The sequence below is a fragment of the Typopeltis vanoorti genome, chromosome 11, assembly GCF_054136105.1.
Source record: "Typopeltis vanoorti isolate ZY-2024b chromosome 11, IOZ_Tvanoo_1.0, whole genome shotgun sequence".
In the NCBI taxonomy this organism is placed as follows: domain Eukaryota; kingdom Metazoa; phylum Arthropoda; class Arachnida; order Uropygi; family Thelyphonidae; genus Typopeltis; species Typopeltis vanoorti.
Genome location: NC_143559.1, coordinates 55,892,770 through 55,963,945, shown reverse-complemented (window position 1 = coordinate 55,963,945; position 71,176 = coordinate 55,892,770). Strand labels below are relative to the sequence as shown.

At 35.5% G+C, this 71,176-nt stretch overlaps 1 protein-coding gene across 1 annotated transcript; it reads left to right on the top strand.

Annotated features, from left to right (window-relative positions):
* The first annotated feature begins 16,485 nt into the window (after nt 1–16,485).
* On the top strand, nt 16,486–60,675 carry mRpS10 (mitochondrial ribosomal protein S10). Its single transcript, XM_090400966.1, has 6 exons — nt 16,486–16,960; nt 19,920–19,997; nt 45,172–45,311; nt 48,888–48,996; nt 60,094–60,183; nt 60,273–60,675. The coding sequence occupies exons 1-6, from the start codon at nt 16,856–16,858 to the stop codon at nt 60,330–60,332; spliced, it is 582 nt and encodes a 193-aa protein (XP_090257092.1). The 5' UTR covers nt 16,486–16,855; the 3' UTR covers nt 60,333–60,675.
* Nucleotides 60,676–71,176: the final 10,501 nt, after the last annotated feature.

The following is a 71,176-nucleotide window of genomic DNA, read 5'->3' as shown; positions in this document are numbered from 1 at the left end:
CCAGTTCGCAACATATTTCTAGATGTATACCTGGCATGAACAATGATAATCTGCTTGAATAGCAGATAGTATCAAGTAGAGTGAAGGGGCAAACATCAGGACAGCGAAACTTATTTGTGCCTCTCACTGCACAGAAGTTTCTACCAAGGGAAAAAGTGGATATATTTTTTGAAGTATTAAAAGAAAACAGCTGATGCAGTAAAAAAAAAAAAGTTAGTCCTAGTTGGAGATCTAAGCAGCAGGGTAAGAAATGACTACCAGTAATCATAAATTTGGAGAGAAGAGAAGAAAAAAGCTAATAAAATTGGTAAGTACTTGCTGGAGTTCTGTTCAGAATGAACTAAGAGTTCATTCTGAACAAAACTCTAGCTCATTATTACTAACACCACTTTCCAACATAAAGATGTGCACAAATCCACATGGAGAGAAAACAAAAATCCCATTGACTATATTGTTGCTAGTGATATCTTCATGTTGGTTCAGGACACAAGAATTTGGAGAGGATTTGAAATAGGATCTCATGAACATTTAGTTTTGATTAGGATAATATTGAAAAGTATGTAAGAAAGTTTTAAAAAGAATCAAATTCTTCAGTTGCGTACAGTACACTCAAATACACAGGTATATTCAAGAAAAAATGAAACAGTTTGAAAACAACCAAACTGTGGAAATTCAATGGCAAATCCTGATGAAACACATTGGTTCTGCCAGAGAGGCATCAGATGTCTGCAAGGATAGAAAAATTGGAACCCCATAGTTGAATCAGGTAGTTAAAGTCAGTTAAGGAATAGAAGAAAGCATATCAAAAGCACATGTTGAACTGCAAGTCAGCATGTGTTACTTTGAAAGATTGCTAAGGAAAGAAGTGGTGACAGCATAGTGGTAGAAAACGTTCAAGAGAAAAAATGCAATCAAAAGTACATAGATAGAAAAAGAAAAGAATTCAAAAGCCTGAATGTAGAAAGGCAGCTCTAGTAGGTGATATTTGACCAGATGTGCTCAAATATGGAGGAATAAAAGTTTTCCAGTGCATATGCTGCATAATTCAGAAGGCCTTGCCACTAGGTTGAATTCAAGATGGAGTAGAGCTCTCATAGTACCCATCTATGAAAAGTGAAATAAAACAATGAGAATTACAGAGGAATTTCCTTAGTGATTGTTTCTGCCAATATTTCACATATACAAATATTTCTGGTAATGTTTCAAATATACAAGTGTATGTGAGAAAAGTTTAAGAAAAAATGTGCTGTGGAAACTTGGAGAACAAGCTAGGTTTAGGTCAAACAGGATCAGATTTTCAGTTTAAGACAAATAGTTGAGAAATCAGGAATATAACAAGGATTTGTATTTGAGTTTTGTAGATCTGGAAAAGGCGTATGCCAGGTGTCGAGCGGATATAAATGGGACATTTTGTCAAGCAACATATATAGTCTAATTGAGGTTTAAATCAGATATGAGATGACATTATTTCCAGTTATTAATCATCTATCTATATGGATTATATTATAAAGGAAATTCAGAACCTTACTTTATGCAGTTGATGTGTATTCCTAAATAAATAAATCCAGTACAAATTTACATGATTCTCTGGCTAAATTGAATAACTGCTGTAATAAATTTGGTGAGAAAATCAGCAATAAAACAACAGACATTGATAGCAGGTAGAAACATTGAAAACATCAACTGCATTCTGAATGAAGAATCTACAGAACAAAACATAGTTGTTTAGCCACAACTTGAAACTGAAAAATCAGCCTGAGAGCTCATTGTTTCACACAATAATAATAATAATAAAGATATGTAAATTAAATTTGGTAACAGTGGAATTAGCATGAACAGTAGGAAGTCAGCTGAATAAATTTATATGAATACAAGATTAATTGAAACACTACCTGTTTGCAAACAGTTCAAACAACTTGTAACATATGATTTGTGAGCAGGGTTAGAAATTAAACACTGGATCAACGACAAGACTATATGTATGAGTTCTGAAAAAGGTTAATGTGTAGAGGCAGGAGTATTATATTAAAATCGATATTAAGAAAGGCATTGTTTAGCATTCAGAAATGTGTTGGCAAAGTTAATTCCAGATGATAGGAAGCAGCAAAATTAGTAAAGCAAGTGCTTTTTTTTTCCATGATGGCAGGAGAACGACCAGAGGTGAACCAATATCTAGGTGGATTGATACAATAAATGCAAGACGAGAGAAATATATGATCTGATAATATTGTTGGCGTGATAGTTGATTTTGGAAGGAAATCATCAATAGGAAGTTAGGAATGATATAAATTTTGCATGTAGTACTATTATAATATCCTGTATTTATCCCATCTCCCCTGAAGATGATTAACCTAATACAAAAATACCTGAGATTTCAAAAAAAAGCCGCTTTAACATTGTAATCACAAATCAAAGGTGCAACTTTGTCCAGTTGTATTTTTGAAATCGTGTAGTATAGTATATATTTGAAGGTGCTGTCTGAGGCATCAAAATTTCAAAAATGCAATTACGAAACCTGTCAGGTTCTATTGGTTATTTTTATATAGACCTACTTTGTCTCGATACTGGAAATTAAATGGGGATTTGCTAAATCACAGAAATGTTAGTGTTAAAAACTATTTTTGCATCTACTTCACTCACCATACATGAATGAAATGCATCATCACTTGAATATATATCTGAACCTGATCTGATGTTTCTTATTGGACTTCAACTTGCATCTTTTACATTTCCCAAGCATCACATAGCAGGAAATCCAATTTTTTTTTTCAGCCCATATTTATGTGTATGCACAAAACTTTCTTTTGCTTACTTGGGAAAGGATTAAAACCAAGTATAAAATTTCTTGCTATCTTTAATGTATAATACACCAAAGGTAAAAAAAAAAAAAAACTTTCTACATCTTTCTCTCATCCAGAGATTTTTATTAAGAAGGTCAAGCACCTTTTGTCTCCTTGTATATGAGATATATGACTTCTGCATTACTTCAATCTTGGTATCTCTCCCAGGTCTGGCTCCCGCTGAAGAGACCTCAATAAAAGTCGAAACCTGTCTGGGTAGTGGCCCTTCCCATTATGCATTGCATTATACATGCCCAAAAGTTGGTGTGTTTTGTATTATTGGATACATACTAAGGCAAGTGATATGAAGTGATCAGCCTCTATATGTACAAGTAGCTCAGAGGTGAATATTCATAATATTAATTCATTCATAATTTCACATGCAAAACTTTGTTTTGCATATTTGGGAAAAGGATCAACCAAGTATAAAATTTCTTGGTATCTTTAACATATAACATATACACACACAAACACTGAATTAAATAAGTTCAGTTGTAAACTTAAAATATCTTGTGTTTTTATTGATATCTGAGAATGAATAGGTGGGTGTGGGCATTGACTAAATATGTATTTTCAGTATTTTATGCACGTAATTAAACTTGAATACGTGATTTACACATTTCTGTTTAATTTTACTTTTATTGCTTATAGCTTGATTTTCTATATTGACAGTTCACATACGATATTCAAATTTTTATATTTTCTGAGGACAACTGCTTAACTGATGCTTTGCAACTATAGTCCATTTTAACTGCATTCTACATAATTCCTTCCATGAGAAGGATAGAATGTGTGCATTTCTCAAATCTGACATTCCATGCGAGAAATCTTAGGACCTACTCTAAGAGGACCATTATCACCGGAAAACTACAAGGAGATAGAGGGAGGCTGACCAAGATGTGTTACGAAGGACATGCAAAGTACCATCCAGAACTTTAGATATGTATAAGATAGAATGAAGTGGGAAACCATGGGTGAAGACACCTAAATGAATAAACGAAAGTCAAGTTATTTGAGTGTAACAGTCCATTACACATAATATATAATGTAAGATGACATGTTATATAAATAAATCTTATATTCTTAAGAGAGTAGAGTAGCACTCCTTTAGCTGGAGTGCTACTCTAAAATATTATGCTATAATATATGCTACTGTAAAATATTAGTACCATAAAGTTTAGTTTAAAAAAATAAAGGAACGGTAGTGAAAAGTTGGCAATAGCTTGAAACAGAAATGGGTTAATAGATAATTTATATAATTTGCAATGAACAACATGGCTTTATTTCATATTTTATGTGGTTTTGTTAGGAAAGTGGAATGGATATATATAATTTGCAATGAACAACATGGCTTTATTTCATATTTTATGTGGTTTTGTTAGGAAAGTGGAATGGATATACTTTTGAACTTTGCTGAGGTTTTTTTACAGGATAAAGAAGGAAAGCTGTTGCATAAGTGGGAGGATTGTGGAAATGGATTATAAACCATTATCTTGAATAAGAGAATGGCTGACTGGATATCAAAAAGTGGTATATAGATGTGTATGTCTGCAAGATTTATTGTTACTAGTGATGTATCCGAGGGTCAGTTCTTGGTCCGAGATCATTACGTAAAGAGTGAATAATATTGGATTGGACAGGATATGAAAGATCTACAGCAATTTGACGATGCAAAGACGGGTAATCAGGAATGCAAATGACAGCATCACTTCCAGAATGACGTGAATAGGCTGGAATTGTGAACATGTGGTGAAAATCATCCATTAAATATTAGTAAATGTATGCACTTGTGAAATATCCGATAACAATATTAGTGTTATGCTAGAAGAAACAAGAGAGGAATCTTGTTTCTGGCTGCATATAAATAACTAAATTCACAAAGGAACAATACCTCTAAGTTTAGTTGTTCTGATAAGATAATAAATGACTCAATTATATAAGAAAGTTATTGTGAAATCATTTTATGATTTTTACAGATCATTTCCATGCTTGTTAATATACAAGGTTAATTCAGATTACTGCTAAAATTTACGATTCCAAAGATACTATTCTGAATGTTTCGACAAAATGAATGCAGAAACGATCAATTCAATCAACCGTTCCTTGAAAATCTGTGCTAGTTGTATTTTCAAGGATGGAGGTAATTTTCTTCATTTTTGTTGATACAGTGAAATTAGAAGCTGAAGACAAGGAACAAATAAAGCCTATTTTAAAAAAAGATTTTCTTCAGATGAAGTAAAGTACAATGCTCTGACACATCGGTATAAGTACGTGAATAATTAAGGACTTGCTAAAACATAATTATATAGCAGTATTTGAATCATTGATTTATGACTTGCTTTAGATGATCACATAAATGATATAAAGCAAATCAATCGCTTATAAATTTTAATAAAATGTATGCTGTTTCTCCCTTCAAACAAACCTGAAAGAGCTTTTTAATATTTGTAAGGAACCATCGAAATGAAATGGTAAAAATTGGCTAAGAAAGATCGGTTGTCTGCTATTTTTTAAAAAACGATATTTGGGAACAGCGTCAGTTTAAGCAGCAAATGCTTCTTAAGAAACTAGTAGTAATGCTTTATATATTAGAAGATATTGCTCTTTTAATTATTATTATTATTACGGGCGACTCCAGGGACTCTTTAGACTCATCGAGGGAGGCCATAAACATCATGTCCACACAACCATTCGACATTCTCACAGCATCTCTCATACCTTACCTTAAACTCATTCACTGTCATAGTACTCACAACAGACTCTGGCAGCTTATTCCACTCATTTACCACTCTAAAAGTAAAGAACCCAGCTCTAACACCCTTGCTAAGCACATTCTTGCCCAGCTTCCATAGATGTCCCCTAGTTCTCCCACCACCAGTCTTGATCTCAAAAATATCATCCGAATTAATCCTATAGAAACCCTTCAGCAATTTGAATGTCTCAATCATATCTCCCACTTTTCTGCCTATCAACCAATTTCTGCAACCCACAAATCTTCAACCCGTTCTCATAAGGTTCAATCCATAGACTTATCATCTTGGTCACTCGCCTCTGGATCCTCTCAACCTCCTCTCCATCAAGAAGAAACCTAGGTGAGCAAATCGGCACAGTAGTCGAGATGAGGTCTTATCAAGGCTCGGTACAGAGGAACAATAACTTGTTTGTCTCTGCTCGTCAAAGTATTTTTCAGCAGCCAAGTGATTTGATGAGCTGATTTAGCCACTTCTGCAATGTGTCCCATAAACTTCATCTCCCTATCCACCAACACTCCCAAGTCCTTGGCCTCAGCAATCTCCTGGAGTACAGTTCCACCAATGTGGTACACTGCTGCTAATCTTTTCACCCCAAAATGCATAACCTTACATTTTGTCACATTAAATTGACATCCATTCTCCTTAGCCCAATCTATCCAAATCATCCTGCAAGATTTTAACATCTTCTGCATTCACTATTGCCCTACCCAACTTTGCGTCATTAGCGAACAAATGAACACTTCCTCTTAAATCCTTTCCTATATCATTAATGAACAAATTGAAAAAGTAGTGGTCCAAGAACAGAACCCTGTGGCACACCACTAGTCATAGGCCATCTTTTGGACTCTACTCCTGAGTAAACTACTCTGGTATCTCTCCATCAACCACCCTCCTATCCATCTCACCAACCCTATATCCATTCCCATATGTTGCAGTTTACGGATTAGAATTCTATGTAGCATCCTGTCAAAGGCCTTAACCAGGTCCAGCAGTGTCACTGTAAACCCATTACCCTTATCCAGTTTGCTGTCACTGTGTTATAAAACTTGAGCAAGTTACTGAGGCATGATCTACCTTTCACAAAGTCATGCTGTCCGCCGTGCAATATCTCATTTTCATCAATCCATTCATGTATTTTTCCCTTGACTACTTTCTCCAAGACTTTGACAGTGACTCCTGATAGTCTGATCGGTCGGTAATTTGCAAGAGATTAATGAATGCCATCCAGGCAAAAACACAAAATTTCGCTAAAACGAATCGACTAATATTAAGATAGTTCTCTGCTTTCGAGCAGTTAGAATAAAACTACGAATATTATGAAATCAAAGCTTGTGAAAGAATAAAAACCAACAATTTCAAGAATATCGATTTTCAAGGCAACAGATTTTATGGAAATCTCACTCTAAAAAGATAATAGCATCATCAACACATGAAATTCAAGCTGACAGATTATATATACAGTATATTGATATAACTTAAATAAATAAAAATGAACCAGGCCTGCATAGCTCAGTGGAAGTGCAGATTGCATCCTTACCACTAGCCCTCCCGAAGATAGACTTGATTGGACTCTACTCAGCGATTGGACTTGAACTCAAGTCCAATCGCTGAGTACAGGTACTTTTTCTAAGTCTTTCTTCGACCAGTTCTCCAGAACTTTAGCCGATCATCGATTGAAGCTTATAAGTAGTGATAGTCCGGGGCCAGCTATCTCTAATTGGCTACCAGTGGAAATTGAACTAGCCCCTCCATTTTTCAGACAAGCTAAAACAGCCTGGCTTATAAGGGAATAAAAGGCATTAGCTGATTTTTTTAAATGAACCAATTATGATATAAAATTGTTCTTTATTTTTCTTCCTGACTCACGGTCGGGTTCTGTATTGCGTGTCTGATCCCTCCCCCATTTCATAGCGAGAAAAAATCTGTCTGTGTAAGGACGAAGAAACTGACTGAAATGGCAGAGAAAAAGTTTGAGATTATGCAAACGCAACGTATTATTGTTCTTAGTATATTGATAAGTGAGGCCTGTGTAGCTCAGTGAAAGTGGTGCTTGCATCGGCGCTAGGCTACCCGAACATATAGTTTATATGAATACACACACACACACACATACATATATATATATATATATATATATATATATATATATATATATATATATATATATATTCATATACATAAGTGTATAAATGTATCCACAGAATTCTAGTCACCGACTGGACGAACTTTTTCAAAGCCTTTCTTCGAGCAGTGTGCGAGTTAGTCGATCTCTGGCACGAAAAAGCGGTTATTTTTTTCTCCCGGAAACTCGTGTTTTTCGTCCCATAAACTCAAGCAAATCGACCGTAGATTCCACATTATTTCAGACGGTAACACATCCAGTTAGGATTAGGTATTCCAAGAGATGCAGCACTGACTTGTCGGTCTCTTCATCGGATGCTCATCATCATCATCATCATCATCATCATCATCAAATTCCTGCCATGTACCCTCAAGGGGTGTACAGGATATGACAGTACTACATGAAAAAATTACATCATTACTAACTTCCTATCTACAATTTTCCTCCAAATCAGTCTGTTACTTGTCAAGACTCCAACATTATCAGATCTTATATTTCTATCGTCTAAGGCACTTTGTACCGTATCAATCCACCTATATCTTGGTCTTCCTCTGGGTCGTTTTCCTGCCAACCTGGCAGAGAACACTTGTTTTGCTAATCTTTCCTCTCCCATTCTATTTAAGTGACCATACCACCTGAGATCAGCTCTGCTAACGCATTCCTGGATGCTGACAATGTCAAGTTCTTTCCTGATATCCTCATTTTTAATATGATATTGCCATTGATGCCATCTGTTCACGCCTCTAATCTTTCTCAGGACTCTCATATCTGCGGTCTCTAGTCTTTGGTCAAGTGTTTTACTTCTGACCCAGCTCTCAGATCCATAAGTTAAAATTGGTTTGAACACTGTCTTGTATACAGCTAATTTAGTGTTCCGACTAATTTCTTTCTTATTCCATATGAATTTATTCAATTGACTTCCCACGATACCAGCTTTGCTGATTCTGTTGTCTATTTCTATATTTAGTTTACCATCTTCAGTAAAAATTGTGCCTAAGTAGCTGAAATGTTTTACTTGTTCCACAGGTTCTCAACACAGTTGACATTCACAACACAGTTGACATTTTCAATGATTCTGCCTATTTTCATTGTCTTTGTCTTTTTATTGCTGACCTTCATACCATATCTATTACAACAGCTATTCAATTTAGTCAGAGAATCTTGCAGACTTGTAGCGGATTTATTTAGAAGTATAACATCATCCGCATAAAGCAAAGAGCTGACATTAACATCTCCAATTTTGATATCTGGTTTAATACCACATTCCTTCATAATGTGATCCATATAGATAATGAATAACAGAGGGGATAATGTACATCCTTGTCTCACACCAGATTTAACATTAAACCATCTTCCTGTACTTCCTTCAATTCTAACTGCTGACTCACAACTCAAATAAAGACTAAGTATTGCTTGATATAATACCCCATTGACACCTTATAACTGCAGCGTATTGAATAGCTTCTCTCTTGGAACCTTGTCATATGCCTTTTCCAAATCGACAAAACTTAAATACAGATCTTTGTTATATTCCCATGCTTTCTCGACTATTTGTCGTAAAGTGAAGATCTGATCCTGACAGCCTCTATTTGGCCTGAATCCAGCTTGTTCTTCACCAAGCTTTTCTTCCACAATTCTTCTCAACCGTTTCTCAAGTATACTTGCATAGATCTTGCCAGGAACACTCAGTAGGGAAATACCTCTGTAATTCTCACATTCAGTTTTATTTCCCTTTTTATATATGGGTACTATGAGAGCTCTACTCCAATCATCGGGAATTCGTCCCTCTGTCCAGGCTTTCTGAACTATGCAGTGCAGCCACTGTAAGACTCTTATACCACCATACTTCAGCATTTCTGGTCGAATATCATCTACTCCTGCTGCCTTTCCACATTTCAAGCCTTTGATGGCTTTATCAACTTCAAGTATGGATATGTATTCCTGACTGCATGCCTGGTCAGTGTTTTTTATCACTGTGCTGTCATCACTGCTTGTTTCATTTAGCAGTTTTTCAAAGTAATTACTCCATACTTCAAGGATATCTTTTTCTCCTGTTTTCATTTCACCTTTATCATTTCTAATTCCTTTTACAGCACTCTTTCCTCCATTCCTAAGCTTCTTCAAAAACCTCCAGAATATTTTGCCACCTTCTTGATATTTATTTTCTATATTCTTGCCAAAGTCCTCCCATGACTTTTGTTTAGCTAGTTTTACACACTGTTTAGCTTTCTTACATTTGTCTCTGTATTCTGTAAGAGTAAAAGCTGACTTATTTGCCAGGAACTTTTGATATGCTTTCTTCTTTTCCTTCACTGCCTCTTTAACTTCCTGTGTCCACCAAGGAGTTCTGATTTTTTTATCCTTGCACACAACCTCACCACATGCCTCTCTGGCAGAATCAATCAATGTTTCCTTCAGAGTTTGCCACTGAATCTCCAAGGTTTGATTCCTGTTCTCAAACTCTTTCATTTTCTTTTCAATAATATTTCTGTATTTTAGTCTACAGTTCACATCTGAGAGCTGCTCAACTTTTATTCGCTTTAAAACTTTCTTACATGTTATTCTTTTCAATATGAAATTCAATTTTATCCTGCTCAAGACTAAATAGAGATCACTTCCAATTTCACAACCTCTGTACACTCTGGTGTCCTGCACCAAGGAGAAAACATCACTATCAACAATAACATAGTCAATGAGACTTTTATTATTCCTAGCCTCTTCTCTCCATGTGAATTTGTGCACATTTTTATGTTGGAACATGGTGTTAGTAATAACCAGTCCATGTCCTGAGCAGAAATCCAACAGATATTTGCCATTATTATTAGCTTTGCTCTTTTCTCCAAATTTTCCCAAAATATTTTTGTATGTCTCACAATCATTTCCTACTCTGCTATTTAGATCCCCAACAAGGACCAACTTTTCCTTTTTCATTGTGTCAGTTGCTTTTTCTAAAGCCTCAAAAAATTCCTCCACTTCTACCTTAGTAGAACCTTCTGTGGGACTATAGGCACAAATAAGTCTCATTGTCCAGTTCCCCATTCTCATATTTGCCCACATTACTCTACTTGAGACTGACTGCCATTCAAGAAGATTAGCCTCGTATTTTGTGTTGAATACTATGGCTACTCCTTCTTTTCCTTGATTGTTATTGCCTGAATATAACATTTTGTATTTATTGCTCAGAAAGATCTCACCAGTTTTGGTCTTTTTTGTTTCAGTCACCCCTATTATGTCGATCTGGTACTTATCTAATTCCTCAGCTAGCTACATTTCTTTGCCATTCAGGCTTCTTACATTGATAGTACCGATCTTTACCTCTGGTGATGTTGAGTTGGGGTTTGTTTTCAGATTTGTTCCATTAGCTGACTTTTCACTGTTCGCCCTGGTTCCCTGGCGAAAACAACGGGGACCTTGTTTAACCGGGCGACGCCCCAGCCGGCATGAAATTTTGTCATGTTGTACCATCATTTTTTATTTTGGTTTAACCAATAAGAATACAATTTGGTTGGCTAAATCTCAAATTGCCAGCCCATCCGCGTTCGTTCAGTATCAAAGTAGATACCCAACAGGGTGCACCACGAGAAGGTGAGGATTGGACATTAGGTCAGAAGCCCTGGTCGGTTCTCCGCATTCCTTTAAAGGCTATGTGGAGGATGCTGCCTATAATTAGTGATAGATATGGGCCAGCTATCTCTGATTGGCTGTGGGTGGAGATTGAACTGCCCACTCAGTCTCCAAAAGCTAGATAGAGTTAAAAGGCCTCACCTATTCCTTATACGGGAATAAAAGCTTTTAATTAATTTAGTTTATTTTATCGTAAAACACGAAAATTAATGACAAGGAATCATTTCTTGCACCTACTCAATGATGTGTCCCGGTTATACATATTCAGGACGTCGTCTTTTAAAAGCTAAGTAAACAGTAGAAGGAGAAGGGTAAGTGTTAAATGATTACATCAAGGAAAGCACAGAAAATATACTAAATGGAGTTTACACAGAAAAAGTAGTGAATGCAGTAGATTCAAAAACGCAGTACAAGAATAAAGAAATGACCAGAAAAGATCAGAAGGTTTAAAAAAATAAAGCACTCCGTGGTCAATATTTAAAAGATATTGAAGGGAAAGTTGTGAATCGTTTATCTTGGAAACTTGGTTTATCTTTAGCACAGCATGAAGGAAGAAAGAGAGAGAGAGAAGGTCTGATACCTGCTGCTCAAGACCATTCACTGCAAATGGATGCAATAAAGGTGATGGCTGAAAACATCTCTAATAATAGCAAATGCTGACTATGCAGAGATAAAGAAGAGACAGTAGTGGACTATGTAATTAGTTCTCTGAGCAAGTTTGCCCATACAATGGCAATATCTGGTAGCAAAAGCTGTAGACTGGAGCTTGTGTAGGAAATCTGGTTTTGCAACTTCCAAAACCCTAGGGAACACAATAGAAACAAGATATTGATAATGAAAATGCAAGACTTATAAAACTTTAAAATTCTGACAGATAGAAATTTTGACATATTGTGTCAGACATCACTGTAGCTGAACTACAACATTTGCGCAATATCAGTGTTGATGTGAAGATGACTGGATCTGGAGATTGAAATTCAATGAGTTTGGAGCAAGAAAGCAACAAAAGTTCCAATTGTCATAGGTATGTATTGCTAGGAGCAATACATACCAAGAACATTTATGAAACATGTAGAAAAGTTGAGCCTCCCAGAAATAACACCATATCATCTCTAGAAAACTGCACTTTTAAAGACATCTCACATTTTATGACGATACCTAGTTGAATCCTTGACCTTTGGATAAAGCCCAAACTGGACGCATTTCCTAATGAAATATTTCATCATGCTGTTTCATGTTTATTGTTACTCTTTGACAGTGAACTATGCCAATGAATATAAGAAATAAAAATCCCCTCTATGGAGAAACACCACCTTATCATGATAGAGGAACTTGTCTGCTCTGCACATGGTAATGGTTATGTTTGAACCAGACAGCCCTTAGCAGTGTCTTACAGTTATTTGAAATTGAGTATAGAAGAAAGAATTCATCTATACCGCATCGGTCGTCGCTGGGGTCAACAGGACTGTGTTTCATGCTATTGCTTTGGACATCAGACGATAAATAAGCTACAGGGCTGACACTCTTTTGCTGATCAACCAGGAAGACCTATAATTCCTGAAAGATCTGAAGAAGAACAATTAAAACGAAAAAAAAAAATTGTCTGAAAACAAGATGATTATGCAAGCTTAAAAAAAATAAATCAGCTAACACCTTCTATTCCCTTATAGGGAGTAGGCGTAGCCTTTATACCCTATCTAGGTTTTGGAGACTGAGTGGGCAGTTCAATCTCCACCGTTAGCCAATCAGAGATAGCTTGTCCATGTCTATCACTAATTATAGCAGCCACCGATAAAGAGGCTGGCATACAAGTGTTGCCAACTCTTGGTAGATAATGCTAACAGGATTTGTTACTGTCTTAAATAATATGAGTACTGCTGTCAATTTTCTTGAGTTTACTGGATGAAAAATCCGAGTTTCCTGGGAGAAAAAATCCGCTTGCCCGTGCCAGAGATCGCTAACTGGGGAATCGGTCGAAGAAAGGCTTAGAAAAAGTTCTTCCAGTCGGCGACTAGACTTGAACTTAAGTCCAAATTCGAGCGACCAAGCGCAGAGGATGGAAGCATCACTTCCACTGAGCTACATAAGCCTACGTATGCAAGCTTATTATGAAAAGAATCTAGGTATAAGATGATACCAGAAGCGATTGTGTTAAATTTTGAAACAGAAATTCCATGATACTGCAATCGCTGAGCAATGATTGATGGTAAACGAAGATTTAATGCAAAAAAAAATAAAGTTTTCCGTAATGCTAAAATTGAAGAATAGCAAAGACCGATTGCCACGAATCCCAGCAAGAACATGAAACAGTTGCAGGACTCATGGAAGAAACAGTTAAGCCAGGTTTTCTGAATATACAAATAAATAGATCCTGTGTAGCTCAGTGGATGTGGCGTTTGCACACCACCGCGCTAGGCCGCACGAAGGAAGTCTTGGTTTCGAGTCTAGTCGGCGACTAGAGGAAATTTTTCTAAGCCTTTTTTCGACCGGTTCCCGAGTTAGTCGATCTCTGGCACGGGCAAGCAGGTTTTTCCTCCCGGAAACTCGGGTTTTTCGTCCTGTAAACTCAAGAAAATCGACCGTAGAACCCACATTATTTCAGACATTAAATATATTGTGTTAGGGTTAGAGACCACGAGATGGCGGCACATTTGAGCCGTCTCTCTTCACTGCGTACCGCTTAATTAGTGATAGCCTTGGGCCATCTGTCTCTGATTGGGTACCAGTGGAGATTGAACTGCCCACTCAGTCTCCAAAAGTTAGATAGGGCTAAATGGCCTCGCCTACTCCCGTATATACGGGAATAAAAAGGCGTTAGCTGATTTTTTTTTTTTTTTACAAATAATTCAAATAGTAATTACAGTATTGCTTAAATGCTAGAGGAGAAGAACTGATACATATTATTGTAGAAGAAATGAGGTGCACCAAAGAAGATAAGACACGGAAAGTAAGCGAAAGAAAGATTTAGTTGCAACAGTGAGCAACACAAATTGGCAATAGAAACAATTGCTACAAATACAGATGAAGAAGTACATCAGCTGATGCAGTGTTGTATTTGAAAAATTACTTTTCTACATGATAAAACAGTAATAAACCAAAAAAGAGGCATCCAAAATAAAAATATATTATATAGAAATATACATATAGAAAAAATATATAGAAACATACGTTTCGAATCAAAATTAAACATGCTTCGAGCAGATATCTGCAATTTAAAGGGTAAAAGAAAGGAAAAAAAACAGGAAAAGGTCGAGTCGTCTTTGAAAGTGATGCAAGCTTGAAACAAAATCGATCACCGAAGTATCAAAAAGATGAAAAGAAAAAATTGTGGCTACAACAAAACTGAGCATTTGACGTTGAAGCAGAATTCTATAGAGACAAGACAAGACACTCAGCTGAAAACTAACATACATTCTTTTTTTAAAAATATTGATGATAAATCTTCTGCTGAATGTAAAAGGAATAATCATGTTCTGGAGCAGCTCTGGAATAATCTAAAGAACATAATTAAACACTAATGCGATAAATGATGCTGAAAACCAATTGAACCACACCTACATAGAAGACCTTGTCATAATGGCAGTAATGATTCAAAGGCAAGCAAAGAAAGTGTATAGTTGGAGTGTACCACACAAAGGTGATTGGGTGGGTTTCAACTCAAATACTGACCAGCACTCATGTTAAATTGGCTCAAAAACCTATTGAAAACAGGTGCAATTGAAATGGATGAAATATTCTGATTTTGAAAGAAAAATAAAAAGCTGTTTCTAGTAATTTTCGCCCAGTAACTTCCCTGCAAACACCACTCTTAGAGACATCTCGCATTTTACGACAATATCTAGTCTATTTCTAGCTCTTTGGATAAGGCCTAAATTGGATGCATTTGCCAATCAAAGCTTTCCTTTTTCCATGACTGTGAGCTCTGATAACTGACTATGGAAATAATAAACGTGATAAGCATTCTTTATTACATCCGCGAAATATGAAATCAAAACGATGTTCACCTTTTAAACTAATATATAGCTTTGTCAGTTCTCGGCGTGTGATATGCTTTAGTATTGCACTATTTCAAAGACAACGAGTTTTGCAGAGTCTGGTATATTCATTTGTGTTAACACTTATCATCAAGCATTTTGATTGTCTGCAAACTGTTCAAAAATTAGGAAGAAACCCTTTGTAGATATTTAAAAAAAACTACTTATCGGATAGAATAAAAATAAAATCAGCTAACGACTTTTTATTCCCGTGTAGGGAGTAGGCGAGGCCGTTTTAGCCCTATCTACCTTTTGGAGACTGAGCGGGCAGTTGAATCTCTACTGGTATCCAATCAGAGATGGCTGGCCTAAGGCATTCACTAATTAAGTTTCATGCACTGAAGAGAGACGACTCAACAAGTGCGCCATCTTATGGTCGCTAACCCTAACACAATTTATCTTATGTCTGAAATAATGTGGGTTTTATGGTCGATTTTCTTGAGTTTCCGGGAGAAAAAATCTGCTTGTCCCTGTCAGAGATTTTTCTAAGCCTTTTTTCGACCGGTTCCAGAGTTAGTCAATCTCTGACAGGGACAAGTAGATTTTTTCTCCCGGAAACTCAAGAAAATCGACCTTCTTGCGATTAAGCGCTGTGGTGTGCAAACTCCACATCCACTGAGATGCACGGGCTCGGTCCCATGAAATATCCTTTTTGAAAAACTGTATTTTTCATTAGCAAAGAGGACATTATAGTCATGAAGGTAAGTGTAGTTCGCCCACCGATTAGAGATCCTTCGACACTTCTGCGCATGTCAGAAAAAGGAGAATCCATTCCGATAATAGGGTAATCGGTTATTGTGGGATGAGTTGTTTATTGTTACAGGTCGGAAAATTAACTTCTCTTTTATGATTATTGTAGTTAACTATGCTGCTTGTATTACGGTTGGAAAATTTTACCTATAAAGCACGTATTTTCGCGTGTTGGCGACCAATTCGTACGTCCTTCATTTCTTTCTCCCCTTCAGTATGAATCGACTATTCTTCGCAAGACGCAAAGCAGAGACCTGCAAACAGTGGACGAACTTTTTTATACATCTGTTATGAAAAAGCGTGTATTTGATTCGAGGTTAGAGGGCGCTAAGCATGTGCTTCTACCCATGTGTTCCGAAAAATGGAAAATTTGATGTGTAATATAAATATCGGTGGTCATTTTAAGTGTATTTACTTGATTCTTTGAGCAATTCAAATTTTAAAAGAATCTAGTTTTATTGCCAACTTCAAGAATGCACCACACCACACCGTTTACTGGTGTTTCTTCCATGTTTAATTAATGCGAGTTTTAAAATTAAGTTTTATTTAGAGTTTGAAAACTATGGATATAGATATAATTTATTTCAAATAACCAACATAGAACAATTATTTTGTTTGTGTTAAGCGAAATGTGTTCATTCAAATAAACAGCGTTTCACTTCTTTACCTTTCCCCGAAATATATACATTTCTGTCAGTTATCACAGTAAGAACCGTTATTTGTATTTCAGAAATGAATGCAGTGTTTGTAATTAATTCATTCAAAAGACTGCTTCCGAATTTTAGGATTGTTGTTCATAATTTTTGTTTAAAGAGTCTCCGAAATTCACATATTCAGGTATGTTCTTTTTTAAAAAAAAATAAAAAAAATAAATGTATTCACGTCATTGATCGTTCTTATATTTGTTCATCCCAAAAGGACCTTTTAGAAACATATACATCAAGATACATTTTAAAATATGTTTAGAAGAGATGTAGGCACTGTGCTCATCTCGAGAGGCAAATCTATATTACACAGCACTATATGAACCAGCACTGCATTACATCATCTGCCACTCCTTACATAGCGTTTTTGTCTATTAATTTATTACTATATTACATGTCACCTACAACCACTCTGCTCCAAGCATCCACTGTTTGCACTTCTTAACCCTCTATCAATGCCCAACATTGTTACCTTCTACTCTACACTGTTTACTACCCACTAATTCTATTTTTCGTTTGTAAATTGTGTGTTCTCCATCCAATTTGCTATATACAGGATGAAAAACTAGTTTCTGTGTGTTCCTGCTACCTCCATGAGATTGGCTAACTCACCTTCATTTGAAAAAGCCCGTGTAAAGATTCCTGTCACAAAGAGAATTGTGCTCAGTTCTTTTCCACTTGAAGGGTGTATTGTACCAGCATTCTTCCAGCTGCACTATTGAAGACACTAATTTCATGTGTTTTGTGCTCTCTGGCAGAGTTTTTCTTTGATTATCCCTCCCACCCCACCTCATTGAACTTTTTAGTATGTATACACTTTGCTTGCTTTGAACAGCAGCCATAACTTCATGTTCAGCACACATCCCCACTTGGTAAGAGGATGAGAAGGTGTAGAAATAAGGATTATATGATGATTTGTTCTTATCTGTCTTATCCCACAACCCATCTCCATCTAGAAAGTTGGATCTTCATATATTCCTATCTTGGAATGTTTTTTACTTTCTATATGGTTTGTCCCCAGCCAGCCAGTCTGTTATGTTTTTCAACAATCTTTGTTAAATGTGCTGAATTGGATTGTATCGTGGAAGTTTCATTTTTTTTTTTTTTTATATGGTCGTCTTATGGAAGCATCATAAAAATGCATGACTGTGATTAGGAACAAGGAATTTTTTTTAAAACATGCATAATACTGTCAGCCCTTGTAAATTGATGAGTGTGTAATATAGTTTACTGAAGGTCATTGAAGCATTTGTTCCAGTGCATGTTACTGGTGTAATCAAAGTTATTTAAAGGACATTTAGTGGTTGAAGTAAGGTTATAGAAAAAAAAATCTTGCAAAAACTGCAGTCCTCTTCACAGGGGGCTATGCAGGAGGGAGAAGGAATAATCCTACCTGTAAATGGTTGGAAACCTGTAGCATATTAATGCTGTGAATGGGCTGCAAGTTATATAAGTTAAGAACTCTGCAGTAGAGAGTCAACATGGTTTGCAAAAGTCTTTACTGCCTAAAAATTTTCACAAACATCCATACCACGGATATTGTATAATGATAATAATAATAATAATATAGGATATGATATAATAATGAGATATGGTATAAATGATATAAATATGTGTATAGATGTTGCTTTGATTATTGTATTACACGGAAGATGTAATGCTTTTATTATTCCAATGGTATGATATAATGGGATATGGTAGAAATGATATTGGGAAGGATTTGACAAGCGACATACAGCTATTTGCTGATGCTGCAAAGATAGGTAGGGTAATCAGGAATGCTGCTGATATGCAGTACTTGCAGAATGATTTGAATAAGCTGGAATTGTGGACATGGGAAAATGGGTGTCAGTTCAATGTCAGTAAATGTAAAGTCATTCATTTTGGCATGATTAGATATCCAGTGTTGTATTATATTGGTTGGATTAGGCTAGAAGAAACTGATGAGGCTAGGAATCTTGGGATGTTAATAGATAGGAAGTTGAAGTTCAGGGGTCATGTGGCAAAGATTGCAAATATAATTCAAAAGATAATTGCAATGCTGAAACGAATGTTCACATGTAAAGATAAGGATATTATTTTGCTTCTTTACAAGGCCTTGATAAGATCCCCACTTGGACTATTGTGCACAGGTCTAGTCTCCTGGAATTTGTGATTCTGATATATTGGAGAGAGTACAAAGGAGAATGTTAAAAATGTTATCAGGATTGTGGAATACTGAGTATGAAGACAGATTGAGAATTTGTAGACTGCAGACAGGAGAAAGAGGGGAGGTATGATTGAGACTTACAAACTTCCGAAAGGGTCATACAGGATTTCAGTTGATGAAATTTTTCAAATTATGGAGGATGGGGAAAGGACGAGAGGGCATCCTTGGAAGCTGAGAATGAAGGCAGCTAAGAAAGGGGGTGAGGACTAGATTTTTCTCTCATAGGGTGGTGCGTGATTGGAATGGATTGCATTTGGATGTTGTGAGTGCAAGCAATGTGAATGAATTCAAGAATAAGTATGATAGCTGGTGTGTGTGTGTGTGTGTAGTATGTGCCCCCCCCCTCGATGAGTTTCTGACTCCCTGGAGGTCTCTTTTAATAATAATAATATAAGTGTTATAAATATGTATAGGTGTTGCTTTGGTTATTACTTGTGTTGATTATATGTATTGCATGGAAGATATACTCTCAATATTCCATCTATGGGTTACCGAGTCATTTTCATGGTAAGAGCAATTCAGCCACAATACAGAAATGAATAAGAACAAAATAAGAAAAATATTCAAAGTGTCCAGATTTCCCTGGTTTTCCTTTGGTTTTGGAAGGCGACCAGATTTTTATTGTTGTTTTTGGTAGAATGAAAGTCACCCAACTCCAAATTTATTTACATTAGGAGTGTTCTGGAAAGCATATATAAAAGTGATAAGACCAGAACATGTCTTATCACCAACCTTCATACTGCTTCCATTTCTGTTTATATTATTTTAGAATTATAAATGCATTTCCAAAAAATCTGTATGAATCATCTCTAATTTAATGGATTGTTACTTCAGTTAATGTATATAAAATAATATAAATTTCTATGTTGTTCATCTTTTACAGAACAATGGCATGTTCATGTTATCTACAGCAGTTGAACAAAATCATTTATCTGCTCCAGTTGAATCACATGCTAGTCAGGTATATGTCTGTATTATACATTTTAGAAGATAAGATTTATATAGAACTGACACAAATGATCTTTATTATTATTATTATTATTATTATTTTTATTACAGACAACTCCAAGGAGTCCTTAGACTCATTGAGGGAGGCCCTAAACATCATATCAAGAACAGCTATTCGGCATTCGCACAGTATCTGTCATACTTTGCTTTGAATTAATTTATAGTCATGGCACCCACAACAAACCCTGACAGCTTATTCCACTCGCTCACCACTCTCCAAGTAAAAAACCTAGTTCTAACACCTTTGCTAACTACACTCTTGCTCAGTTTCCATGGATTTCCCCTAGTTCTCCCATCACCAGACCTGTTCTGAAAAATTTCCTCTGAATTAATCTCGTAAAAAACTCTTCAATAATTTGAAATTGTCTCAATGAATGTCTCAATCATATCACCCCTTTTCCGTCTATCAACCAATTTCTGTAACCCACAGATCTTCAACCTGTTCTCGTAAGGTTCCTTCCATAGACTATCATATTGGTCACTCGCCTCTGGATCCTCTCTACCTCCTCCCATCAAGAAGAAACCCAGAGGCCCAGATCTAGGCACAGTAGTCAAGATGGGGGTCTTATCAAGGCTCGGTACAGAGAAACAATAACTTGCTTGTCTCTACTCGTCAAAGTATTTTGACGAGTAGAGACAAGTAGAGACAACGATCCCTGATATGCTGATCGGTCAGTAATTTACAATAGCAGTCTTGGAACCTCCTTTATGCAATGGAACTATCTTCCCCTCTTTCCACCCCCTTGTGACTAACCCAGAGCTGAGACTTAAATTAAACAATATGGTCAAGGGAACTGACAATTCTTTTGCCGCTTCATGTGAGACTCGAGCTGGTATACCATCCAACCAATCCCACAGATGTAAGGTTCTGTAATATACTATTCACCTCCATTTCATTAACTTCAATTCCTGTATCAGCCATTCGTTCTCTCATTCCTGCAATATCACAGCCTGGATGATATACTCTGATATTTTCTGATACACTCTGATAAATTCTGGTAAGTCTGCTTGAATCTTATGTAGTATTACTTACTTTTCATATCTTAATGTGTCTAGGTGATTTTTGTGTGTTTTCTGAGTTGTTTCAATTAGTAATTTGATAGATACGATTATTTGTGCACATGCGCCGATAAGGAAGAATACAATGGCATCCAGGTCGCCATCTTTGTCTAAAAATTTTAATTTAAAGGATTTTATTCAGTTTACCGTTTGTGAAATGTATGCTTTGAGGAGAGCAGTTGGAGTCTGGTTAGACAATGATAGTGTAGCGAATGTGTGCAGAAAGTGTAAGGAAGAATGTGACGATTTAAAGAGCATTTCAGGTCGTGAGAGTGATATGGCTGTTGAAAGTGAGAATGTCGAAAATAGTGATATGCGAGGTATGAATAGTGATATTATTTGCGAGGTAGTACCAGATAGCTGTGAGAGTGGCGTTGAAAGTGAGAATGAGGGTAAACATACAGAACGAATTAACGGATAATAAAAATGATGAGACAGATGCAATGAGTGAGATCACATGGTTACATGGAGTGATACACAGGGCAAATCGGCAGCTGGAATGTTGGCAAAAATGTTTACCGAGCATACCAAATAATAAACAGCAAAAGTATGATAAGAAAAATAAGAGTATGGTAGTGAGTGTAAACAAAATGAAAGTGCGATTGTTGTATGGAGATTCATTAGTAAGAGGTGTGATAGATGAGAGTTTAACAAAAAATCATACCAACCTTTTGCGAACGTTAAGGATGTAAGCGAGTCAATTAGAATGCAAAAGCAGAGGGTGAAAGAATTGATAGTGGTAGCAGGAACAAATGATTTGAAAGGAGACAAAATGGCTATGAGAGAGGATTTGAAGGAATTGCTTGAAGTAGCAAAAGAGATGAGTGAGAGAGTTAGGATGGTGAGTCTGTTGCCGCGGTATGACAGTGAATGGTATAGAAAGAGGGCCAAAATTGCTAATGACTTTATGCGTGGATTATGCAGGAGAAGTGGTGTGGAATTTGTGGATGTGTGGAGTGAGTTCGATGGGCGAAAGGATTTATATAAGATGGATGGTTCACATTTGAATGGATTTGGTGTACGGAGACTTGAAAAGGTGTGTTGAATGAAGTGGAAGTGGATGTGCAGGATCAGGGAAACTAGAGTTATTAAGGAGGGGAGGAAGTAGATATGCAGACTTTAGGGAGACAGTTGAGTGTATGAATGTGTGTAATATGCCCAAGCGAGTACGAAGGACAACAAATCAGAATGGGATAGTTAGTATAAAGCATCAAAATAGGAATGGGACAAATGGGCTTCTGAAATTCATGTATACTAATGCCAGAAGTATTAGGAACAAGAAGGAAGAATTTTTGGCCTTGGTTGGCACTTCCAGGCCACAGGTTATTGGCATTAGTGAAACATGGCTGACAGAAGATGATATAGCTAGTGGGATAAAATGTGAGGGGTATGGTGTGTTCATGAGTAACAGGGAGAATAAAATGTGGGGAGGGGTGTTATTGATGATAGCTGATGAGCTACAGCCAATGAGAATAGAAGTGAAACTGCAGGATAGAGAAAAGAGCACATTTGAGGCTATTTGGTGTGAGATTGAGACTAGCAGAACAAAATGTACAGTTGGGTGCTGCTATAGACCAGGTGACGGAATAGATGGTGGAGATGGTATCCATAAGCAAATAGAAGAAATGAGTGCAAGGAGGGTAATTATTATGGGAGATTTCAACTATGGTAACAATGATTGGAAGGAAGGAAGGAATTGGATTTTATGCAGTTATTAAGGGATAACTATCTGCAACAGCATGTAATGGAAAATACTAGGAAAATATGACCATGTTGCCACCAGTTGGTGAGAGTGATCATAGGGTCTTGACTTGGGAGGAAGGTGTGGAATTATCAGGTTGGTAAGTATGAGAAGCTTAGGAGTTTGATTGGTTCAGTGCCATGGCATGTAAAATTGCAAGGGCTGGATGTTGATAGTGCATTGGAGGCAGTTAAGAAGTGTTTGCATGAGGCAATGGCTGACTGTATACCTAGAATCCGAATAATAAATCAAGTAGGGATTAAATGGATGAATAACACCATTAAGCTTGAGATGCAAAAAAAGAAACAACCATGGAGAGAATTTAAGGAGAAAGGTGACCAGAAGGCACGTGAACGGTATAAAGCGCAGGCCAGAAGGGTAACGAGTGTGGTAAGGAAAGCAAAAGCGTATTATGAAAGAACATTAGCCATGCAGGCTAAAGAGAATCCCAAACAGTTTTTTCGATATGTGGCAAGTAAAAGAAAAAATGTATATGGCAGAATGATTTTAAAGAATGCCAATGGTAGGGAGGTAACTGAATCCGTTGATATAATTGAATTTCTGAGCGAGCACTTTGCAAGAGTATATCATCCAGGTGGTGACATTGCAGAAATGAATGAACCAATAGATTATATGGGAATTGTGGTGAATGAAGTGGAGGTGAGTAGTCTATTGCAAAACCTCAATGTCAATACATCTGTGGGATTGGATGGTATACCAGCTCGTGTCGTACGTGAAGCGGCTAAAGAATTGTCAGTACCCTTGACCATTTTGATTAATCTGAGTCTCGGGTCTGGGTTAGCCCCAAGGGGGTGGAAAGAGGGGAAAATAGTTCCACTGCATAAAGGAGGTTCCAAGACTTCTGTTGTAAATTACCGACTGATCAGCATATCAGGAATTGTTGTCAAGGTCTTGGAGAAATTAGTCAAGAGAAAAATACATGGGGACAGCATGGTTTTGTGAAGGGTAGATCATGCCTCAGTAACTTGCTCATGTTTTATAATACAGTGATGGCTGAACTGGATAAGGGTAATGGGTTTACAGTGATTCTACTGGACCTTTTTAAGGACTTTGACAGGATACCACATGGAATTCTAATCAGTAAACTGCAGCATATGGGGATGAATATAGGGTTGGTGAGATGGATAGGAGGGTGGTTGATGGAGAGATATCAGAGAGTGGTTTATTCAGGAGTAGAGTCCAAAATCTTTTGAGTAGAGTCAAAAAAGGAGTAGTGTCTGAAAATCATTTCCTACTCTGCTTTTAAATCCCCAACAAGGACCAACTTTTCCTTTTTCATTGTGTCAGCTGCTTTTTCTAAAGCATCGAAAATATTTTCAACTTCTACCTTAGTAGAACCTTCTGTGGGACTATAGGCACAAATAAGTCTCATTGTCCAATTCCCCATTCTGATATTTTCCCACATCACTCTACTTGAGACTGCCTGCCATTCTAGAAGATTAGCCTCATATTTTGTGTTGAATACTAGGGCTACTCCTTCTTTTCCTTGATTGTCATTGCCTAAATATAACATTTTGTATATATTGCTCAGAAAGATCTCACCAGTTTTTGTCTTTTTTGTTTCAATCAACCCTATTATGTCAATCTGGTACTTATCTAATTCCTCAGCTAGCTCCATTTCTTTGCCATTCATACTTCTTATGTTGATAGTACTGATCTTTAACTCTGGTGGTGTTGAGTTGGGGGTGTGCTTTGAGATTTGTTCCTTACTTTTCACTGTTCGTCCTGGTTCCCTGGCAAAAACAACAGAAGCCTTGTGTAACCGGGCGACGCCCCAGCTGACATGAAAATTTGTCATGTTGTACCATCATTTTGTATATTGGTTTAAGCCAATAAGAATACAATTAGGTCGGCTAAATCCCAAATTGCCAGTCCATCCTCGTTCGTTCAGTATCCAGGTAGATACCCAACAGGGTGCACCACGAGAAGGTGAGGATTGGACATTAGGTTAGATGCCCTGGTTGGTTCTCTGCATTCCTTTAAAGGCTATGTGAAGGTCTCTTCTCAGTTATACAGTTTTGACCCTTAAGCACCCTGAAGAACTAACCAAGGCCAAAAATTCCTCCTCCTTATTACGAATACTCCTGGCATTAGTGTACTTAAAGTGCAGAAGTCCCCTAGCCCCACCCCTATTTTGACGCCTTATACTAACTATCCCATTTTGGTTTTTTATCCTTTGTCCTAACTAAAGCATATACACATTTTTACACTCAACTGCCTCACTGATGTCTGCATGTCCACTTAACAGCATCCCCACCCTCCCTAAAAGCTTTAGTTTCCCTGATTGTGCACATCCACTTTCACTTCATTCAACAATTTAATAATCTTTATTTAATCTTCATTTAATAATCTTTGATTATTAAATAATGAAAACCATTTGCATGTTTATAGCCAAACATTTTTGTGTATGCACATGAATACACGCACACACATACACCTTATTTATTTTACAAAGCTTCAAACAAATTGCATGCATATAAACCATGGTAACTGAGACCTCATAGTATATACCAATGAACTGAATTTATGTGAACTGTACACTAATAATCAAGTCTGTTGTTTCATATCAGGATGTTTCACATCCTGATATGATAGTATATAAAGTGCCTACACCTACCCACCAGTTCTCATGCTTTTTCTTGCCATCACCCATTTAAAAAGATTGATGTTATCAGATTCTTAACAAAAGAATAATTTAAATTAGAAGAATACCACCCACCAAAGTAAAAATTGTGTATTTAAAAAAAAAAAAAAAAAATGTTGGCAATGAACATTACAAGAAGCTTGAAAAACTTTAGTGAGATATTAATTCTCATTAAATAAGTGCCCCCCCCCACAAAATGTTCTGTTGTCATTCTACCATCTGCCGTAAGGGGACTACCACTAGAAATGTGGTAGTCTTAAAATAATTAAGTGGACAGATATCAAAAAGTGGTATATGGAGGGAATCGAGGCAAAAACAGGTGATTAATGGTGTGCTGCAAGGTTCATTGCTGGGACCATTGCTGTTTAATTTGTACATAAGTGATATAGGAAATAATCTGAAAGGAAATATTCAGTTGTTTGCTGATGCGAAATTACGTAGAGTAATAGTTCATCAAGATGTAGAGAGCTTGCAAGGAAATTTACTCCAGGAAATAGATGAAGCTAGAGATTTAGGGTTGGTGGTAGACAGAGAGTTAAAGTTTAAAGAACATATTGTTAAGCTAGCCCATAAGATTACTTGTCTATTGAAGAACATTAACAAGTAGAGATAAGGAAATTGTCATTTCTCTTTATAAGGTCTTGATATGCCCCATCTGGATTACTGTGCTCAAGTCTGGGTCCCTGGGTTTCGTGGAGATGAGGATGCAGTGGAGAGGATTCAGAGGTGAGTGACCAAGATGATGAGTGGCCTGTGGAATGTTCCTTATGAGGATAGATTGAAGGTATGTGGATTGCAGAAGTTGGTCGATAGGAGAAAAAGAGGGGATATGATAGCATCATCATCAAATTCCTGACATGTAACCTCAAGGGGTGTACAGGATATGATAGTGCTACATGAAAAATTTACATCATTACTAACTTCCTATCTACAATTTTCCTCCAAATCAGTCTGAAGTTGTTTAAAGGGTTTTATAGGATAGATGCAGGGGAAATATTTCAGCCCTTGGCTAGAGGGACCAGAGCAAGAAGTCATCCCTGGAAGTTGAATAAAGGTGTGGTTAATAGGGGTGTGAGGACTATTTTTGCTTGGAGAGTTGTGAATGAGTGGAATGGGTTACCAGAGTCTGTTGTGAGTGTTTTGTCTGTTAATGGGTTCAAGGAGAGGTATGATGGATTGTGTGGATAGATTGGGTCTCCTTTGATGAGTCCTCAGACTCCATGGAGGTGCCATGGAGTCCGAAGGCATCTGATAGGATATCACCATGGAGGTAATATCCTATAAGATGCCTTAGCGCAGTGCTTCCCAAACTACTAGATGTCAGGGCCCCCTTTGCAAAAATTAAAATATTTCACAGCCCCCCCCTTGAAAAAAAATCGTAATAGAGATATATTATTATAATATTTATTGTATTTATATTCAATACAAAACATACACAGCGAATATTGCAAAAATCAAATGCATATATTACATTTTTTGCCTCTTACCATTTGGTTCTGAAGATGATTCGGGCTGTTCTGGTAAAATATGAAATACTGTCCTTTTTTTTTTTTAGTCTGTTTCTGCTTCTTCTGATTGTTCGCAGGATTTTTTTTTTATTTTTTATCAACCACTTATCCATCTCAGGGTTAAATTTTTTAATGTAGAATAGATCAAATAATATCACCACTTACTAATACTGGCACACCACAGACTGATAACATGAAATTAGTGAATATTACCTGAATAAGGGAATCCCCCGGACCAGAAACGTTTTTCACTTTTGTGACTTTTCTCCTTTTACGGTAATTAAGCCTAACGCGAAACAGACAGCAAAGGCAGTCTCTTTATTAAAACGTGCATATGATTGGTGCGGTATTAACAAAAGATCATGCAACCGAAAGATAAAAGCATAGCTGACAATTGAGTTGAAATGCTAACTCTCTTCAACCGAATTCCATATGTGAAACTGCCATAACATTCATTATATATATATATTACTTAGTTTTAACACTTTTACGAATTTTAACACGTTCGGTTGAATTTTATTGCTGCCTTGGGAAATCGAACTCACACACACATCTAATTAATAACAATAGTTTTTAGTTAGATACTGTGTTTGCCCATGCAACATATGGTTTTGTTTCAGTCTATACAGCATAGTTTCTGTATAAGGGGACATGTGATTCATTAATTAGTGTGTTTTTATCCCAGTTGTCTCTAATTGCACTATTTGTTGAGAAATATATTACACAGACTCCTCATACGTTATTCACTGGCATAATAAAAGTACTTATTTTTATTGCCTCTGCAGTATAGTGGCTCTTAGGGAGGGCGTGTTGTTTACCACTGCAAGCGAGTTACTATATCCCCACATGAACTTGTTTAAGCTTTTTTTTCATGTGTGAAGGATATGCGAAACTTTTATTGGTAACAGAAAACTAGCTCGGATGACAGTGATAATATAAAACGAGTTTTGATATGTATATAAAATCAGTATCAACAGTCCCTGATTACGAACGCGTTATGAAAGGGACAGAAAGATTTGGAACTTCCCTGGAGAACATTCAAAGTAAATACAATTAACGACTGCTTTGAAATGAAACATATGAATAAGCAATATTTACTAATATTCGTTAAGCGCCGAAATATGCAGGAAGCAAAGTTTGTGAACCAACACCAATGTGTGAATTTTTCCATTAAAATATAAAAAATAACAAAAAAGAAATAATAAAAGTTAAATACGTTTCTTTTAAAATAAAAAAATATACTTAGTCTTAAAACATTTTAAATTTGTTTTCATTATTTCACGGCCCCCCTCAACAAAACCTACGGCCACCAAGGGGGCTGCGGCCCACAGTTTGGGAAGTGCTGCCTTAGCGGACTCCAACAGTATCTATTCCATTTTTCCAACTCGGTCATGAGCAAATTACTAAAACATGATATTCCTTTAGTGAACCCATGTTATTCCTTTCAGAATATAGCTTGTCTATCGACTTATTTCTGTATTTGAGTTTCTTACCAACTTCTCTAAAACTTTTACCTCCACTCCACAGATAATGATAGGTTAGTAGTTAGATATATCACTTTTTTGCACCACTCTCATACAAGGGAATTATCATACATTCTTTCCATTCCTGTGGTATCTTTCCTGAGCTGATTCATATCATACAAACATGTGAAAAACATGGCCAAATTTGGGTGAACATTCATGTTGCATACGTGCTGATATTCCATATGTCCCTAATGTTAAATTCTTATTCAGGTTATGCAACTGCTCTTCAACATCATTCTCATGCCTCATTCATTTTATATCCAAGTATAAATGAAAATTTGAGTAATTAGCAGAATCATTGTTGCCCTAGATCAGGGGTCGGGGAACTTTTTTATCTATTACCCCAAAATATATTTATTTATGCCAATGTTACCCCTTGATTTGAAAGGGAGAAAATCAGATTATTTAAATTCAAAAGGTTTATTGAATCTATTTATATGGAGAATACAATTATAAATATAAAAAGTATAAAATAAATTAATATCCTCATTATGAAACAAAAGGATTTCTTTGAAAACTTTTTCACTTCAGGTTTTGGAGAAATTATGTTTCATTTTTGATACAATAGCATCAAAATTGGGGCATTTTGATGTCAAAGCAACTTGGATACTGTCTCCGGGGTCCAGTCGATTTCTCTGCTTTGTTTTCATGTTCATTAGAGTGGAAAATCCTTGTTCGCAAAGGTAGGTTGTTGCAAAAGGCAGCAACTTTTTGACTGCCTCCTCATGTGTAATTTTGAAAGCCTTTGCAGCTATTGACATTCAAAAATATGACAGATCTGCTTTGTTTTCAAATTCAATATGTGCGTCTTTATTGGATCGAAGTTCAAGAAGTGCCTCTGCCAACCCTTGAGGCTTTTCTGGTACATCAGCAATTTCACATTTAAAGGGATCTACAACCCAACTGACAGTATGTGAATCAAGATCTGGAAAGTAATCAGAGAACCGCTCTTTGAGTTTGGTAAGATGCCTTATAACTGTATCCTTGATGTCGTCAAAAGTAATATTTTCACAATCTTCCAAAAACAAAGCTAACTTTGAAAAGGTGGCTATCTTGTTTTGTTCTGCTTTCTGTCTTCAATATAAAAGCTTTGATCCAAATGCTGAAATCTTTTCTCTGGCTGAAATTATATTGATGTTTTTTCCTTGCAATTCTTTGTTCATTGCATTCACATACTCAAAAAAATATCAGCTAAATATGCGAGATGTGCAACCCAAGAGGAGTTTGTAAACTTATCTGCGAGAAGATGCTTTTGATCAACCATAAAAATTTCAAGTTCAGTTTTGAGAGCCCGCACTCTGTTCAGAACATTTCCACGTGAGAGCCACCTCACTTCTGTATGATAAAGTAGGTCTGTATATTCAGCCTCACCATCTTTACATAATTCATGAAATAGTCGCATGTTTAGTGCATGTCCTTTGACAACATTGACAAGATAACATCATGCATGATGGCTTCAAATGTTTCACAGGCAATGCCTGGCGATGGATCATACAGTGGTTAACTTCAATTTTTGGATTATTCTCTCTCAACAAAGCCGAAGAACCACTTACATGACCAAACATAGCTGGAGCTCCATCAACAGACACAGCAATGCAGTCTTCCCACTTTAAATTAACGTTATTAAAGTATTCATTAATTTTATTCCACAATTCCACAAGATCGCAACTCGAGAGGAGAACAAAACAACAATTCCTCTTCAGTTGCATGTAAACCTTTGTAGCGAACATACACCATCAGCTGCGAATTACTACTGACATCTGTAGTCTCATCAAGCTGAATAGCAAAGCATTTACTCTCTTTTATTGAAGAAATAACTTGTTCCCTCATATTTTCTGCTAAAATAGAAATTCTTTCTTTCACAACTTTTGCAGACAAGGGCACTGAATTTAGTTTCATGGCTTCTTTCTGACCACACATAATCTCTGCCATTTTCAAATCTGCTGGTTTAACCAATTCCTCACCATTAGTATGTGGTTTCTTGTTTCGGGCAATCAACCAGGCCACTTCAAAGCTAGCCTTTGATGCTGAACGTTGATCAAATGTACCTCTCAAGTTGCTGTCCAGTCTTTGTCTTTTGACAGACATTTGCAAATTTACAAAGTATTCCCGCAGTTTGGAAGACAGATGTGGGTGCAAATTATCCAAGTGTTTCTTCAATTGACTCTTTTTGAAAGATTCTGCAGTCAGTACTTTCAAACAGACAACACACTGTGGTTTCATTATTCCATTGTCTTCTATTTGTGTAAACTAATAATTGAGGAACTCTTCCTGGTATATTCTTTTTCTAGTTGATGTCATCTAAAGGGTAAAAAAGACAGCGATTGAATTTAAGTTTTTTAAAGTTCGTTTAAATTTACAATAATTTAATTGGTAAACGTGGCACTAAGACATATCCTCCAGATGAAGGCAGTATTTAATTATTTTATTGACCATCAAAAATTAATTGAGCAAGGAGAAAATATATTAATCAAATTATCGAACTAACATAAAACTAAAATATAGTTAATAAATGAAAATCTTACACTTAAAATAGAACTATTGAAATAAATTAAATTAAATAACTACTTAAATCGACTTAAACAAAGCAAAAACACGTGTCAAAAAATAAGGTTAAGGCGGGTAACAGACAACTAACAAATAATATCTGTTTAGCCACTTCACAACGCCTTAGCAACCAAATTGTTTGGAGTTCAACATGGCATGATGTCTCCTAAACAGGTACATTAGATTGGCCAGATGCAGTGTTGCCAGAAGAAAAATTTCTGAAAAAACAAGGAACGCAGTTTTTATATAATTTTATTTATGTCTATTGAGTCCTCATTACACCCAAGAATTTCATTTTTACCCCACTTGGGGTAATTTACCCTGGTTCGCCGACCCCTGCCCTAGATGGACTTATGTTACCAGGTTGTAGACTGAAAACAACAGCAATAAGGATAATTGCACATTTTGTGTGTGTTACACAAAGTTTAACACACCTAAGGAAAGAAAGAAAAATTTAGAATGCGTATGAAAGATTGTTTAGAAATAAATTGAGCATGAACATAGAAGATGGACGTTGCTTCTTACATTTAACAGAACTTGTTTAATTAATAAAAAATAAAATTTGTGTGTATTTTTTTGTATCTAAAAAAAATATGCTGTTATAAATGTGTTATAATGTCCACCTGATATCAAGAAAGCTAAACACTGCGTAAAACTAGCTAAACAAAAGTCATGGGAAGACTTTGGTAAGAACATAGAAAATAAATTATTATTATTATTATTACAGGCGACTCCAAGGAGTACTTAGACTCATCGAGGGAGGCCCTAAACATCATGTCCATCACAAATATTTGACGTTCACACAGTATCTATCATACTTTGCCTTGAACTCATTTACTGTCATAGCATCCACAACAGACTTGGGCAGCTTATTCCACTCATTCACCACTCTAAAAAGAAAAAAATCCAGCTCTAACACCCTTACTAACCACACTTGCCCAGCTTCCATGGATGTCCCCTAGTCCTCCCACCACCAGTCCTGATCTCAAAAATATCTTCTGAATTAATTCTGTAGAAACCCTTCAGCAATTTGAATGTCTCAATCATATCTCCCCTTTTACGCCTGTCAACCAATTTTTTCAACCCACAAATCTTCAACCTGTTTTCATAAGGTTCATTCCATAGACCTGCTATCGTCTTGGTCACTCGCCTCTAGATCCTCTCAACCTCCACCCCATCAAGAAGAAACCTAGGTGACCAGATTTGGGCACAGTAGTTGAGATGGGGTCTTATCAAGGCTCGATACAGAGGAACAATAACTTACTTACCTCTTCTCGTCAAAGTATTCTTCATCATCCAAGTGATTTGATGAACTAATTTAGCCACTTTTGCAATGTACCCCCCTAAACTTCAACTCCCTATACACCAAGTCCCTGGCTTCATCAGTCTCCTGGAGTACAGTTTCACCAATGTGATATACTGCTGCTAATCTTTTCACCCCAAAATGCATAACCTTACATTTTTCCACATTAAATTGACATCCATTCTCCTTAGCCCAGACCTCCAATCTATCCAAATCATCCTGCAAAATTTTGACATCTTCTTCATTCACTATTGCCCTACCCAACTGTGCATCATTAGCAAACAAATGAACCATTCCTCTCAGTTCCTTCCCTATATCGTTAATGAACAAATTAAACAGAAGTGGTCCAAGAACAGAACCCTGTGGCCCACCACTAGTCATAGGCCGTCTTTTGGACTCTACTCCTGAGTAAACTACTCTCTGGTATCTCTTCATCAACCACCCTCTTATCCATCTCACCAACCCTATATCCATTCCCATATGTTGCAGTTTATGGATTAGAATTCCATGTGGTATCCTCTCAAAGGCCTTAGCCAGGTCAAGCAGTATCACTGTAAAAATATTACCCCTATCCAGTTCAGCAGTCACTGTGTTATAAATATCAAGAAGGTGGCAAGGTATTCTGGAGGTTGGTGAAGAAGCTCAGAAATGGGGGAAAGACTGCTGTAAAAGGAATTAGAGATGATAAAGGTGACATAAAAACTGGAGAAAAACATATCCTTAATGTATGGAGTAATTACTTCAAAAAAATTGCTAAACGAAACAATCAATGATAGCACAGTGATAAAAAACACTGATCAGGAATACATATCCATACTTGAAGTAGAAAAAGCTATCAGAAGCCTGAAATGTGGAAAGGCATCTGGAGTAGATGATATTCAACCAGAAATGCTCAAGTATGGAGGTATAAAAGTCTTACAGTGGCTGCACTGTATAGTTCAGAAGGCCTGGACAGAGGGACAAATTACAGATGATTGGAATAGAGCTCTCATAGTACCCATATATAAAAAGGGAAATAAAACTGAAAGTGAGAATTATAGAGGTATTTCCCTACTGAGTGTTCCTGGTAAGATTTATGCAATTATACATGAGAAACGGTTGAGAAGGATTGTGGAAGAAAAGCTTGGTGAAGAACAAGCTAGAGTCTGGCCAAATAGAGGCTGTCAGGATCAGATCTTCACTTTACGACAATAATTGAGAAATCATGGGAATATAACAAAGATCTGTATTTAAGTTTTGTAGATCTGGAAAAGGCATATGTCAAGGTGCCAAGAGAGAGAAGCTATTCAATATGCTACAGTTATATGGTATCATTGGAGCATTATATCAAGTAATACTTAGTCTTTATTTGAGTTGTTAGACAGCAGTTAGAATTGAAGGAAGTACAGGAAGATGGTTTGATGTTAAATCTGGTGTCAGACAAGGATATACATTATCCAATCTGTTATTTATTATATGGATCACATTATGAAGGAAAGTATTAAACCTGATATCAAAATTGTGGATGTTAATCTTAGCTCGTTACTTTATGCAGATGTTGTTATACTTGTAAATAAATCCAGTACAAGTCTGCAAGATTCCCTGATTAAATTGAATAACTGTTGTAATAGATTTGGTATGAAGGTCAGCACTAACAAGACAAAGAGAACAAAAATAGGCAGAAGCATTGAAAACATCAACTGCATTGTGAATGGAGAACGTATAGAAAAAGTAAAACACTTCAGCTACTTAGGTACGATTTTTTAGTGAAGATGGTAAATTAAACATGGAAATAGACAACAGAATCAGTAAAGCTGGTATGGTATCAAATCAACTGAATAAATTTATATGGAATAAGAGAGAAATTAGTCAAAAGACTAAATTAGCTGTATATAAGAAAGTGTTCAAACCAATTTTATTTTATGGATCTGAGAGCTGAGTTAGAAATGAAACACTTGACCAAAGACTAGAGACCACAGATATGAGATTCCTGAGAAAGATTAGCGGTATGAACAGATGGCATCAGTGGGAATATCATATTAAAAACAAGGCTGTTAAAAGAACTTAATATTGTTAGCATCCAGAAATGTGTTAGCAGAGCTAATCTCAGGTGGTATGGTCACTTAAACAGAATGGGACAGGAAAGATTTGCAAAACAAGTTTTCTTTGTCAGGTTGGCAGAAAAAAGACCTAGAGGAAGCCCAGGATATAGGTCGATTGATACAGTAAAAAGTGCCTTAGAAGATAGAAATATAAGATGATCTGATAATGTTGGGGTCTTGATAGGTAACAGATTGATTTGGAGGAAAATTGTAGATAGTAATGATCTGAGTTTTTTTCATGTAGTACTATCATATCCTGTACACCCCCCCCCCTTGAGGCTACATATCAGGAATTTGATGATGATCATGATGATGAAATGTATACAATTTGTCAGTATAAATTGAACATGATAATGTTATAGAACTGGAAGTATTTTTTAGAAATCCTTCTGAAAAAAGACAGTACTTTGAAAGAAGAATATGAAATGCTGTTTGGGAAGTCAAAACAACATCTCAAAATGGTAAGGCAGCAGGACTGGGAGGAATACCAGTGGAATTATGGAAAAATGGTTGACATGACATATTTAGAATTATAGCAAAATTATAACTGATGATTACAATGATATTGACGAATATGATGATTCGAGTCTTCTATTTTGGCCATTCATATGAAGAAGGAAAATAAGGAGGATTTAAATAATTACTGGGGAATAAACATAATGGCATCCACACCTGCCAAAACTGGATGTTCCAATTGACAGGAAAGTGGTAAATTTTTTACTTTTTTGCTTATGACCAGGTGATGATGTAAAATACATGACTAAAAAATTGATACAAGTATATTGGTAGGACTTGAGATAAATCTTCAAAAAACAGAATATCTGGTGATAGGAGCTGAGATGGGTATAACTTGGATACACCAGGGGTATGAAAAATAAAACTGGTATCTAAATATCTAAGAATAATTGCATAAATCTAGCACTCAACTCATGAAAAAGACATGGATTATAACATAAGGTAATTTAGGGGAGCAATGTGTAAGATAAATGGGTCAAGAAGAACATTAATTAATTAAAAATACATCATAATCATTGAAAGCATTTTAATACATGAAGGTGAAAGGATTGGTTATTTACACATTGCCAAAAACAAAGGCTATGTGCATTAGAAAAGGATGACTTAAGAGAAGTTGTTGTATCTTTAGGTTCTAGTAAATTCAGAATGAAGTTATCTGAAAATGGATAAACTAAGTAAATTTCATGGTAGAATAATTAGAACAAAAGCTTGAGATGACCAAAAAAAGTATTTGATTAGATTTTATTAAGTATTTGATTTGTGTTCATTAAGTTCTTGCAATAGCATTCAATGTAATGCATACCTTGAACATGTTATACTGTAATGGATAGCTCACTAAAGTGATTAGTCAACAGATTAGACAACTATTTTAGTACATCCAATACCTTCCTACCAACCTTATTCATTAAAGTTGTTCTTCCTTTTACTTCAGCTAATCAGCTAATGCCTTTTATTCCCTTACAGGGAGTAGGTGAGGCCTTTTAACCCTATCTAGCTTTTGGAGACTGAGTGGGCAGTTCAGTCTCCACCGGTAGCCAATCAGAGATAGCTGGCCCATGTCTATCACTAATTATAGCAGCCACCGATGAAGAGGCTGGCAAACAAGTGCTGCCATCTCTTGGTACCTAACCCTAACAAGATATGTTACTGTCTGACATAATGTGGGTACTACGGTCGATTTTCTTGAGCAGCTTACGGGATGAAAAATCCGAGTTTCCGGGAGGGAAAACCCGTTTGCCCGTGCCAGAGATCGACTAACCTGGGAAACAGTTGAAGAAAGGCTTAGAAAAAGTTCCTCCAGTCGGAGACTAGACTTGAACTTAAGTCTGACTTCAAGCGACCAAGCGCCACTTCCACTGTGCTATACAGGCCTTTTCCTTTTACTTGCCACATAACAAAAAAAAAAAAATTCTATCAGATTTCCCCCTTCCAATTTTCTTTTATAACAGATGTCAAATGATGTTCCTGAAGTCTCTTCTCAATAGAGTATCTTTGTTTATCCAAATTATGAGAAATGATAATCACAAAGAAAATTCCACAAGTCTAGTCTGGCCAAGCACATAGTTGACACTGACCACAGAATGCTCTGGTTGAAGACTTGTTTCTTACATATATGCTGATTTAAATCTAACCATTTATTCAGAGAGAGTGCTGAAATGCTACTTGTCCAAACAAGTTTGAATGCATTTCCTTACCAGAAATTTGGGGAAGTAATTGTAAATAAATATTTTGTTTATTTATTTATTTTTTTTGTCAACTTCATATCAATTATAATTACTATTTCTAGCATGCACCTCATATCTTGCGTATGAAATCCATAGTTATTATTTTGCCTTTTGAAATGTCCATTACATCAATAATAATATTGATGTCCATAACATCAATAATAAAAGTTTCAGATTGAAATATGTGTAAGAGGGTTGTTTGAAAAGTTTGGTAAATTTCCAATAAACGTTGACGCAATTCATTTATTCATACAGTGTCGGCATGTATCATCTTTTTGACCTCTGGCAAAATTTTAGCCACATGCAATTTGTAGTTCTTGTTTGGCAAACATTTAAAATGACTATGTTCACATTTTTCATAAAAATGGAGAAAAACGAGTTTTGTGCAGTGATAAAACACTTTTATTTGAAGAAGTGGATGGCTGCGAGATCAAAGCCGAGTTAGATGCAGTTCATGGGGACTCTGCACCAGCATTAAAGACTATTTATTTTTGGATAAATGAGTTTAAATGTTGTTGTAAGTCCACCGAAGATGAAGCATGCTCCTGATGCACGATTGAGGTCACTACGAAGGAAATGATTGACAAAATCCATGGTATCATTATGGAAGACCGCCGAGTGAAAGTGCTTGAGATTGTTGAGATTGTAGGCATCTCGACTGAATGGGTGTATAATATCCTGCATGAAAAATTGCACATGAAAAAGCTGGTGTGCATAGTCGGTGCCGTGATTGTTGACTGTCGATCAAAAATGCATGCAAAAAGACATCTCAATGCAGTTGAAATGTCTTTTCACATGATTAATTAATGTTTGGCGATGTTTAATTGCAATTCGCAGGATTTTTTGTGTTGATTCTTGACTGTAGACAAAACTTCGATCCACCACTACACACCTGAGTCCAAGCAGTAGTCAGAATAATGGACAGTGCCCTGTGAAAGAGCACCGAAAAAAGCAAAGACCGTTTTGTCAGCTAGGAAGGTGATGGCCACTGTTTTTTGTGATTCCCAAGGAATTATCATGATCGACTATTTGGAAAAGGGTAAGACAATAACAGGAGTCTTATGCATCATTGTTGGACTGTTTAAAAGAAGAACTGAAGAAAAAAATGGCCAAGCTTGGCACACAAAAAAGTGCTCTTTCATCAAGAACAATGCACCATCCTACACATCGGCCATCGCAACGGCAAAATTGCATGAATTGAGTTTCGAATTGGTTCCACATCCACCATATTCTCCGGACTTGGCCTGTGTGACGACTTCTTGTTTCCAAATTTAAAAATTTGGCTTGGTGGGAAAAACTTTTCTTCAAACGAGGATGTCATCAACGATGTCAATGACTATTTTGCACAATTTGACAAATCCTACTTTTTAGATGGGATGAAAAAATTGGAAACTCTCTGGACCAAATGTGTAAACCTTGATGGAGACTATGTTGAGAAATAAAGGATTTTTTTTTTTTCCAAAAAAAATCTGTTTAACTTATTTTTTACCAAACTTTTCAAACAACCGTTGTTTGTTACTTTGTTGATAAACTTTCTTGTGCATTTGTGTTTTAATAGTTTTGTTCTCTGTGGCGTAACTACCACTTTAAAATTGATTAGTGTTTAAATATCGATTATTTAAACAATATCTCATCAATTACATCCTATCCATAAGTAAGAAATATTTATTCATGTATAAAGTACCCAACAGTTATAATTATTTGCAGAAATTTTTCATTATCTGACAGAAACTAAAATATCCCCTAATTGTAATAAGCTGAAAGGGATTTAATAAAAAAAAAATAAAACGGGATTTAATTTAATAAAATAAAACGGGATTTAACATCTCCCTCTTAATTAATCCCTTAATTGTTTTGAGCAGTGTATTTTCCACAAGTGTAAAATAGTGAACGATGGGAATTTTGGACCTTTCTCCCTGTAAGTATGTAATGAGGTCCTGGACTATTGTGGGGCAGACATCCTTTGACCTCACTTTATGTTCCGGTTCATCCTCCAGATGTTCATTAGGGTTGAGATCAGGGCTCTTTGGAGGCCAGTCAAGTGAGTGACGTCCATGGTCACAAACCACGTGGTTACACAGGATTATGACATAGTACACTGTCTTGCTGAAAGAAACAATGATCATTTCCACAGAAACACCACAAAGTTGGAAGCATTGCATTGTCCAGATACCTTTCGGAGTTCAGTGTTTGTTGCACCACAAGCAGAGGCCCAAAGCTAAACAGGAAAACAGGATCATGCCATCAGATCACCACCTCTGAATTTCATAGTTGAGGTTATGCACTCTGGTAAAGAGTTGTTCACTGGGCATCCGCCACACCATCAAACTACTTGGTAGATGGTGTAACATAATTTGTAGCTCTGTAACACAGCATTCCAATCTTCCACATCCCACTGTCCACATCTCTCTTTGCACCACTGAAGATGACTCCGCATCTTGGTTCAAGTAATATTGGGCTTGCATATTGCTGTCCTACCATGGAAACCCATGTTGTGAGCCTTGGTTCTGAATGTTTTTGTGCAGATTTGTGTTCAAGTTAATGTGCCTGGAGCTCTGCAATCAACATGTTGGCTGACGGATTTGGTGGTTTTTACATATTATCCTTTGTAGCACTTTACAGTCTGGTTTGGTGAGTATGATGGGTCGTCCACTGTGGGTAGCACTTGCAGTTGACTCCCTGTGCTTCCATTTCAGTATTGCTGATTGTTGACCTGGTATGGCCCAATTTGTGAAAAATTTGCTGAACAGATAGGCCTGCAGCAGGGCATCCTGTCACAATGCCTCTTTCAAACTTCATCAGTTCCCTTCTTGGAGCCATTTCACCCAGACATGGTTGCACTGACTTGGGAGCATCATATTCCTCCAATTAATACGCTACTATGTGACATGATGCACATTACTCATGGGGGGTGTCCATTGATTCTTTCCAGTTAGTGTGTGTATGTGTGTGTATGAGTGTATACACACACACACACACACACACACACACACACACACACACACACACACACACACACACACACACACACACACACACACACACACACACACACACACACACACACACACACACACACACAGTCAGGTCTCTTTATGAGGTAGATACATTCCACAGAAAACCGCATATAAAAAATTGCACAAAAAAGACCTAACTTACGTTGAAAAATTAGGGATATGTTCCATAATTTTCTAAAACTGCATAAAACCGAAGCAATGAATTAAAATAAACCTAAATTGCATAAAAAAGTTTATAAAAATTCAGGAAAATAAGAATGCCTAAGTTTGTTTTAAAGCTTTATTCATTTAATTTGATTGAAAAGTAACAATTTTTTTTTACATTTTTTCATCAGAATTATGGTCACTATTAGACAATATTCAGCAACGTTTGTGAACTGGTGTGAAATCACTTTCATCACCAGAAGAGATAGTCAGCGCATCAGATCTGTATGGTAAAGGTAATGGTTCTTCCCAAACAGAATTAGCTTCACCCCTCGTTCTGTGCCAATTTACTGCACAGTTCGAGACCTTCTCGAATTATATTTGCAGTGAGGGAGACAGGTTTTTCTTCCGCTTCACTATCATTTTCTGAATCTTCGACGATATCTAAAGTTAATCGATATCCAATACTATCATCGTCACTTAAGGCATTATCCATAAGCAATTTGTCTACATCATTCTGGCTAAATGTATCAAAACCTTCTCCACAATTTCGTGTGCCAAAGTAACGATTTCAGCTGATAATGTAGATGTTTGAATGGTTGCACTGTTTGCAACACATCCAGGCCAAGTTACTTTCCAGTAGGCATTTAAAGTTTGTGGTCTTATTTCAGCGATAGCAGATGCAACATGTCCAAAATAGAAAAGTTTTTCGAAAAGTCAGTTACTGTTAATGATTCATTTTCTAGTTTATCCAATATAAGTTGAAAGGTGTGCTTAACGTAATATTTTTTAAAAGTAACAATTATGCCTTGATCTAATGGCTGAATAATGCTTGTTGTATTGGGTGGAAAAAACACTACCTGCACATTTGGATGTTCTAAATGCGGATGACTTGATGCATTGTAAACAATTAATAAAACTTTAAAATCGAGAGCTTTTTGCTTCATATATGTTTCCACTTCTGGTACAAAGCAATTATTGAACCATTCAGTAAATACAGCAGTCATTATCCAGGCCTTTGTATTAGCCATCCAATGTACCGGTAGCTGTTTTAGATCTTTGCCTTTTAGAGCACGTGATCTTAGAGATCGATTTACTAGGAGGGGTTTCAACATTCGATCCCCCTGATGCATTGCTACAAAGTAACAATGTTACTCGATCTTTGCTTGCTTTAAACCCACTTGCTTTTTTCTCAGACTTTGCGACTAGTTCGACTAAGTATTTTCTCCCAAAACAATCCTGTTTCATCAGCGTTAAACACTTGCTCGGGACAATATCCACCATCTTCAATCATTTTGGCTAACATCTCTTGAAAATTTTTGGCTGCTTCTTCATCTGCTGCTGTAACCTCGCCTGTAATCTTCATGTTATGAAGTGCATTCCTTTTTAAAAATCCAGTTAGCTATCCTTTGCTAGCCGAAAATTCTTTATCAGCCTGGGAAGCAAAAGTAGATGGCTCCAGTTGTTTCATCTTTTCATAAAACCAAAGAGCTTTTTGTTTAATTAAATAACCACTTATAGGAATTCTTCTTTGAGTTAATTCTTTAACCCAAATTACAAGCGCTCATTCCGTTATTTCTAATAAAGCTTTTTCTGAGTACGATGATAATTTGGTACATATTTTTGTGCCAAAAATGACAGATTTTCTTATTGTGACTTCAATCTTTTTAATTGCACTTATAGTAGATTCGCCTAAATTAAAGTGTTTATCAATCGCCGTAGATCCCTCTCCTTTTGCTAAGCGATCTAAAATTGCAATTTTCATTTCCAAAGAAATTGTTTTTCTTCTGATTTTTTCTCTCCATTGGGCCAAATCAAATCTTTAAAATAAAAATTAGCAAAATTTAGACTTACAATAATCAAAAGACAAACACTTACTCATATGCAAAATTAAACTTCAGGGACACTCACTGTTCACATTACACCATTATATCTGTGATATTTTACAGTTAATTTATTATTTGTATTCTTTCCATAGCTGTTTTTCTTAACAGGGTTTGAGATCTTGATTATTCATTCAGCTGACTCTACTTATGAAATGAATTTTCAGAATAAATTTGGAATTAAATTTTGGTAGATATTCTTCAGCGTTACCTATTTTGTGCATTAATGTCACCTCCAGTAAATTATGTCTTCCCAGTTAGTACTTCTTAATTCTCATAAACTGTCTAATTATTCACAAATGATCAGTATCCCATAGGGACAATTGAATTCATGTGATCCATCATAATTCCTCTTATGTCATTATTAAATACAAGATTCTATTTCATCTTAGCAGATTCATATATATGTTGTTTCAGATAACTGTTTTTCTGTATTATTAACTGTTTCTTTAATCGAATTAATATACCCATATTAAAATCTCCATTGGAGAGCATTTTGATTTTTCCAATTCCATTAAGTAACTAGCTTATAACATTATATTATACTTCTATATTATATTCACTACTGTAATATTGCTGGCCTGGTTGGCCTAGTGGTTAGCAAATCTGCTCTCCAGCCAAAAGGCTGTGGGTTCGAATCCCGCCATGGACATGGATGTTTGTGATTGTCTGTGGAAATACTAGGGGTGGTGGAAGGTAGATGGCATTGGTGTAGTTGCAGTTACTTGTAGTTGGTGGAATGAGTAGTGGAGTGGGTGCCCGTCCTTGATGGGTCTGGACTTCCTGGAGGTGGCACATAAAAAAAAAAAAAGCTACCACTCTGTTGTACAACCTATGTACTTATTAAGTACCAATCACCATACTGTCTCAAAAGTTTTCTTTTGAATAAGAATTTAATGCTTCATCATGAATTTGTCTGTCCTTCTGAATAAGCAATAATATACAGGTATCCCTCGATTACTGTGGTTAATTAATCCCTCGATGTTACCGCATATATCAAAATTGTGTTAATCAAATCTAATAATCAATGGTAAAAATTACAATTTGTCCATGATCGATTACTGTATTAATAATTTGTTTTATATGGTACTCTTTTAGGAAAGATAAAAAATGAATGCAAAGTAAATGTTTAATAAATACTTGCACCTACATTATTTACTGCAATTTTTTTAAAAAGAAGTTATCAAGAGTCATTTGAACAGTTTTGGTTTTTTCTTATCGGCATAAATTCTACAACAAGCAAAATGACTCTCCAGACCTCGGCAAACAAGCAATAAAACATAAAGAAAAAACACTGCAAATATAATACATGATGGTACAAATTAAGTGGATATTGAATCCAACATTATTTCATAGCCGAATATAGAAACTACAAGACTTTGGTGCCGAATGTATAGAAACTAAAAGTTTCGGTGGATGCAAGAATAAGCAACCTTATGGGCAACTTGTCGTAAAGGTGGAGTAAGCTCCAGATCACTTTCCTTAGTATTTTCCATAATGTAAAGCACATCTCCTAGAGGAGATGTATGATAAATATTGAATCCAACATTATTTCATAGCCGAATATAGAAACTACAAGAGTTTTGTGCCGAATATATAGAAACTAAACTTTCGGAGGACGCAAGCATAAGCAACCTTATGGGCAACTCCTAGTAAAGGTGTAGCAAGCTCCAGATCACTTTCTTTAGTATTTTCCATAATGTAAAGCACATCTCCTAGAGGACATGTATGATAAATAAGCCTTTGGCTCTCTATTTCAGTAATACATGATGGTTTATTTATTTTCAGTTACAATCTAGAAATTATTGAACAAAGAATAAAAAACAACAACTAAACCATACCCTTCTGACATCGGAGGTCGCAGTATCTCTCAGATACAATTTACTAATTCAAATATCACAAACCTTTACATAACATGTGTTAAACCAAACTGACAGCAAAAAACAATGCGGAATATCACTCATAACATATGAATACACAGCTACTCATGACCTCCAAGCTATACACTGAATTGTGTAAGGATATTTATATTAAACATTTGCATGTATCTGTCAGATCAGCTGCGAGCTCCGCAAGGTTAAAGGTGCATTAATCAAAACTCTTGCCGCATATATCAAGGGATTGCCGCAATTAATTTCGCTGCATTAATCAAATCCCGCGCTAAGCAAAACTGCGTTAAGCAAGGGATACCTGTACTCCTTCCTCTTTTTTGACATTCTTATTCCCATCATGTGCTTTGAAATCAAGAATGTTATCTTTAAGTCACAATTCAGAAATTCCAACAGCATGAAACTTCATTTCTCCAGTTAATAATTTAGCACACAGGACTTTGTTTTTTTTTAACTTTTCTCCATAAAGTGCATTAATATTAAATGTTGCGGTTCCTCTCTGAACACCCCTTTTTATCATTACTCGAAATACTCTTCACCACAAATTCTTCTATTTTGGTCTCATTTCTGAATCTTTTCAAAATATCATGAATTTTATGTCCTTACTCAATTTCGTGGATCTATTATTGTTTAGTTGAATATCACTGCTAGACCTTCTCACAGTCATAGTCACATACGGCACACAACTTATTTAATTGTAATCAGTGGCATATATCTCCTCCGTGGTTAGCCTAGTGGCTGTGCACTTCGCAACCATATGACTGGGGAAGGAGTGTCCCAGGTTCGATTCCTGTCAAAGACGTGAGGAATTTGAGGATCTTCCTCAGCCATAGCCAAGTTAGCCGGTCTTGGGCAGTAGGGTTTTTTCCGCCAGTTTATCTGGCGGAAAAAACCCTACTGCGTTTTTCATCTTGCAAGCAAGCAGACCGGCCCCGTGAACACACACACACGGATCTACAGCCATAAATACTTAACCCCCCATGAGGGGGGGCTCAACTCGCCCCAATAAGGATTGGGGGGAAGGGAGGAAACTTCATACTAATAAATAAATAAAAAGTGGCATATATGGATGCTATAGGATTGGGGTACTTGCTGAAGGCACTAGTGGCTATATATTTTATCAATTATTGTCATACAAAAAAAGGCTCATAACTACAAATTTTCTAAGGGCATCGAATACTTAATGCAGCTAGGTATTTGGTACCCTTGGAAAATTAGTATTATAACAGCTGATTATAATAGTTTTTAATTCCTGGCTTCTAGAGTATGTGCTCAGCATTCCTTTCATAATAATTTTATTGATGTAAACTGTATTTATGCTTATTTTATTTCAAATATCTGAGTATGGCAGTGGAGAATCCTAATCCATCCCCTCTGCAAACCTCATAATGCAGTCATTGATTTTCCTTTAAATCGTATTATCAGTTCATTAGAAAATTATTTATAGCCAGTTTTATGGTATTAAAGTATTATATCATTTATTGTACTTTACAAGAATTTAAAAAAATCTTAATTTTATTTCAGGTATTAAATGATGAGGAACCAGATAAATTATATAAAGCTATTGACATTGAAGTTAAGGGCCATGATAATGCAGTTCTTAATAGTTATCAGTGGTATGTAACACAGGCAGCAAAAGAATTGGATATTACTGTTGCTAAAGTGTAAGTTGAAAGAAAATATACACACACCGCTCTAATAATAATGAATAGTATACAACATAATTAAAGGATTCCTAATTGAATCCTTATCATAACAGTTAATAACTATTATGATGCTACGACTGAGGCGTACATTAAGTATAGATACATATACTGAACCACTGAATTGTAGAAACCTTTATGCAGATGTGTGTAAACATCACTTGCACAACATATATGCAAAATACTTGATCACATGCATAACCACATGTTCCAGGCAACTATTTAAGCATGCTTCTGTCAGTAATCGTGAGTAGTATGGATCACAATGGGAAAAACAAAGGATAATTATGAGTTGATAAAGAGCTTATTTTGGATGCCTGTCTGGCTAGAGCCATGATTTTGAAAATAGCAGACTGGTTTCTGAAAAGATGAGATATCGCAGGTGTTTAATCAGTGAAAAAATAAGCCACATTGCTTGTCTAATAGCCATAACTGTGGTCTTAAGACAGTCTGTTAGGAACAAGATCTCTATCATCCAAGAAGCCCAAACAGAACTTCTTGCAGCAATTGACTGAAGTATTTAATGAAGGCTGTTCCCAACACAAACTATGTGCAGGGAATTGAAAAGAATCAGTATTGGCAGTTGCATACTGATACAGAAACCGTGGATTTCTGTGAAGAACCAGAAAGTTCATCTACAGTGATGTCAGGAACACTATGACCAGACACTAAGAAGACTGAAAAAAAAGTTGTGTTTGGATGAGTCAAGGTGCACCATGTTTTATACCAATAGGCAGAGAGTTTGGCAGCAGGAGCCCCATGAAGAAATGAACCCAGCTTGCCTTGTAAACACAACAGGGTCTTGAGGTGGTGTCATGGTGTGGGGCATGTTTTGTTAGTATGGAATGGGTTTCCTGATATTGTTCGAAGGTCAGATGTCCTCCAAGGAATATATGAACATTGCTGTCAATCAAGTTCATCCTGCAATGTTGCTTTTTATCCAGCAGGTGATGTTTGTTTCATGGACCGCAATGCTACTGTCTATTGTGCAAGAATTGTTCGGCAGTGAATCAGTAAGCATGACAGTGACTTCTGCCATCTTCCCTGTCCACCACAAAGCCCATATCTAAACTCCATTTAAAACGTATGGGACAAGTTAGAAAAACAGATCAGAAGCAAAGTCTTCTTCTGTCAAATCTGAGCTTTTTAAAGGACTGTCTGGTGAACACATGGTATGTTGTAGACATAGATGCAATCCAACACTTTGTGGAATCTATGCCAAACGGCATATATGCTGTAATTTGGACTAAAGGAGGTCTAACATGATATTAAATAAAAGTTTCTAATTCAGTGTCTGGTATGTGTATTTATGCTTATCTTTCTCCCATTCTTTCTCTGATACTCTAAGTATTTAGTGCCTTATTTATTTCTGCATAATATGAAAATAGTACATTTCAATGTTATTTCACAATATGAGGATAAGAATAATTATTTTTGCTTATTTCTTTTGTTAATTTTTTTAAAGTGGCATAATGATTTGGATTCACAAATCAATTAAAGCAAAAATAACTCATTATATATACTGGAATGAAAGAATATTTGAAGTGTGATTAAAATTAAATAAAGCAAATTTAACAGTTGCTGGAGTGTATGCTCACATACAAACAGTAACAAAGAATATATGAAAAATTAAATAAAATAGACAATATAATTATTGCTGAAGATCTTAATGCTAGAACAGGAATGAAAAAAAATATATATATATAATATAGAAAAAGTTGGAGAACCAAGAGTAAACAAAAATGGAAAATGACTCATTGATTATATAATATATAATATATAATGATTTAAAAATAATGAATATATTTTATAAACATAAAAAATATACATGGTGCAAGAGGACAAAAATCAATAATAGACTACTTTATAGCAAATGAAAAAGCAGCAAACCTCTTCCTAGATGTTCAAGTCAGGAGAGGCTAGAAATAGATATAGATCATTATTTAGTGCATGCAAAATTAAGGTTTCCACCAAATTAGTTACAAAAAAAAAAAACTAGAGAAACAAAATCTAATTACAAAGTAAGACTGCTAAATAATTTAAGTATAAGATATTTATACCAACAGAGGATTAATAACTATTTATAAAAAAATACAAGAAAATGAAGACATTGAGAAAGAATGGAATAATATAAAAGAAATTAGTACATCAGCAGCATATGAAAGTCTGGGAACACAAAAAATATCACAAAAATAAAAAATTACATATATGAGACAATGAAATAAAAACAATAATTGAAAATTAAGGAATGGTTAAGTAGCAAAAAACAGGAAGATAAAATTTAATGTAAAAAAAAAAGACAAGCAATAGCCAAAAGAGAAACCAGAAAGAGAGACAGAGAAAATTGAGAAAAAGTTGTATCATACTAGAAAATGATATATACAAAATAAGACCCAGTGCATATAAAATACTAATGCACATGAATGCAGATATAAAAGAAACTGCAAATATAAATTACAAAATAGATTTAAAAGATTTCTTGTGTTACTTTACAGATCTTTGGATAGATAATACATAAAAATAATTACACCAAAAACTTATAAAATGCTTTAAAAGATATAATAACAATGAGAGAATTAAAAGATAACCTAAGTAAAATAAAAAAATGGTAAATGAGTAGGAGAAGATGAGATAAACCCTGAACTGTATAAATTTGCTGGAAAAAATTTTTCATCAGAAATTATTAAAATTTTAAAATAAAATATAAACAAATGGACAAATACCAATAGAACAATTTTATCCCCCTTTTTAAATGAGGATAAAACAAAATCTGCTAATTACAGAGATATTAATTTATTGAATGCATGCTTCAAAAGATATAATAGAATACTTAATGAAAAATTGAAAATATACAGTGAAAAAAGATTATTAGAAGGTCAAAATGGATTTAGAAAAGGATGCTCTACAATGGATGTAGCTTTTTGTTTAAAATTACTTATACAGAAAAGAAGGAATTTAATTTAGAAACTCATATTTTGTTTATAGATTATGAAAAAGCATTTGACAAAGTATAAAGATATATACCTTTTGATATATTACAATGAATAAATATACCTAATATTTTACTACATGCAATAAATTCCTCAAAGATGAAAGAAATATCATCAAACTTTCACTTAGAAAGATGGATGCTATCTCTTTTATCTACTAATCATGCTGCTATCATTATTCTGCTTTGTTTGAAAGATATGGTGGATCTATTAATTGCAGATTCAATAGCTTTTAATGTGTGTGTGTGTGTGTGTGATTTCTCTAAAACAAGAGTATGCAATGTAGGCAGAGGTAGCACAGTAGTCTTTCAACTTTATACAGGAACTTTTTTTCATTTTTATGTAAAATAAATGTTAATTTTCAAATACCCTTAGTTTCATCTTTTTAACAGGTCATCTGAATACTGTGGTTATTGTTTTCTTCTCCCAGTTCTTGAAATTCGATAAAATATATTTTTAGAAAAAGTTTTATAAATTTATAGATGTTAAATTAGAACTGTGGTTGGTTATTAATATTTTTTACTAAGAGTATTTGATTTTCTTATAGCTGGACCCCTCCAACAATCAAACTTCGAAAAACTGTGTTAAAATCAGTGTTTATCTACAAAAAACATAGGGTTCAGTATGAAACAAGAACATACTTTAGAATAATACAGGTAAGTTTAATTTTTCAGTATATATATATATATATATATATATATATTTATATATATACTTACCTACCTATCCCCCCCCCTACACACCTTTAATGACTTGAATAACTCCTTTATTTTCAGTTATTTCTATGACAAATAACACAATCAGAACTTCAACTTTATTATCTAGTGTGTGTGTGATTGCACATGTATCCAGTGGTTATTTGAAGTTTCTGAATAAAAAAAAATTCATATTTAGGTTCAGATCCAGAATTACCTGATTAGCTAAGTGGAAAGTATAGCCACTTTCCAACCAACAGGATGTGCATTTGAATTACATTGCAAACATGGATGTTTGTGGATGCCTTTATGCAACAAATGGAATTCATTGCTCAGTGTGAGATCACCTTGCTAATTGAAGGCCTGAAGTGGCTTGACAATCTTCAATATAATTTACTTGAATAAGTATACATGATACTCCATATATTTATCATAGTAGACATGCTCTCTTGCTATCCAGAAGCTTTTCCCTTAAAAGACCAGAAAGCAGAGATTATAGCAAGTGGCATAAGATGCGAATAGGGCTGTCCTAAAACATCCATGCCAACAAATAGAAGTTCTAATTTCTTTTCAGAACATTTATTCAGGCACATAATTTGTGGGTATAAAAAGTTATTTACAACTTCATACAGGTCTTGGTGTAATAGTCCTTGTGAATAGTCAAATCAATCAATCAGACATATATTGTTTAATTAGTAGAAGAGGAAAGCTAGAGATTGGGATATATATATTTACCAAACATTTTATTTTCACATGCTACTGTTTTGTAATAGGACTAGTATCCCTGCTACTATATTTCTTTTCCTTCTGCTTCTGTTTATTATTGCTCTGTTTTTCTTTTTCATTCTAGCATGGGGTGTTCTTTTATCTAGTTCTTTTATCTAGTTCTGAGTTCACTCTCAGAACTAGATAAAATTCAATGCCATTGAATTTTATCTAGTTCTGAGAGTGAAGATTACAGAGACAATGACAGAGTATTAATGGAAATATTGATAAAAAAAGAATTGATCAGATCCAGTTGGAAACTAATTTCATCTGATACCTTTCATAGGTACCCCTGATTTCAGATTATTCGATGTTAACATACAAGATTATAAGAAAGTAGAAGGTTTTCATTTGCTGTTGGTTTTGGAAGAAATCTTTGAAATAATAGCAGAGCAGACTAATATACCCAATTTAAATACTATTTGAAAGATTATCAACACACTTAGTGAACCATTACCACTAAAACTGAGATTATAAGATTTTAGATTAAGACCATGAGAATTATGACTTTTCCATGAAAATCGCAAAAACAAAAAGGAAGTGATGTTGTGAAGTCTGTCTTAAAAAAAATGTTAAATTTATTTCTTTTTAAAAAACTGTATTAATTAGATAATTTGCTATTTAAATAAAAGTATTCATTTTGTTGCATAATACATTTTGTATGTTATATCTTCTTGATAATAATCTTTGTAAGCTTATTAATATTATACAACATACATTACAAATGCTTAAAGTAAATTCTGAAATATGGGTCATCGATGACCCATGTGGAGTGAATGAACAGTCCACATGAAAATACCTGAAAACACCACATCATGGAACACACCTTATTTTTTACCCAACTTAATAAACCGAAATAATTATTATTAATTTATAGTGACTTGTGTACATATGCTTACTAGTGATTTTAGATATGCTCACTGTAAATAACGTTTTGATTTAATAAATTATTTATTTTGATATACTCAGAGTAATTTGTAATTTCAGTTAGAATAATTAAGACAAGGTTCTTTATTTAGTTGCACAGCTGAGTCTGAAATCAGTAATGTTATTTCCTAAGGATGAACGAGGTTAAAGTTTCAGCATTTAAAAGATGATGCAAAAATTATTTGTGCCATGTTTGGTCTCTAGAGTAAGATTTCTAGATCAAGATTATCATTATCTCACCCTTAGTCTATCCACAGTACTGCTGTGCATATAGTACAGTAGTACTGTACTATATGTACTAGTGATTAAGAATAATTTCTTAATCACCAGCTCCTTTTAAGTGGTGGATGAATTTCATCACTTGCAGGCCTGAAGTAGATTTCAAAAGTAAAGCACCATGTTTGGTCTCTAGATAGGGGTTTCTGGGTTATCTAACTCTTAACTCACCCACGATTATTGGTAATGAAAATATTTTGTGGATGGAATTCACACACAAAAAAAGTTCCCACACAGTGGCACTGATGTGCTATAGGTTTCTATCATATCCAGGAAAACTGATGTGCTATAGGTTCCACAACCTCTTGTGTATAGGATTGAAATTTAAAAAAAAATTAAGAGGTGCATAAGGTGACTTGTTGAAACATTACAAGAGATATGGAGAAATTTTAACTAATTCACTCTACCTGTTGTGATAATTTCTGACTTCAGGTTGAAAGATTAGAGTTCAACAGATATAAATGTTATTATTATCATCACCCAGCACCTCCAGGAAGTCCTGAGACTCACTCATCGTGGGAGATGCAAACTATCAGCATAATATCTGTTGTACCTCTCCTTGAAACTGTTAACAGAGACAGCACTCACAACTGACTCAGACAATCCATTTCATTCATTCACCACTCTCCAAGCAAAAAATCTAGTCCTCATGCCTTTGCTAACCACACTCTGACCTAACTTCCAAGGATGACATCTTGTTCTGCCCTTCTAGCTAAGTGCTGAAACATTTCCCCTGCAGCAAATCCTTTAAGTAACTTAAATGTTTCTATCATATCCATCCCTTTTTTTTTTTTTGCCTATCAAATAACTTTTGCAATCTGCAGATCCTCAGTCTATCTCATATGGAACATTCCACAGATCACTCGCCTCTGAATCCTCTCCACCACTTCCTCATCCCTAAGAAACCCAGGTGACCAGACCTGAGCACAGCAATCCAGATGTGGTTGTATTAAAGTTTTATAAAGAGGAATGATAATTCCCCTTATCTCTGCTTGTTAGCGTGTTCTTCAATACCCAAGTAATCCTATGAGCTATCATGGCTACTTTAGCAATATGCCCTCTAAACTTCAACTCTCTATCTACTGCTACCCTCTCCCCAAATCATTGGCTTCATCAGTTTCCTGGAGTACAGGTTTTCTCAATGTGGTACATAGCTTATAATCTTTGTATTCCAAAATGCATAACTTTACACTTTTTTAAATTGAATTGACATCAATCATGTTTTCCCTTACTGTCACCATCTTCAAATCATCCTGCAAGCTCTCTACATCACCTTAATTAACTATTACCCTACCCAACTTTGCATCATCACAGCAAACACCTGAATATTTCCCTTCAAATTTATGTTTATGTGAGTCTCCATAGCTCATTTGGTTTAGATGAGCCCTTTGGTTGGAAAGACGGGTTTGAGTCCCATCTATGATGTGAGGAACCTTTATCAGGTGTTTTCAATCAAATTATGAGTTATCTGGTCTCATACGGAGGTGGAGGGTTTTCCTTCCTGGAAATTCAGATTTTTTGTCCCTCAAAACAGGAAAACTGCTCTGTGAACACACACAAACATCACACTCCTGGAATAAGGATTAACCAAGCAATTTCAAATGCCTGCATGGTGAAGTGTGGTTCTATGTGCAGACATAAATTAGGATGGGATAGGATCATTTATGTACAAATTAAACAGCAGTGGTCCAAACACAAATCCCAGTGGCATACAGCCTCCCTGCAGTTGGATTCTGCTCTTACATATACTACTTTTGGTATATGTTCATCACCCATCCTTTTATCCAGATCATCAATTTCATATCCATTTCAATAGTTTGCATATCAGAATTCTCTGTGGTATATTGTCAAATACCTTTGCAAAATCCAGCAGAATCATTGTGTAGTTGTTCCCTTTATTCAACTCAGCTTTCACTTGATTATAAAAAAAAACTAGTAGATTATTAATTACAAAGCTGCCCCTCACAGAGTATCATATTCTTATCCACCCATTCCTGAATTCTCTTTTTCATCAACTTTCCCAGTACTTTTACCACCACTCCTGAGATACTGATTGGTCTATAATTTGCTGTTGCAGACTTAGATTCTCCTTTATGCAAGTGAATTATTTTGTCCTCCTTCCACTCTTTTGGGACTTTGCCAGCACTGAGACTTAAATTAAACATCCTAGTCAAAGGCATTACCAGTTCCCCTGCACATTCTCTTAAAATGTGAGCTGATATCCCATCCAATCCTACAGCTGTATTTGTATTCAGATTCCACAATATACTAAGTACCTCCAATTCATCAAACTCTGTTCTCACATCAGTCCCTGTCCTGTCACTAATCTGCCATAACAAAATCTTCACTTGGATGATATACCCTTGTAAAATGGTCACTCAGTAGCTCATTATTTTTACCAATGTGTTATGTTTTTGTGTTTAAATTTCATTTGAACGGTCCTTTTATGTATTATTTCTAACCAAATATCCTTTATATAAATACTTGGTGGGTGTGTGCAACTCTGTGTTGAACTTTTACCTTCTCCCCCATGCAGTTTCTGTATATTACTTTTCTAAGATGTCAAATTACTTGACCATGGCATGCACGTTAAAGATACCAAGCAATTTTATAAACTTGGTTTTAATCCTTTTTTCCAAGTAAGCAAACAAGCAGGTAAGTCAAGTTTGTGCCTGAAGTATTTTCAGGTCTGAGACAACTCATGGTAAAGGTGGAGTAAGCTCTGATCACTTTCCTTAGTATCTCCCATAATGCAAAGCACATCTCTTGCGGACATGTATGATGCTATGCATTAAGGGAAGGGTCACTACCCAGACTGGTTTTGACCTTTATTGAAGTCTCGTCAGTATTTATTTAGCATATGATGTACGGGTCTCAGGATAATACATACAAATTACATAAAACAGCATAAAAACAATAGTAAAAATCATATTAAAAGCGGTACACTAGGTTGAAATGATTAAACATCAAAATTAAGAATGCAGGAGTCAGAGCTTAATCCTTAAATCCCGGATCCACTCCAGGGATTCTGGGGTCAGTTTAAAAAAGTTCTCTTTAGAACCTGAGAATGAGTAGATAGGGCCCTCAAGCGCAATGTGATTGATGGTCTGGATCTCTCTCTCTCTTTTGCATTCACAGTTTGGAGTATCAGCCCAGTTCCATTTATGCAAGAGATGTCCTGTTCTGATCCGATTTAACGTGGTCCAGACATGTTTAGGGAGATTGAAGCCCTCCAAATGAGATGTCGGATTTGAAATGGGAATTTGAAGATTGGGGATACGTTGAAACCAATACTCTCCCCATGACTCGCATAGGTCGAAGTTCTAGTCATTTATTTGTATTGCACTCCTCCAGGTAGGGTGCCTGGATTTCAGTCTTTGTGAAGTATGGAAGGAAATGTCTTGGTGGATAGGCAAGGAACTGTTTCCAATTATTTTTGTCCATAATTTGCTTAAGGCTTGGGTCCTGCAGAGTGAGGGAGGGGCTATATTACTGAGAGTTGGGTAGCCAGGAGTAGATCTTAAAGCTCCAGAGATTATCCTCATAGTTTGATTCAGCTGGACATTGACTAAAGAAGCGTGCTCTTCAGCCATGCAGGGGCACAACACTCTGCTGTAGCAGCGGTAGTACGCAGTGTGTTGTCATCAGCATCCCGAGTTTTTAATTTTCCAGCAATATTTTCTAGATGTCAGTGGGAGCCAGATCCTGAGATGCCAAGGTTGAAGTAATGCAGAACTTATAAATTTTACCTATACAAGTTGCCACAAGGTGCTTTGGCCTTATTAAATAAAAATCTCAGGATGAGAGAAAGATGTATAAAGTTTTTTACCTTGAGTATACTATACGTTAAAGATACCAAGCAATTTTATAAACTTGGTTTTAATCCAAACTGATTATATAATTAAATATATGAAATATGAAATGATTAAAACCAAGGTGCCAATAAAACCAATGATTAAAACCAAAAATTAAAACAAGTTTATAAAATTGTTTGGTATCTTTAACGTATAGTATACCCAAGGTAAAAAAACTTTCTACATTGACCATGGCAGTCCATTGAGCCTAATATGAAAAAAAAAAAAAAAAAAAAAACACAATCCCACCACAAAAACCCTGTAAACCTAATATGTTCAGGCTTTTCAAACCACTTCAGGCCTACTGATCAGGAGCAGTCTCATCTTGCATTGAGTGATGAAAGTCAGGTGTCATCTGAAGATAATCACAAATATGACAGAATTAGATTTTAGCCCATATCATGTTAATCATAGAATGAACTATGCTTGAAAAGTAAGAGAGAAAAAGCATCTTTCTCTCAGACTCTGGGTTTGAATTCCATTATGGAATGGAGGTTTGTGAATGTTTTTAGGTAGACAGTTTTTGTTGCCCAAATTGCAGAAGGCAGAAGTGGCTTGAAAAGATACCATGTTTGGTCTCTAGAGTAGGATTCTTGAACTATTGATCCTCAGCCTGACCATGATTCTAAATATGTGATAGGTTTACCTTTGTAGATGGAATTGTAACTGTCATTATCATTTTTCTGATACATATCCCCCATGGGATGTTCCTATCAGGAATTTGCTCAAAATTAACTTGTTTTGTTGACTATTTTGCTGTTCAGTTTAAATGACCATATCACCTAAGTCAGCTCTCCTCAGACATTCTTAAATGCTAATTATGTCAAGTTCCTTTCTAATATCTTCAGTTCTAATATGATTTGGCCATTGTAATCTGTTTAATAACCTCTCATCCCCCCCCCCCAGAACTTTTTATATTTGTGGGCTCTAGTATTTCATCAGTTGTTTTATATTTAACTGAGCTTTCATATCTATAACTTAAAATTGGTTTAGACACTGTCTTATATACTACTGCTAATTTAGTTTTAACTACTTTTTCTTATTTCATACAAATTTATTTAGCTGGCTCCCAACCATACACACATATGCCAACATGGTTTTGTTTATTTTATCTTCTATTTAGGCGGAAAAGGGGTGATATGATTGAGACATTCAAATTACTGAAGGGTTTCTATAAGATTAATCCAGAAGATATTTTTGAAAATAGGACTGGTGGTGGGAGGACTAGGGGCCATGCATGGAAGTTGGGCAAGAATGTGGTTGATAAGGGTGCTAGAGCTAGGTTTTTTACTTGGAGAGTGGTGAATGAGTGGAATAAGCTGCCAGAATCTGTTATGGGTGCTATGACCATGAATGAGTTCAAGGCAAGGTATGATAGATACTGTGTGCATGTCAAATAGTTGTTCTTGACATGATGTTAGGGCCTCCCTTGATGAGTCTGTCAACTCCTTGGAGTTGCCCGGAATAATAATAATAATAATAATAATAATAATTTCCAAATTTAATTTTCCATCTTCATTGAAAGCTCTGTCTAAATAGCTGAAAATATTATACTGTAGGCCTTTTATTAAAGATTTTGATGTTTTCCATATTAATGTCTGTTTTAGTTTTTGTCTCTTTTTTGCTGATTTCCATATGAAATTGGTTACTGCAGTTATTCAGTTTTGTTACAGAGCTTAGCTGAGTATTTCTGATAATCAGCTAAGCTCTGTAAATAAATAAATAAATCTGATATTTTGATATCAGATTTATTGCCACAGTGAGATCCATATAGATTTATCCAAGTGTAAGCAAACAAACTCTTCAACAAAAGGCTTCAACCCTGGTATCACCTCTGGGTTTGGCTCCCACTGAAGAGACCTCAATGAAGGTCGAAACCGGTCTGAGTAGTGACCCTTCCCACAATGCATAGCATTATAAATGTCCATAAGGAAATGTGCTTTGCATTATGGGATACTAAGGAAAGTGATCAGAACTCAGTCCACCTTTGCCATGAGTTGCCCCAGTCCTGAAGATACTGCAGGCGCAAACTTTCTTTGCTTACGCATGGATAAAGGATTAAACTAAATATATAATTTATAGTCTAACCAAGTGGGAGAAAAGCTTCCAAGATCCATATGGATATCAATAATTGTGAAGACAGAATGCTTCACAATTATTGTGAAGTCTTATAACTGATTTTACATCAAACCATTCTTTCTGTGAATCCTTAACCCCTGACTTGCAACTTAAGTATAGGCTGTCTATTTCTCTGTATAATATCCCATTAATACCATATACTTAGAGCATTTTGAACAGTTTTTTCTTGGCACCTTATTATGTGCCTTTCCAGATCTGCAGAACTTATATACAGATCTTTGTTATATTCTCATGATTTTTCAACTTTCTTTGTCTTCAAGTAAAAATCTGATCCTGACACTCAGTAGAGAAATTCCTCTGTAATTATCACTTGCAGTTGTATTTCTATTTTTTATAGATGAGCACTATGCGAGTTCTCCAGTTATCAGAAATTTGACCTTCTGACCAGGCATTCTGAATTATTCAGTAGTAATTATAAATCTTTTATATCTGGATGGAAATCCCTTCTACCTCTGTCTGAGAGCAAGTAATTCACTTTTAATTTAAGGAATCAAACTATATCTCTATATTTGAGTATTTCTGCTTGGATATCATCTACTCCGGCTTCCTTTACACATTTAAGGTTTCTTGTGGCTTTATATACAGGGTGTTTGAGGAGAAATAGAAATATTTTGGTAGGTGGTAGTATTGATTATTCTGAGTAAAAAAGTTCATATAAACATGTGTCCAATTGCCATTGGATGCAGAGATACAGTTTTTCGAAACTGGCACATAAAAAGTTATTATGAGAGGTATTAAAGAATGATACATGGCTTACAAGTGGTTTGTATTTATTGACTGTTTGAATGATACAAAACACAAATAATTGACAAATATTGTAATTTACAGTTCATAATAAATGTTCAAAAATTCCACTGCCAACCTCATTGCACTTTGCAACTCTTGGGATAATAGCATGATCTTCTTCTGAGGTTTTTTTTTATCCATAATGCGAGCAATCAGTTCATCTGTTGTATTTACCTTTTCTTTGTATATTTCACTTTTCATCCATCCTCACAAACCACAGTCTAAGGAGTGAAGTCTTGGAGACCTTGGAGGCCGATTCATCATTCAGGGAAAGTTCAATTTAAATATTGTGTCACCTGATGGCTATAATTCCAATCCCTGTAGCCAAGGGAACATCCTCCAATAGTAGTGGAAGTTCGTTTTGCATCAATTGTAGATAAATGGGCCCTGTAAGACGACTTGGCAACACAACGGGCCCAATCAAGTGGTTGTTGATCATACTGCACAACATGTTAGAGAAGCAGTGCTGGAAATTTGTTTCTACGGTAGTATGTGGATTTTTGTCGGACCACTGATGCCAGTTATGGGTGTTGTCGATACCGTCGCGGATGAAAGTACCTTCATCGGCGAACAGTATTAATGGAATTAATTATTGATTAGCATTTACCCACCGACAGAATTCTAATTGAGAAGGCACCCAATTCCAACAGAATTAAGTGCCTTCATCTCCTGGGAGAAGGTGTTGCACCTGATTTATGTGAAATGGATACAGACCTTGCTCACATAATGTTTGCCATACTCTTGCATGTGGAACACCGATATGTGCAGAAATTCTCCATGTATTTGTAATAGGACTACATTCTGTCAACTGAAGAATGTGTTCTACTTTATTCACATTTTGTTCATTTCCACATTCAGAAGAAATATGACTTCTGGGAACAGTACCAGTCTCATGCAGTTTGTTGTAAACACTCTTTAATCTGGAACTCTGCGGTTAAGAAACTGTTGACAGTATTCTCTACAAGCAACAACAGCACTTCCATTACAAAACCGTAAATGAACATCATACCAGCATATTCACATTCCACGTTCAGAAGTTTAATCTGGAACTCTGCGGTTAAGAAACCATCGACAGTATTCTCTACAAGCAACAACAGCACTTCCATTACAAAACCGTAAATGAACATTATACCAGCATATTCAGCATGTGTAAAGATGTGCGGCATTCTTAAAAACACTTGAACACAAAATTGTATCAGGTTATAACTACTTCTTGGTCACACTGATCTACAGAGAGCTGCATGTGCATCGGAGCTGTACATGCCAGCTTTAAACAGCTGTATATCCTCATCCGTTGACAATTGGACAAGTTCATATAAACCTTTTTTTCAGAATAATTGATACTACCGTGTATCAAAATATTTACTATTCCTCCTGAAATGTGCGTGTGTGTGTATATATAAATTAAATTCCAAGAAATTATATTCTTGTTTTATCCATTATCCAAGTGTAAGCAAACAAAAGTTTGCACACGAAGTACATTGACAGTCTGGCTACTGGCCTCTCTGACTAACAGACTAACATATATTTCCCGTAACATATATAACGCATAGCATTATATACGTCTGAAAGGGTGTATGCTTTACATTATGGGATACAAAGCAGTTAATGTGAGGTCATTGACCTCTATACACAAGTAGCCTAGTTGTGAATGTATTTCACATGCAAACTCGGTTTGCTTACATTTGGATAAAGAATAAAACAAGAATATAATTTCTTGCCAAGTTTAATTTAATTTGCAACCAAGTGAAAAAAACTTTCCGCATTTATATGATTTAGATGAAGATATGCTTTTTATGATTTAGATATGATGAAGATTTAGCAACAAATTAAAAATACAGATTTTTTTTTTTTTTTGCTATAAGGACAAGCAAGTCAAATCCAAAATAAAAGCAGGGTTTTTCTCAACACTAAAGCTCAAAAACACCATGTTACATGAGGATTATTGCAATTCTTTATCTTAGAGCAAACCTGTGTTGTAGAAATACTGTATTATACAGGAGTTGCTTGTATGTTGAGAGCCTCAGTATTTTCACAGGTCTAGCTCCTACTGGTAGACCTAAATAAAGATCAAAACTGTCTGGAGAGATCCTTCTCATAATGTATGATAATATATTCATTGGCAAAGAAGTGTGCTATGCATGATGGGAAACTAGGACAGGTTGTTCTAAATTTATCAACTTACTTCACATGCAAAATTATTTGTTCATGTACTTGGGTAAAAGATAAAAACCAATAATATAATTTATTGTTAAGTATCATTTATGTAAATTTTTGTGGCATGTTTAACATAACTTATTCTGTTTTTTAGGTAAAATATCTCACTGGATCTACTGCTGATACATTTCTGGAATATATTCAAAGGAATCTGCCTGAAGGAGTAGCAATGAAAGTTACTAAAGTAGGTATATGAGATACTTACTTTTCAGTATAAATAAAGTTTGTTTTTGTTACAAATGTATCTCTTACATTATTTTCTTTACTTTTTAGTATGCAATTGAGAAGATTCCTGATCACATTAAACCACCAAAAATCGAAGTAGGAAGCTAAGTGCAGTTAACCATTTGTGGCCAAGGCACAGCTAAGAATATGAAACAAAGTTCTGGAGAATAAATTCATTTTGCAGTAATTTCATAGATAATTTGTTAAAAGTGTTTATGGACTTATGTATACAACATCCTATTTAAGACAAATTATAACACATAGATATTAAAAATAGAAAATTAATGAATATTCGTGTTGATAACATACTTAGAGATTTGACTGTTAAATGAAAATGGCAATTTTTCAAAATTTGGATAAAAATTAGAACCAAAGAATAGTTAAGTGAAATACTTAGTCCATAACATAAAAATTACATAAGGAAGAATTAAAATTTGATATTTTAAGGATACTTGTGACATAAAGATTGTATAATATAAGCACGTACACACACAAGAAAGATATTTAATTAGCCAGATATTTCGGTCTGAAAATGGCAGACCATCTTCAGTGGCAATACAAGAACAGTTTTAAAATACAAAGTGGTGTTATATCGATGTTGTTTCTATATGATTTATTTATGCTTAATTAGTTGTTTGCTTAAATCTATCCTTTCTTACCTAAAACCTTATACAATCAAAATCCTACCGGCTGCTCTATTGTTAAATATTTATCTTTTGTGATTTATTCTCTTTATTCACTTACTTTAATCTTATTCCTGTATCTAGGATGATTGTTTCCTCTTCGGATACTGGCAAATTTATATTTTGCTGCGCCAGCCAGTATCCTATAGCAGAAAAGATCCTTACTCAGGGACAATACTAGATTCTTAGCTTTCTTACACTATATCTTATTTAAACTGCTGTATAGATTCAGATTATTGCAGTCGTGACCTAAATCTATTATTACATTCACTCTCTAAATCCTTCCCGCCAAAATAGGTTCTATTTTTATAAGTGGTAAGTTGAAATTGTAATCAGGCATGACTCAGGTTCAGGTAAATATGACATGTTTATTGGAATATCTAAAACACAATACAAAATTCATACACTCAATTATGCTCAATACTAAATAAAACTCAAATTAAGAGGTTAACACTTTCTAAATTAATTAAATCGTATAAACATGCTAAACACAGTAACTGCATATTGGGATAGATAGATAGCAAATGATATGAAGTTAAGCTAAATACCTTTCAGTAGTATTACTCGCAAGAGAAAACTAACAAACATTCTAATGTTACTGAGATACTAAATTCTACTATTCTTATCGCATCAAGTAAATCCTATCACATACAAAATTACAAAAGATCTCTTCCAAACAATTCTTCTTACTCTCAAAGGAGGTTAACTTTCTAAATAGAGACTGTCCACAGTGTTCCTAAGAATACAGTTCTTAATTTCACATTCGTAAACAATCTTCTCTCTTCTAATGAATTTTCACACAAAATTAGAGTAATTGCACCTTACCGAGCTTTTTCCGCGTTGTTCTACACCACGTATGTCTGGATACTTCTCATCTATTGGCTGTCCATATGCCAATGTAGGGGTTACACTATCTTCATTCCTTCTGCTGAAAACGGACTCAAATCTTTGCATTTCAGGAACAACTCGATGGGACTTTTCAGCGATGGCTTGATTCTGCTAGGACTGGAATTTTTACCTTCAGCTTTGCATAGAATCCTACTTCATTTTAAGAACGCTTGCAGTCCGACATCTTATCACAGACTTTGCCTCCCCCCCTTTATGCTAAACTACCTGCTAACTTCGGGACCACCAAAACAGGAAAACGTTATGACCAGAGAGAGTGTTCCGATACAGGCTCAACCCCTTATATTCTTCTATAGAGCGCCCTCTTTTCTCAGTCCCCTTTTTTGCACACGGCCCTTATCTTTTCACCCCTTTGGGTTCATCCTTCGCTTTTACGATGCTGCTATACTTGGATTCACAAAATACATGGCAACGTAATTTCCCAAGTAAGCTATAGCCGCTAGCGTTACGGTGTACACCTGTAGCTTTATGCCTTCCAGGAATTATTACTTAGCAACTTTTTAGATGACTCACAGTAAATTTTACATAGCTTAAGTGAGGCTTAAATTTAAATCAGATTATCTCTCTTTTTAGACATAATTAAAAATGAAATCTTAATATAATCACATCAGCTTAAATATAAGGCACTTGAAATAAAGAATACAAATTTTACATAAAGTGAAGAAGTTTCACTTTTAATTACAGCTGATGTGCAGGTATTTCTCTTTGTTAGCAAGTTTTATATGTTAGATTCAAATGAATGATTTCTTTCCAAGATTCCTTCATTTAGGATCATCTAACAATTGAAAACTAACAATAGATCATTTATAAATAGAACAAGCCGCATGATGTTATATCACTAAGTATTAAAGAGAAATATTTTTAAGCAGAGACATGATTGAATTAAAAATATTAATTAATAATTTCAATAATTTTAAATAACATAAAATTAATATGGATATTATTTCTGGGAATCCCATGTTACTCCTCCTAACAAACTATTATATTTACGGCTATTTTGCCTGCTTCTGTTTAGGAGTGTCCCTTTAGGGGCACTCCTAAGCAGAAGGAATTCATAATAATAAAATTAATATGAATTAATGAGTTATCCTGATTAGACTCCCAGATTTTTGATACAGATATACGGTCATTCCGATTCAGGTTAGGATGATGGAGTAAGGCCTCTCTACGCTTTCTTTGAATAAACGTTCAAATTTATAGCAGGATCTATGTAAGAGGTGAGTTTTTGACCAAAGGATGTGGTTAGTTTCTATCCTGTGCTGAGCCAATCCAGATGTTTCGGGTTTGTTGTGATGAATGGAGGATTGATGTTCTTGGATTCTTTTTTCTAGAGAGTGTCCAGTTTGTCCAAAATAGGAGAGATCACAGTTGCAGGGAATTGGATAAACTCCTGGAAGAGACATAGTTGAGTGTTTGTCTTTAGAAGAAGGAAAATGGGAAGATAATTTGTTAATAGATGAATAAGTAGCTGTTAACTCATATTTCTTCAGAATTCTTGAAATAGGTTCTGAAATCCCAGAGATGTATAGAATTGGAACTCGATGTATTGAATCTTTGTTATTTAGTGATGGATTATAAGAATCGAGATGTTGTGTACTCTTTTTGGAAAAGCCATTGAGTGTCATGTGCTTTTGGATAGTAGAAAGTTCTTTCTGTAGAAAATTAGAAGTAGAACAATTAGTTTTGGCCCTTCTGATTAGACATTTTATAATTCCTGTTTTTTGACAAGGATGATGGGAAGATTCTTTAAGAATATAACGACCTGTGAACGTAGGTTTTCTGTAAACTGTAGTTGTAAGAGTATTTGAAGGTGACCGGATGAGGAGAACGTCTAAAAATGATAACTGGTTGTTTTTTTCCATTTGCATAGTAAACTTTATACGATGATGTAAGGAATTGATACTGTTTAAAAAAGAAGGTAAGGAGTCTTTGTTGTGATGCCATACAGTAAAGATGTCATCTATATATCTTATCCAAAAGGATGGTTGAGGGAATATAGATGAGAAGAGAACTTTTTCTTGATGTTGTAAATAAAAGTTGGCTAAAGCAGGAGAGAGAGGACTTCCCATGGCCATTCCTTCCACTTGGCTGTAAAATTTGTTTTGACATAAGAAATATCCAGAGTGTATTACGAAATCGAATAGTTTTATAATGTCTTCTGGAAAGAAGCTAGTAATTTTAAAGTCTCTTTGAGAGGTACATTTGTATATAAAGATTCTATATCAAAGCTCACCATAAGATCTGTAGGTTGCAATGAGATATTTTTCAATTTTTCTAAGAAATCTGAGGAGTTTTAAGAAAGGAACTAGAGTTGCCTATGTGAGATTTCAATAATTTAGCTAGATATTTGGCTATATGGTAAGTAGGAGAATCAGTACAATCTACTATTGGACGAAGTCAATCTTATGTATTTTAGGAAGACCATAAAATCTAGGAGGTCTTGCAAAATGAGTTTTAAGTCTTTCAATTGTGTCACTATCTAAACTGATGACTTCATCTTGGAGAGAATTTAATTTCTTTAGTTGTCTGTTGGTTGGATCATAATCAAGTTCTTGATATGTGGAGCGATCTCGAAGTAAAAGAGAAAGTTTTCTTCTGTAATTTGCGGAGTCCTTAACTACCGTTGCTTTCCCCTTGTCAGCTTTGGTGATAATGAGGTGATTGTTTTTTCTCAAGGACTGTAAAGATTTCATTTCAGAAGGAGATATGTTGGAAGGAGGGAGTTTGGCCTTAACTAGAGAAGACGCGACTTCTAGGCAAAGAGCATTAGCTTTATCACTAGTTAGATGACTGAGGTTCCGTTCAATGTTAACTAGGAAATCTAGATATGGTATCTTATTAGGAATAATAGAAAAATCATGTCCTTTTGAAAGGATGAGGGTTTCGCTATTAGTTAGTGGACGTCCGGATATATTGACGATCCAATTATCTGGAGCTTTGAAGGGCTTGAATTGTTTAGAAGAAAGAGCTTCATATTTGCGGTTTAGATATTGACTTAGGTTATTATATGCTCGTTGAGTAGAATGTTTAGCCACATTTAGAACTATGTGAAGATGTGGATCCAAGTTTGTGGAAATATAGGTGCGAAGATCAGAAATATGATGACTGTTAATAGCAAGATCACGTTTAGCAGCTTTAAGTTGGTTATGGATTAAAGATAAACTGGTATTCTGGTAAATATTATGAGCTCCAGGAGATTTTATAGTTTCTTTAATCTTAGCAAAATTGGGAATAATCTTGTTGTTGCGGCATTTTTTTAAAAAATTGATCTTCGCTCGTAACCTGCCTTGTATAACTGAAAGTTTTCCTAATTTACTGGTTATTTTGGTGGCATTTTCCCCGTGAAGAATTAAAATTTGATATTTTATGGATATTTGTGACATAAAGATTGTATAATATAAGCACATACATACAAGAAAGATATTTAATTAGCCAAATATTTCGGTCTGAAAATTGCACAGTGGCAAAACAAGAACAGTTTTAAAATACAAGGTGGAAAACTAATAATAGATCATTTATAAATAGAACAAGCCGCGTGATGTTATATCACTAAGTATTAAAGAGAAATATTTTTAAGCAGAGACATGATTGAATTAAAAATATTAATTAATAATTTCAATAATTTTAAAAAGAAAGTGTAGAGGCCTTACTCGATCATCCTAACCTGAATTGGAATGACTGTATATCTGTATCAAAAATCTGGGAAAGTCTAATCAGGATAACTCATTAATTCATATTAATTTTATATTATTTAAAATTATGGTTCGTTCTAGTAAATATTGTTATTCATTCAGAGGAATTGTTTGGATCCAGAGAGTGGAATTGGCATTGAGAAAAACCAGGATGATCGTATTGTTTTTCAGCATTATTGTGTTAATGAACAAGAAACTGAAAGTTGCTGGATGATGGACATTACACTGAAAAGGAAATGTGAACGACTTCATGGTCTGAATTACCAAGAGGGGGAGCTGCCTCCATGCATTTGGAAGAGACAATTAAGAACAGTTGATGTTGTTAGCAGAACAAAGAGAAATATTTCTGATAATCACTCCGTTCCTTTTGATTTACTTATTTGTAAAGCTTGATTTTTCTGCAGTCCATTTACTCAGTGAGGTAGTCTTTCTTAACGACTGATATTTTGGTGAGTAGATGAACAATATATGTCAGATCCTAACTAACAGCAATTAATATGGCAATATTTTTTCAGCGTGATCAGTGGAATTAAAGAAGGAATAACCAATTTCAGTTGTGTTCAGTGAAGTCGTTAAGAAAGACTACCTCACTGAGTAAATGGACTGCAGAAAAATCAAGCTTTACAAATAAGTAAATCAAAAGGAACGGAGCAATTATCAGAAACTGTGAAATGATAAAGACAGCTAATGAATGAGATATTAATACTCGAAAGAAATCTTGAGCTCGGAAAGATGACAAAAAAAGTGAGAATTTCAAGCTTCGCATTCCTGACAAGGGGGGTTAGATCCGATGAATACATCAATACCATTCTTGTGACCAAAGTATTTAATATTTTTTGATGACATATTGTAGATAAGGTGGACTGCTTTAAGTAATGGATTCCATATAAATTTAATGCCAAGTTCTTTTTGATCCACAAACACACACATGCACACGCAATGTGAGGAGGCTCAGACATGTCTCTGATCACTCCTCTTTTTACCTTGATTTTGTGCAGTATCGAACAGGAAAGCTGGATGTATCTAGCACTGACCGATAGCTTGCAATGCGCTCTTTCTAACAGTGAGTAATTTATTCCATAGTTTCATAGTTTTAAGCACGTATGAGTGAATTTTATTCTAACTTTATGGACCGAATACTGCCTGGTCAGACTGTATCTATTGTTCAGCTACCATTAAAGACAATGTCCAGGTCATAACAGGATTAACTGCTATAGCAAAGGCTAACACTCTCTCCTCATTGCTGCCACTGGGAAGTACAAAGGTTACAAGAAACAACCCTCTAAAGTCTAATTCAATGTCCCTTCAAGAAACAACCAGCAAAACTGTAAGTACATTTTCTTAAACTTTGTACTTTAGGAAACTTAGCAGTTCGATAGGAGAGTTATAATACTACAACCTTGAGTAACATTAAGATGGCAGCATGGGACGGGTTAGAGTTTGAAAAAGACCTCAATTTGCTGCGTAACATTGCCAAAGTAAGGGGTAATTTATGAAATGATTTAAAAATGGACATACTAACTGGTATTCAATAAAATGAAAAATGAAACAAACTATCAATAGAACTACAGTCTACTACAAACAAACAGGAACAGGCTAACTTAGCCTGTTCCTGTTTGTTTGTAGTATACTCGCTATACTGTAGCTATACTCGCAAGTCATTAAAAACAAAGACGAATCAGAAAACAATTCTGCTGTAAATTAATAATGAAACTGATAGCTCAACTAAACAGCAATTAAAACAAAAATAGACCCAAGAAAAATCAAAATTAAAATCACAAGAATGAAAAATATTACTATTATTATTACTATGTGAACCTCCAAGGAGTCCAAAGACTCATTGAGGGAGGGCACCCAAAATGATACTCCACCACTCAATCCACCAACTACAACTAACCGCAACTACCACTATTACCTACACCAATGCCATCTACAGCCCACCACCAGTAATATTTCCAGAGACAATCGCAAACATCCATGTCCATGGCAGGATTTGAACCTGCAGCCTTTTGGCTGGAGAGCAGATATGCTAACTATTCGGCCAACCAGGCTGGCATAAAGGAAAACAGCAGATCATGTTTTCAATCCGCAGACCTCTCGGTTATGGTCCCGTCATGATTCCACTGCGCCACTCTGCAGTGGCTTGGTTGGCTGAGTGGTTAGCGTATCCACTCTCCAGCCAAAAGACCGCTGGTTCGAATCCCGCCATGGGCATGGATGTTGTGATTGTGGAAATACTAGTGGTGGTGGTAGGCAGTAGATGGCATTGGTGTAGATGTGGTTTGTTGTAGTTGGTGGATTGGGTGGTTGAGGTGAAGAGTTGTGAAGTGGGCATCCTCCCTTGATGAATCTTTGGACTACGAGGTGTCATATAATAAAAAATATTAATAATGGAGAAATCTTAATTGAATCTAAAGAAAAGCCTGACATTGACTTGCTATATAACGAAATCTCTAAAGAGAGCAAAGACACGTTAGTAGCAAATCCCAATAAGAAACATCTTCCAAGGCCAATTATATATGATATTCCCAGTGCAACTGATATGAACAATCCCACTGACTCAAACCGCATGCAGAACGAATGTAGAGCATTCAAACCGCATGCAGAGCAACTCTTAAGTGGCGATACAAATATGACAGAAATTTATCATGACATTAAAAAACGAACAAGAGAAATTTGACTATAGAGGTCTATCCAAGGGTGAGGACCAAATTGCTGAAATCTGGTTGTAAAATGCTGTGGAAAATTTGCCGTTGCACAGACTTTATGGAAAACAATAAAGTTAACAGACTATATGTAGGCATTCTGTGAGGTGCTTTAACTGCAATAAATTTCACCATCATACACGAAACTGCAGGGGATAAATCACAAACATCCATGCCCACGGCAGAATTCGAAGTCGCAGCCTTTTGGCTGGAGAGCGTGGGCACTTGCTGAACGTAAGATCAGCGAATGCCCACGAAATAAGTCCAAAATGAACTGCATAAATGGCCAAAATCATAACAAGCATGCCAAAAACTTAGTACTACAAACCATAGTACTAAGCAACGACTGCTCAACATATAACTGTAAACAGCTCAAAATTCAAAATTTGAGCTGTCTACAGTTATATGTCAAATTCAAAGCATAGATTATGGAAAGCAATAATAAAGTTTTTGCAGAAACAGTGCTACTTCCCTGGCATGCCTTCAAATATAACTTGTTTACAACAATCTATCAAGGCCGTAAATAAGTTAACCCATAAAGAGAAAAAATATCAGACTAGCATTAATACAAGAACCCTACAACATCAAAAACAAAATATGTGGCTTTCCAACGAATTATAAAATATGTTCTAAAGGACCACATGAAAGAGCTGCAATACTCGTGGTCAACCCTAAAGTTAAGGCAATATTAATTTCTCAGTGCCACAGCAATGAGGACTCAATACTTATCGAAATTTCGTAACGCAGAATCTTGCTGCGAGTATGTATCCAGACTATCACACTGACATAAAATACGACTTAGAAAAAATGGGCAACATCGTGGATTTTACCATCAACCAAGGCCTAATTCTTCGAAATAGAGAGCAACGCCCATTCGGTTTCATGGTTTAACAATAGCACAAACAATAGAGGTAAAAATTTGGAAGAGTTCTTAGCATCAAATTCCCTACACGCATACTAAAAGACGACTGTAACACTCCATCACCTGAAAAATACCAGAGGAAGCAGCTTCATTGATCTGACAATAGCAGACAACGCTATTTTACCTTGGGTATCCGAATGGAGAGGCGAGGAAGAGAAAAGCTGTTCTGATCATCGCATATTAAGTTTCATTATCAGTAACAAAAATTTAAACGGAATACACAGCACAAACCATCCCATTAACATCAAACTTCACCAATAAAACCAATCTAGAGATATTTCTAAAAGCATTAAAAAGAGAATTTTCATGCCTAATCTCAGAGCATCACTTTAATGGGATCAGCGAACAACAGCTCAGCTTAGACAAGAACCTAGCCATCTGGGCATCAGTACAAGCCGACTTCCTTGCTTCTGCACTTTCATGAGGTCTGAAATAATCCAGCGACCAACTAAGAAGCTAAACATCGATGGAAGAAAATTAGTACCTTGGTGGAATGACGAATTAACAGGCCTAACAAAACTTAATGCACTCAGACAACTATATCAAAGAACATACAATAATAAAGATTTAAGACAAAGTAGAAGACAGAATTACTATAATGCCAAATGCAGCTATCAGTCCAAAATTACAAACACAAAAACAGAATAATGGAAAAATTTCTGTACTGTTTCAACCATATCGAATACTTGGAATTGTATATATAAATTAGCAGCAAGCAAGAATCAGACAAAACTTATATCATTAACTATTGCATTAAGAAAACAGATGGCTCCTACACTAAAAACTTAGCAGAAACCGCAGTTATTATGAAAAACAAGTTTATTCCTGATGACAACGAATCAACACATGAACAAATTCACCAAACTTACAAAGAATGAAAATAGAGATAGATACCCCTAACGACGACTTATTTACAACTAAGGAAATCGAGTCAATATTAAGATCAATGGATCCAAGAAAAACTGAAAAGCATGAAATAACCAGCGATATAGTCCTAAGAGTGTTTGTTAAATTCCCCGAATTCATAACAGTTTACAACGAATTCCTAAAAAGAGGGCGATTTCCTTTAGTATGGAAACGCTTTAATATATTATACCCATAATCAAACCAAAAAAAGAAACATCTGACGAAATTAGCAAATACAGGCCAATTAGTCTCATAAATGTTGCTGCTAAGGTGCTAGAAAAACTTCTAATAAACCGAATAATACACTATCTATTCAGGAAACCTATTAAGCAGCAATCAGTATGCATTTAAGCCTCAATTAAGCACAAGAGATGCAATTAAGAAAGTTAAAGAGTTCACAGAAGACTGTCTACAGCAAAAAAAAAGACGTGCTACTGATCTCACTCGATGTATAAGGAGCCTTTGATGCTGCGTGATGGCCAGCCATAATCAATCAATTAATAGATTTAAAAAACTTACTGTATCTTACAAAAATTTATTTTACAGACAGAACAGCAACCATGACATTAAAAACCACAGCTGTAATGAAAGAAGTCAAACGTTGCTGCCAGCAAGGTTATTACTGATGACAAAGTTTCTGCAACATCCAGTACGACTTGCTATTAAGAACTCTTCCACTACTCAAACAGAAGTCATAACTTTCGCCAATGATAATGATTCGGGGAGGAGGCAGCTTACAGTAAAAAGTAACAGCCAACAAAAAACTTTAAAATTGCAGAGTGGGCACACAGGAAGAAGGTTACCTTCAATAGCACCAAATCTAAAGTGCTCCACATCCCACATAAAAATCAAAACAACCTGTAACAGTCTTCCTAAAAGGGTAAGCTCTCAAGTTGCCGGTGAGCTAAAATACCTAGGAGTAACAATAGATGAAAAATTTACCTTCAACAAGCACATCTCATGTGTTGCTAAAAAAAAAAAAGCTTACAAATACAAGTCGGCATGGATTAAGTGGAATTAGGTCAATGAGTGCTGAAAACAATATCTACTGGAACTATACTGTCATTGATATCTTATGCTGCACCTACATGCCCTAAAATAAAAAATTAAATTAAAAAAAAAACGATAGCAGCTAAAC

Excerpts from the sequence above, each read along its gene's own strand:
- mRpS10 (XM_090400966.1), top strand. The coding sequence starts at position 16,856 with ATGAATGCAGTGTTTGTAATTAATTCATTCAAAAGACTGCTTCCGAAT. Across the intron at positions 16,961-19,919 it reads TCCGAAATTCACATATTCAG|AACAATGGCATGTTCATGTT; the intron begins GTATGTTCTTTT and ends CATCTTTTACAG. Across the intron at positions 48,997-60,093 it reads CATACTTTAGAATAATACAG|GTAAAATATCTCACTGGATC; the intron begins GTAAGTTTAATT and ends TCTGTTTTTTAG.